Source organism: Callithrix jacchus, chromosome 16 (genome assembly GCF_049354715.1).
Source record: "Callithrix jacchus isolate 240 chromosome 16, calJac240_pri, whole genome shotgun sequence".
Taxonomy (NCBI): domain Eukaryota; kingdom Metazoa; phylum Chordata; class Mammalia; order Primates; family Cebidae; genus Callithrix; species Callithrix jacchus.
This window is the reverse complement of record NC_133517.1, coordinates 9867653-9934610: the sequence shown is the minus strand read 5'-3', so window position 1 is coordinate 9934610 and position 66958 is coordinate 9867653. Positions and strand designations below refer to the sequence as shown.

The following is a 66958-nucleotide window of genomic DNA, read 5'->3' as shown; positions in this document are numbered from 1 at the left end:
ATTTGGCGGGCATCATTCTGAGACAAAGATAGCAGAAAAAGAAACTGGTAGCATCCTTCACTGTTCTGCAGCTGCTATAGGTGCACCCTAGACAAGCAGGGCCTGGAGTGAACCTCAGCAGTCATACAGTGAAGGGGCTAGACTGGTAGAAGAAAAACCAAGTAACAGAAATACTTCATCATCAACAATCTGGGCGTTTACTCAGAGACCCAATTGAAAAGTCAGCAACTACTCAGACAACAGGTAGACAAATCCACAAAGATGGAAAGAAACCAGCACAAAAAAAAGAAAAACAGCCAGAACCAAAACACCTCACCTCCTAGAAAGGACCAAAACTCCTCACCAGCAAGGGAACAAAGCTGGACGGAGAATGATTGTGAAGAAATGATGGAATTAGACTTCAGAAAATGGGTAATGAGAAACTTTTGTGAGCTAAAAGACCATGTTTTAAATAAATGCAAAGAAACTAAGAACCTTGAAAAAAGATTTGAAAAAAGATTCAAGGAAATGATAACAAGAATGGATAACTTGGAGAGAAATATGAATGAATTAAAGGAGCCGACAAACACAACACGAGAACTTCGTGAAGCATGCACAAGTTTAAACAGTCGAATTGACCAAGCAGAAGAAAGAATATCAGAAGTCGAAGATCAACTCAATGAAATAAAACGAGAAACCAAGATTAGAGAAAAAAGCGCAAAAAGGAATGAACAAAGTCTCCAAGAAATGTGGGACTATGTGAAGAGACCTAAACTACGTTGGATAGGTGTACCAGAATGTGACGAAGAGAATGAATCCAAGTTGGAAAATACTCTTCAGGATATTATCCAGGAAAATTTCTTCCACCTAGCAAGAGACAGGCCAACACTCAAATGCAGGAAATATAGAGAACACCACAAAGATATTCCGCAAGAAGAGCAACCCCAAGGCACATAATTGTCAGATTCATCAGGGTTGAAATAAAGGAGAGAATACTAAGGGCAGCCAGAGAGAAAGGTCGGGTCACCCACAAAGGGAAGCCCATCAGACTCACAGCAGATCTCTCGGCAGAAATTCTACAAGCCAGTAGAGAGTGGGGGCCAATCTTCAACATCCTTAAAGAAAAGAAATTTCAACCCAGAATTTCACATCCAGCCAAACTGAGCTTCATAAGTGAAGGAAAAATAAAATCCTTTGTGAACAAGCAAGTACTCAGAGATTTTGTCACCACCAGGCCTGCTTTACAAGAGCTCCTGAAAGAGGCACTATACACAGAAAGGAACAACCAGTACCAGCCATTCCAAAATCACACTAAATGCTAAAAATCATCAACATAATGAAGAATCTACAACAACTAATGGGCAAAACAGCCAGCTAGCATCAAAATGGCAGTATCAACTTTACACATAACAATATTAACCCTAAATGTAAATGGGCTAAATGCACCAATCAAAAGACACAGACTGGCAAATTGGATAAAAATCCAAAACCCATCAGTGTGCTGTATCCAGGAAACCCATCTCATATGCAAGGATACACAAAGGCTCAAAATAAAGGGATGGAGGAAGATTTACCAAGCAAATGGAGAGCAAAAAAAAAGCAGGAGCTGAAATTCTCATCTCTGATAAAATAGACTTTAAAGCAACAAAGATCAAAAGAGACAAAGAAGGCCATTACATAATGGTAAAAGGATCGATACTACAAGAAGAGCTAATGATCCTAAACATATATGGACCCAATACAGGAGCACCCAGATATATACGACAAGTTCGTAATGACTTACAAAGGGACATAGACTCCCACACAATAATAGTGGGAGACTTTAACACTCCACTGTCAATATTAGACAGATGAACCAGGCAGAAAATCAACAAAGATATCCAGGGCTTGAACTCAGACCTGGAACAAGCAAACCTGATAGACATTTACAAAACTCTCCACACCAAGTCCCCAGAATATACATTCTTCTCAGCACCACATCACACCTACCCTAAAATTGACCACATAATTGGAAGTAAAGCACTCCTTAGCAAATGCAAAACAACTGAAATCATAACAAACAGTCTCTCAGACAATAGTGCAATCAAGTTAGAACTCAGAATTCAGAAACCAACCCAGAACCGCACAGCTTCATGGAAACTGAACAACTGGCTCTTGAATGTTGACTGGATAAACAAAGAAATGAAGGCAGAAATAAAGAAGTTCTTCGAAACTAATGAGAACGAAGACACAACATGCCAGAATCTCTGGGACAGATTTAAAGCAGTCTCTACAGGAAAATATATAGCAATGAGTACCCATAGGAGAAGAGTGGAGAGATCCAAAATTGACACCCTATCGTCAAAATTGAAAGAGCTAGAGGAGCAAGGTCAAAGAAACTCAAAACCTAGCAGAAGACAAGAAATAACTAAGATCAGAGTTGAACTGAAGGAGATAGAGACATGAAAAACCCTTCAAAAAAATCAATAAATCCAAGAGCTGGTTTTTTGAAAAGATCAACAAAATAGACCTCTAGCCAAATTGATAAAAAAGAAAAGAGAGAAAAACCAAATAGATGCAATAAAAAATGATAAAGGGGAAATCACCACAGATTCCACAGAAATTCAAACCATCATCTGAGAATATTACAAACAACTCTATTCACATAAACGAGTAAACCTGACAGAAATGGATAAATTTATGGACTCCTGCATCCTCTCAAGCCTAAACCAGGAGGAAGCCAAAACTATGAATAGACCAATAACAAGGTCAGAAGTTGAGGCAGCAATTAAGAGCCTACCACACAAAAAAGCCCAGGTCCAGATGGGTGAACAGCCGAATTCTACCAGACACACAAAGAAAAGCTGGTAGCATTCCTTCTAAAACAATTCCAAAGAATCAGAAAAAAAAGGGAATTCTTCCCAAATCATTTTATGAGACCAACATCATCCTGATACCAAAACCCGGCAGAGACCCAACAAGAAAAGAAAAGTTCAGGCCAATATCCATGATGAACATAGATGCAAAAATCTTCAATAAAATATTGGCAAGCCGATTGCAACAGCACATCAAAAAACTTATCCATCATGATCAAGTAGGATTCATCCCGGGGATGCAAGGCTGGTTCAACATACGCAAGTCTATAAAAGTAATTCACCACATAAACAGAACCAAAAAAAAAAAACCACATGATTATCTCAATTGACACAGAGAAGGCATTCGACAAAATTCAACAGCCCTTTTTGCTAAAAACCCTCAATAAACTCGGGATCGATGGAACATATCTCAAAGTAATAAAAGCTATTTACAACAAATCAACAGCCAATATCATACTGAATGGGCAAAAACTGGAAGCATTCTCTTTGAAATCTGGTACTAGACAAGAATGCCCTCTTTTTCCACTCCTATTCAATATAGTACTGGAAGTTCTAGCCAGAGCAATCAGGCAAGGAAAAGAAATAAAGAGTATTCAAATAGGAAAGGTGGAAGCCAAATTGTCTCTATTTGCAGACGACATGATAGTATACCTAGAAGACCCCATCACCTCAGCCCAAAAACTCCTGAAACTGATAAGCAACTTCAGCAAAGTCTCAGGATATAAAATCAATGTGCAAAAATCACAAGCATTCGTCTACACCAATAACAGACTTAAAGAAAGCCAAATCAAGAACGAACTGCCATTCACAATTGCTACAAACAGAATAAAATACCTAGGAATACAACTCACAAGAAATGTAAGGGACCTTTTCAAGGAAAACTACAAACCACTGCTCAATGAAATAAGAGAGAACACAAACAGATGGAGAAACATTCCATGTTCATGGTTAGGAAGAATTAATATTGTGAAAATGGCTATATTGCCCAACGTAATTTACAGAATCAATGCTTTCCCAACAAACTACCATTGACTTTCTTCACAGAACTGGAAAAAACCACCATGAACTTCATATGGAACCAAAAGAGAGCTCGCATAGCCAAGTCAATTCTAAGCAAAAAGAACACAGCGGGAGGCATCACACTACCGGATTTCAAACTATAGTACAAGGCTAAAGTAATCAAAACAGCATGGTACTGGTACCAAAACAGAGATATAGACCAATGGAACAAAACAGAGGCATCAGAGGCAACACAACATATCTACAACCATACAATCTTTGATAAACTTGACAAAAACAAGCAATGGGGAAAGGATTCCCTGTTTAATAAATGGCGTAAGGAAAACTGGCTAGCCATGTGCAGATAGCAGAAACTGAACCTTTTCCTGACACCTTACACTAAAATTCACTCCAGATGGATTAAAGACTTAAACATAAGACCTGGCACCATAAAAACCCTAGAAGAAAATCTAGGCAAAACTATCCAGGACATAGGAGTAGGCAAGGACTTCATGAACAAAACACCAAGAGCATTGGCAACAAACGCCAAAATAGACAAATGGGACCTAATGAAACTTCACAGCTTCTGCACAGCAAAAGAAACAGTCACTAGGGTCAATCGGCAACCAACAGAATGGAAAAAACTTTTTGCAGTTTACCCATCTGACAAAGGGCTGATATCCAGAATCTACAAAGAACTCAAACAGATTTACAGGAAGAAAAACAAACAAGCCCATTCAAAAATGGGCAAAGGATATGAACAGACACTTTGTGAAAGAAGACATATATGAGGCAAACAATCATATGAAAAAATGCTCATCATCACTGGTCATGAGAGAGATGCAAATCAAAACCACATTTAGATACCATCTCACACCAGTTAGAATGGCGATCATTAAAAAATCTGGACACAGCAGATGCTGGAGAGCATGTGGACAAAAAGGAACACTTTTACACTGTTGGTAGGAGTGTAAATTAATTCAACCATTGTGGAAGACAGTGTGGCGATTCCTCAAGGCCTTAGAAATAGAAATTCCATTTGACCCAGCAATCCCATTAATGGGTATATATCCAAAGGACTATAAATCGTTCTACTATAAGGACACATACACACGAATGTTCATTACAGCATTGTTTACAATAGCAAAGACCTGGAACCAACCCAAATGCTTATCGATGATAGACTGGATTGGAAAAATGTGGCACATATACACCATGGAATATTATGCAGCAATCAGAAATGATGAGTTTGTGTTGTTTGTAGCTACATGGATGAATCTGGAGAACATCATTCTCAGCAAACTGACTCAAGAACAGAAAATGAAATACCGCATATTCTCACTCATAGGTGGCTGATGAAAAATAAGGACACATGGACACAGGGTGGGGAGTACTAAACACTGGGGTCTATTGGGGGGAAAAGGGGAGGGCCAGCAAGGGGGGGAGCCGGGGAGGGATAGCCTGGGGAGAAATGCCAAATGTGGGTGAAGGGGAGAAAGGAAGCAAAACACGTTGCCATGTGTGTACCTATGCAATTGTCTTGCATGTTCTGCACATGTACCCCAAAACCTAAAATGCAATAAAAAATTAAAAAAAAGAAATGTGTCTGTGAGAAGCAAGAGTTCTGTATCTACATATAAAATAAAACAAAACGGGAATCCTGTTTTTGTTCCCAAGCATCCCTTTGATACTACCATTGAGTTTTTATAATTAGGATAGTTTTCTCCCAGCACCCTCACTAAACGACACCCCTGTACCTTCATCTTGCACAATTCCCTTCCTTCCTCTCCAGCAAACATTCCTCTACCCAAGCCTACCAGCACCACTTTCCTTTGCCAGGTGAGTCGCATGCTGCCACACACACACCCTAAGAGCTGGCTGCCCTCAAGAGGAAGTTCACTTACAACATCTTGATTAAAAGGAAATGCATGCGTTTTTCCTACTGTGGTTCGCACACTTTGGAGAGAAAAAATATGCAGCCTGAAAAGTGAAATGACTCTGACATGGCTTCTTAATGTAGCTGCTGGGGATACAATTTCTGATCCCTAGTTTAGTATTCCCTCTGCTACTTTTTCTGCCTCTCTACTCATTTGTCTTTTGCTTCTCTACTCATTCCCTCTGTGACTCTAGCAGGACTCCTAGATACAATTAAATTATAATAGTTTCTCCTCAATCCCTTTCTCACAGGACTGAGTGAGTTAGGAAGAGAAAGCCCTCCTCTTCCAACCTTTCTTCCTAATTCCTCCCACTGTTATTCTTGTACACAAAATTTAGACAGGTTAATACTTAGGCACATTAATTTTAATGCATTTTTAATTAAGAAAGCAATACTTGTAGAATACTTGAAAGCTATAATGCATGAAACAACAGTTACCTGTAAATCCACACCCCAAAGATAACCACAGTGAAGACATTGCTGTATTTTATTTCCATAATGTTTCTATATAGAGCTGTATGTTTTAGCATTTTGGGGGACTATACTGGACTTAGAGTTTTGCTTCCATATTTGTTTCTTATGTCACTAAAAATTATTGAAGAGCATAAATATAATGAATGCCTTATAGTTTATCACACACTCTAATCAGTTTTGGACTAGTGGCTAATCATTTTTAATTGACTCTTTCTCAGTTGTGTGCTGATAAACTGGCTCTCTAAAAAAAATCCTTGACTTATTTATTGTATTTTCCAGTTTCCATGGTGTAAATGCTCCTACCATGGCAGATATCAACAGTCAGCTCACAAGAGTTCCTAAAAATTTAATCAGTTATTGTAAGCTGGTATGGGTCAGTTCCAACAAGCCATGGACTATCAAATACTATAAAGATGATATATTTTGGCTCCTATGCAGCTGAAACTTATGTAGGGCCCTTGATAAACAAGGAAATGTCCTTTAAGCCCATAGTTGCCTCCATTTTTGCCATGGTGTGTTTCACCTTGCTGTGTTCCTAGTTGACAACCTTCACTTCAGAGTGACCCATCTCCAGGAATGACCTCAGAAAAAGACTGGCAGACAACCTGGAATATCCTTCAATAGTTTTCTTTACATTCCTTGACATGGTCACTCAAAATCACTTTCCATAATCTTGCGTTTCCTGCCTTTCATTGCTATTCAATCCTAATGATTTTCAGATTTTTAACTTCCATTCAGTTACAGTTACATATGGTTTGAACATAAAAGAGGACAGTTAATCTGAAATGAAAAAACGAAGTAAAACACTGATGTGTAGCTAACTTTGCAAGTAGGTAGGATGAGCTTTCAAGTCATCTGTTCACTGACTACTGAATTGCTCCTTAAAAAAAAAGTCCTACAACTGTGACATAAGATCAAACAAATAGCTTTTCTGAAACTTTTATTACCTACAATGGGGTTCTGTAGGCCACCAACTTCAGAGTAAATGTGTCAAAGTTGAATTTATAATATTTCATCCACCATCACATTATGATAACCACTGGACTTCTTAGCTAAGCAGAAAGTTAAGTAAAATTTTCAGATTCCATCTGAATTACATCTCTTATTTCCCCACAAAGCTTAGTGCAGTGCTTACCTGTGGTGACAATTGTCAGTACACATATATCGAGTTAATGAAGATTGACATGAGCATAAAATGTATGACAGTAGAGAAAAGGCTGAATGTTCTGAGGCTACTGTATCACAAGTAAGGCTTAGGAATGGAAAAGACCTGGGTTGAAATCTGAGCTCCTTATTTGTCAGCTGTGAACTTGAATGAGCTGTTTAATCTTTCTGAGCTTCTATTTCCTCCTCTAAATATTTAGATAACATCTTACATCTTCCTTTGTAGGGTGGTTGCAAGGTGTTTCAGTTATCTCTTGCTATGTAACAAACTACTCAAAACTTAACGCCTTAAAACAGCCATTTATTTTGCTTTTGGTATTGTTGATAAGAAATCTGGGAAGGGCTCATCTGGGTAATCTGTCTCTGTTCCATGTGGCATCCGTTGATTTGGCTGGAGGTACAGGATTTAAGATGTATGGCATATTAATACAATTATCTGTATAAGCTCTTTTATGCTTCTTGGCCTCTCCTTCTTATCCTCTGAGGATGGGTGTTGGCAGACTTTTCCTGTAAAGGTCCAGATAGTGACTATGTTAGGCTTCAGGGTCACATGATGTCTGTCACAGCTATTCAACTCTGCCATTATAGCAAGAAAGAAGCCACAGACAATAAGTAGACAGATGAGCATGACAATTTCAATAAAATATTATTTTAAGTTTCCTATACTTTTTGCCTATAACAGACTGTTGTTATTCTTTTGGCTGCCCCACCTCGCCATTCTTAGCTAGAAAATAACGATAATGCAAACAGGCCGATGAGCCTGATTTGGCCTACAGGATATAGTTTGCTGGCCCTGACTCTTGGGCCTTTCCATGTAGTGGGTTTCTCACAGCATGGTGGTCCCAGAGTAGTCGTATCTCTTACACAGTAGCTAGGTCCCCACAGCAAATATTCTGTGAGGCGGGAAGTGGAAGCAGTAAAAATCTTAAGACTTGGGATCTGAAACTGGCATAATGTCATTTCTGCTGTAGTTTTTTGATCAAAGTAGTCATAGGGCCCACCCATTTTGGAGGGGGTGGCGAAATTGAGGGCATAGAGATTGGAGGGGTTGAAGAAACTATCTCCTTGATGTGAGAATGACTAGATCACATTGCATAGGAGCACGTGGAAAGGAGAGATTATTGTAGCTACAAATACAATCTACCATGTGAGGATTAGGAATAATATTCATAAAGTACCTGTTTTCCATGATATGCACCAAATGAATGATGACTCATATTGCTATTAATAGTGTCATTATTAACTTTAAGGAGGGAGCAATTAGCACCAAATTTGTATTGACCTTCTTAAAGGAAAAAGGTAGTGAAAAATTAGGCTTTTAAGAAATTCTCACTTGTGTTTCACTCATCCGCAGTAATGGGGCTCATAATAGTACCTATTTTTGAGTTGTTTTAAGAAGTTTATTGAAATAAAATATAAAAAGTGATTAAGTACTACACATTGACATGAATGCCATAACTGTTCATTACTATTATTTTATGTCATGTTTGAAATAATTTATTGTTTTTGATTATCTTAAGCTTTTCTAAAACTTCAAAAACCTTGACTCTGAAATGCATTGATGGACGCAGTGACTCACGCCTGTAATCAAATCACTTTGGGAGGCCAAGGTGGGTGGATCACCTGAGAGCAGGAGTTCAAGACCAGCCTCGCCAACATGGTGAAACCCCTCTCTACTAAAAATACAAAAGTTAGTCAGGCATGGTAGTGGGCACCTGTAATCCCAGCTACTCCAGAGGCTGAGGCGAGAGAATTGCTAGAACCCAGGAGGCAGAGGTTACAGTGAGCCCAAGATCACACCACTGCACTCTAGTCTGGGCTAAAGAAAACATGAATCAAGATGCCAAGTCACAGGATTTAATAACTTCATGAATTATATAACTTACACATTCAAGAGAACAACGTTTTTAAATTGAAGCTTGCATTATTAAAAATTATGCATATAACAATATAATGGATATAAGTAACTTAATGTACACATTACAGTCAAATTCTGAGGTAAATTTTTCATTGGATTTACATTTTTAAACAACTAATAAACATGTTTTAGGTGCATTTTGCCTAAATAAAGTGGTAGCCAAATATGATATTGACCACTATAAAAACAATCACATAAGAAGAAAAACACTAATACAGAAAAGAACTGATTCAGAATTGTAAATAGGGTGCAAATTGGGGTTTTGTTGAGTGATACTGGTTTCAATTGGTGAGTTTCTAAAATAAGGCAGCAAATGAATAAAAGTGTCAGGACACCAATGAAAATTCTAAACAACTGCAAGTAAATTGGTTTACCGAGTAATAAATCTTGAATCCTGCTGTTTGATCTGTATTTTGATAAAAATACACAACTGGTGAAGGAAAAGAAGAAATCCACTGGTGTTTAAAAGTAGGTGTGTGTGTGTGTGTGTGTGTGTGTGTGTGCATGTGCGCATGCACGCACGCACTTCAGTACAGCTTTGTTGCTAAGTACTACTTCCCATTGAAATTTTTCCTTTGAGAAACTTCTGATCCAATGACTGGGGCAGGGCAAGTATAGGTAAACCTGGACCAGCAGGGAGCAGTGGCTCATGCCTGCAATCCCCAGAGGTGGGTGGATCACTTGAGACCAGGAGTTCAAGACCAACCTGGCCAACATGGTGACAACCCATCTCTTCTAAAAATATAAAAATTAGCTGGGCATTGTGGCACATGTCTCTAATCCCAGCTACTTAGGAGGTTGAGGTAAGAGAATTGCTTCAACCCAGGAGGCAGAGGATGCAGTGAGCCAAGATCATGCCACTGCACTGCAGCCTGGGTAACAGAGACAGACCATGGAAAGAAAGAAAAGAAAAGAAAAAAGAAAGAGAGAAAAGAAGAAGGAAAAAGAAAAGAAGGGAGAGAGGAGAGAAAGAAAGAAAAAGAAAGAAGGAAAGAAAAAGGAAAGAAAGAGAAGAGAAAGACAAAGGAAAAAGAAAGAAAGAGAGACAGAGAAAGGAGGTTGGATCATATGTTTGTGCCAGAAATTAAGGAAGAAAAGAAAGAAAGAAGGAAAGAGAAAAAAGAAGAAAAGAGAGAAGGAAAAACAGAAGAGAAAGGGAGGAACTTAGATCATTCCTTTGTGCCAGAAAGTAAGGAAATGCACAGAAACTGATGGTTACAAGAGAAGAGGATGGAAACTGATGGATACAAGAAAAGAAGGTGGAAACTGATGGATGCAAGCGAACAGGATGTAAGCTTCAGCTTTAAGAGGCTCCCACTGGCCAACTTTAGAACAATGTTTCTTTTCTTTATCCCAAATACACAGGAGAATTTGAGAACAATTTGAACTCAAAATGGGTAACAGGACTAAAAGGTTATATTCAAAATTCCATAAATTAATACAGATAACAGAAAGGTTTAAAATTTTTTTTTGAGACAGTTTCGCTGTTGTTACCCAGACTGGAGGGCAATGGCTCGATCTCGGCTCACCGCAACCTCCGCCTCCCGGGTTCAAGCAATTTTCCTGCCTCAGCCTCCCGAGTAGCTGGGACTACAGGTGCACACCACCATGCCCAGCTAATTTTTGTATTTTTAGTAGAGACGGGGTTTCACCATGTTGACCAGGATGGTCTCGATCTCTTGACCTCGTGATCCACCCGCCTCGGCCAAAAGGTTAAATTTTTAAAAGGTGTGAGTGCAACAGCCTGAAAAGCTCAGAGAAAAATAACCTATATGTGATGGTTTATTTTCAATTCTCAGTGCCTTAGTTTTAAGCCAGCTACATGGAAATAAATAGATAAAGAAGCAGAGTGTACGGAGTCACCGCCCCCGCCTTCCTGCCTTCCCTTTCACCCAGCAGCCAGGCGCCTATCAGTAAGGGCCCCCTCAACTACCTGCTCCCCACCCCATGAAGAATTTAGTTTAGGCTAGCTTGCAACATAGATAATTGTACCCTTCCTTTTTTTTTTTTTTTTTTTTTTTGGAGATGGAGTCTCGCTCTGTCACCCAGCCTGGAGTGCAATGGCGTTGTCTTGGCTCACTACAACCTCCGCCTCCCAAGTTCAAGCACACCGTTGCACTCCAGCCTGGGAAACAGAGCAAAAACTTCATTTAAAAAATAATAGGCCGGGCACTGTGGCTCACACCTATAATCCCAGCACTTTGGGAGGCTGAGGTGAGTGGATCCTGAGATCAAGAGATCAAGACCATCCTGGTCAACATTGTGAAACCCCATCTCTACTAAAAATACAAAAATTAGCTGGGCATTGTGGTGCAAACCTGCAGTCCCAGCTACTCGGGAGGCTGAGGCAGGAGAATTGTTTGAACCCGGGAGGCGGAGGTTGCCGTGAGCTGAGATCACGCCATTGCACTCCAGCCTGGGTAACAAGAGAGAAACTCCGTCTCAAAAAATATTAATAATAATAATAATAATAGGCCAGGCATTATGGCTCTCACCTGTAATCCCAGCATTTTGGGAGGTCAAGGCAGGGGGATCATTTGTGATCAGGAGTTCGAGACCAACCTGGCCAAAATTGGCCAAACTCCATCTCTACTAAAAATACAAAATTAGCCAGGCATGGTGGGGAGCACCTGTAATCCCAGCTACTCGGGAGGCTGAGACAGGAAAATTGCCTGAGCCTGTATGGTGGAGGTTGCGGTGAGACAGGATCACACCATTGCACTCCAGCCTGGATGACAGGGTGAGACTCCATCCCAAAAAAAAAAAACAAATAAAATTAATAATAATAATATCTGCCAATAGTACCAAAATGTTTCCAGATAGATCTCAACTTCCCAGTATCCTAAGAAACATGGATATATCTTGAGTCCTTGTGTGTTCGTTTTGTTTTCAGGATCAGATAATTAGTTGATCTGGATGATAATTAGATGATACACCTACATTACGTAATTCTACCATTTCAGCTACGAGAAATGTGAAGGCAAAACTTTTTAAAAATGTTTTGAGACAGAGTCTCACTCTGTTACCCAGGCTGGAGTGCAGTGACATGAGCATGGCTCACTGCAGCCTCAACCTTCTGGGTTCAGATCCTCCCACCTCAGCCTCCTGAGTAGCTGGAACTACAGGCATGTGCCACCACTAACCCTGGATCATGTTGGTATTTTTGTTGTTGAAACAGAGTCTCACTCTGTTGCCCAGGCTGGAGTGCAGTGGCGCAATCTCGGCTCACTGCAACCTCCACTTCCTGGTTCAAGAGATTCTCCTGCCTCAATCTCCTGAGTGGCTGGGATTACAGAGACTCACCACCATGTCCAGCTAATTTTTGCATTTTTTTTTTTAGTAGAGATAGAGTCTTGCCATGTATGGCCAGGCTAGTCTCAAACTGGTGGTCTCAGGTGATCTGCCCACCTCAACCTCCCAAAGTGCTAGGATTACAGACATCAGCCACTGTGCCCAGCCTGATTTATATATTTTTTTAATGTTTTACCATGTTGCCCAGGTTGGCATGGAACTCCTCAGCTCAAGCAATCCACTCACCTCACCCTCCCAAAATAAAGCTAAACATTTTAATATAATATGGAACAAAATTCTTTTTTTTTCCCCAAGGAATCTCACTCTGTACCTCAGGCTGGAATACACTGGTGTGATCTCAGCTCCCTGCAACTTTCACCTCCCAGGTTCAAGTGAATCTCCTGCCTCAGCCTCCCGAGTGCTGGGATTATAGACACTCACCACCATGCCTGGCTAATTTTGTATTTTTAGTAGAGTCGGGTTTGGCCAAAGTTGGCCAACTTGGTCTCGAACTCCTGACCTCAAGTGATCCACCCACCTTTGTCTCCCAAAGCACTGAGATTACAGGTGTGAGCCATTGCACTCAGCCTAAAATTATGTATTCAAAGACACCATCCCTGGAAAATGAAACAGCTAGGCACAGTGGCTCCCACCTGTAATCTCTGCATTTTGGGAGTCTGAGGTGGTTGGATTTCTTGAGGCCAGGATTTCGAGACCAGCCTGACCAACATGGTGATATCCCATTTCTATTAAAAATGCAAAAATTAGTTGGGCATGATGGCCCACACCTGTAATCCCAGCTACTCAAAAAAATAGTAATAACAAATAAAAAGAAAGACTTTCAGAATGAAATAATTACGGAATACAACAGAGAATAGAGGAGACACAATAATTTAAAAGGCAAAAAGGAGAAAGGAGGCAGGAGTAAGGTAAGATAGACATTTATCTGCAGTGGCCAGTTACGGTGGCTCATGCCTGTAATCCCAGCACTTTAGGAGGCCATGACAGGCAGGTCACTTGAACTCAGGAGTTTGAGACCATCCTGGAGAACATAGTGAGACCCTGTCTCCACAAAAAAAATGAAAAAATTGGCCAGACATGGTGGTGCGCCTGTGGTCCCAGCTACTCAGGAGGCTGGGGCAGGAGAATCATGTGAGTCCAGGAGGTCAAGTTGCGATAAGCCATGATCACACTACCACAGCACTCCAGCCCTCCAGCCTGGGCAACAGAGCAATACCCTACATTAAAAAAAAAAGGCCAGGCACAGTGACTCATGCCTATAATCCCAGCAATTTGGGATACCAAGGCAGGCAAATCACCTGAGGTCAGGAGTTCAAGATCAACTAGCCAACATGGTGAAACCCTGTTTCTACTAAAAACACAAGAATTTGCCAGACATCGTGGGGGTGTGCCTGTAATCCCAGCTACTCAGGAGGCTGAGGCATGAGAACTGCTTGAACCCGGGAGACTGAGATTGCCATGAACTGAGATCGTGTGATTGCACTCAAGCCTGGGTGACAGAGTGAGACTCCATCTCAAAAGAAAAAAAAAAGACAGAAAGTATGTGTGGCCACTTCTCACACTTCTAAATTTGAGCTGGAAAAATGAAAAAGAAAACATTCCTTTTACCCTTAAACTTGCCCAGAAGGACCCATATGACTTGCCAAGCCAGACTTCAGACTGTAAAATGTTTGCAAACATGACAGATCATGTTTTGTGGTCCAGGTTTTATCCAAGTATTAATAATTGGCTGGGCATGGTGGCTCATACCTGTAATCCCAGCACTTTGGGAGGCTGAGGCATGCAGGTCACCTTAGGTCAGGAGTTTGAGACCAGCCTGACCAACATGTTGGAACTCTGTCTATACAAAAAAATTCAAAATTAGCAGGACATGGTAGTGCATGCCTGTAATCCCAGCTACTTGGGAGGCTGAGGCAGGAGAATCGCTTGAACCTGGGAGATGGAGGTAATCTAAGATCACACCATTGCCTTCCAGCCTGGGTGATAGAGTGAGACTCCATCCCCCAAAAAATGTATTACAAAACTAAGAATCCAAAGATGTAATTGGGTTGCTATGTCTTGGGGTTTTAAAATCCCACCTCTTTTGGCCAGGCACAGTGGCTCACACCTGTAATACCAGCACTTTGGGAGGCTAAGGTGAGTGGATTACCTGAGATCAGGAGTTTGAGACCAGCCTGGCCAACATGGTGAAACCCTGTCTCTACAAAAAAGTACAAAAATTAGCCAGGTTTCATGGCACACCCCTGTAATCCCAGATATGAGAATTGCTTAAACCCAGGAGGCAGAGGTTGCAGTCAGCAGAGATCCCACCACTGCATTCCAGCCTGGGTGATAGAAAGAGACTGTGTCTACAATAAAAATAAAATAAAATCCAACCTCTCAGAGAGTAGTGAGGGGAAGGCAGCAAGAGGGATTCTGGGCTGCTGGAAATATTCTATTTCATTATCTGTGTCAAGGTTATGTGGGTGTGTTCGGTTTCTTAAAATTCAGTGAACTGTACACTCATGATATGTACAATTTTCTGTATGTATGTTATGATTGAATAAAATATTTTTAAAAAGTGAATAGAAATTCACCACCCTCCTGCTTGTCTCCATTTCTCCTTGAGAGCTATTTGGCAGAGTTATGAAGAGCCTAATAACTGGCACAAACTCTGACCTTAGGCCTTTCTGGGAGTGTGTCAAAAGGAAATTGTCAGATATTTGAGGAAAGATGCATGTATAGTGATTTGTTTGCTGGGAAATAATGTAAATGTCTAACAATGGGAAATTGAAGATAAATTACGCACTTCTGGTTGCTAATCCAGCATATACATGTAAGAATTTGGAAGTCATAACTACCACCCTCACAAAAAGAAAAAAAACTGAAGGCTGGGCACAGTGGCTGACACATGTAATCCTAGCACTTTGGGAGTCGGAGGACGTACCACCTGAGGTCAGGAGTTGAAGACCAGCATGGACAATATGGCAAAACCCCATCTCTACTAAAAATACAAAAATTAGCTGAGCATGGTGGCATGCGCCTATAATCCCAGCTACTTGGGAACCTGAGGGAGGAGAATTACTTGAACCTAGGAGGCAGAGGTTGCAGTAAGCCACGATTGCACCATTGCACTCCAGCCTGGGTGACAGAGTGACACTCCATCTCAAAACATATATATATATGAACAATGCATATATCTATATCCTATGGTTTGTCTCTCTGGAGAACCCTGACCAATACAAACTGTAATCTTTGCTTTGGCAGTTTGAAGCCTTTTACCTTACTCTCTTTTACTTAAAAATACTGCTGAATTTAAGTGCAAAAAGTGAAAATCTAAGAATTGCAAATATTTTTCAGAGGTCTGAGCCATTTGCAGGAAGTGTTCATAGTTTAATGTGACTAAAGTCTCAATTAAAATGACAACCAGCATCAAGTGTTAAATTACGCCTTATACGTTTATCTGCTCAACAACTGTGTTTTGATTTCTAAGCTAGGGTATTTCAGAGATCTTCTTATTTCCTCTAGTGTCACCATTTTTCATCTCTTCATTGCCTTGGCAATTTAAAATTACGTCTAAAAGCTTAAGGTTGTGAAAGCACAACATTTACAATATTCAAAAATTACCTCTTTTTTACTTAATTCAATGTACCATAATTAATACATGCATTACACACACACACATACACACACACACACACATACACATGCCTATAGAGATGGATACATTTTAACGTGAATTCCATATATTCACGATGCATACAAATGCATTGCAGGAAATACTAGATATTTAAAATTCTTAAAAATGTACTGAACAACTATGGAATACACAAAATAACAACCATTAATAACCTCCTGTCATAAAATAATAGTAATAATGAGTCAAAAATAATATCATTAAGTAGGTTTAAGATAATTAGATATTTTTTTGTCATGTGATTTATTATTTGTAAAGGAAGAGAGACCTAATTTTCTCCATATAAGTTGCACTCATCCCAGGGTTCTATGATTGTTTCCCACAATGATTCTTCCAGAAAAATTCTGTTAAGCACTCGTCAAGGTCAGGAGCTCCTTCACTGCAGTGCTGACCTTCAGAGGTCACCTGAATGCAGTTAACTAACTCTAAGCACTGCTGTTCTTCTCTGGAGAACAATGAGCTTTTTAAAATATGAATCTTCTACATCTATTTATATAAATGTTTGAAAACAACACCGAACTCTTTAATGGTGTTTAAGGTATTAAGAAAGATGGGGACAGAGATGATTAGATTTGTGCAGTATTTAGTACACGCCATATCATCACTGTTTAAATTAGCGTCACACTATCATGATATTATTCAATATGATCTCTAAGTTCAGACCCTAACATAAATCCATTTTTCAAATATATACTTATTTTCCTCATTAAGATATTAATTCTGGTTACTGACAACAATCTTTTACAACTCTGTATCAGATGAGAGGTGTAGGAGTCATAATCTTCTACTAATTCGCTGATGATAAGGTCTAGCAGCTGCTAAAACAGCAGCCCTGCAAACAATTCTGCACAACTGCATTGGCGATATTGGCTTTATTTTAGCTACAGCATGATTCTTTTTATTCTCCATCACATGAGACTTTCAACAAGTATTTACTCTAAATCTCACCCCCGACTCCTTATCATTAATTAGCCTTCTCTTAGCAGCAGCAGGAAAGTCAGCTCAATTTGGTCTCCATGTCTGACTTTCATCTGCTGTAGAAGGCCCAACGCCAGTCTCAGCTCTGCTCCACTCCAGCACTATAGTTGCATCAGGGCTTTTCCTGCTTATCCCCCTCTACCCTTTCATAGAAAATAACCCATTAATCCAAACCTTTACATCATGCCTAAGGGCTATTACCACCTTATTTTATTTTATTTTATTTTTTTTGAGATGGAGTTTCGCTCTTGTTACCCAGGCTAGAGTGCAATGGAGCGATCTCGGCTCACCGCAACCTCCGCCTCCTGGGTTCAGGCAATTCTCCTGCCTCAGCCTCCTGAGTAGCTGGGATTGCAGGCACGCGCCACCATGCCCAGCTAATTTTTTTTGTATTTTTGAGTAGAGACGGGGTTTCACCATGTTGACCAGGATGGTCTCGATCTCTTGACCTCGTGATCCACCCGCCTCGGCCTCCCAAAGTGCTGGGATTACAGGCATGAGCCATCGTATTACCACCTTATTTACAGCAATCTATGCTCTAACACAAAATGATATCATAAAAATTTTTGCATTTTCCACCTCAAGGCAGTTGGGTCTTATAATAGTAACAATTGGCATTAATCAGCCACACCTAGCATCCCTTCACATCTGCACCCACACTTTTTAAAAAAACTATATTAATTATATGTTCAAGATCCATCATCCATAATCTCAGCGATGAACAAGAGATTCAAAAAATAGGAGCATTACTCAAAACCTTACCATTCACTTCCTCTTCCCTTATTGCTGGTAGCCTAGCACTTACAAGTATGCCTTTCCTCACAGGCTTTTACTCCAAAGACCTTCTGATGGAAATGAGAAATATGACATAAAGCAGTGCCTCAGCCCCTTCCCTTACTCTTACAGCCAACTCCCTGAAAGCTGTCTACAGTACCCAGAGTATTTTCTTAGCTCTGATAGGACAACCTCACTTCTCAACTCGATTATTAACGAAAAGAACCCCCTTCTAACTGACTCAATCAAGCGCCTAACAATCGGCAGTATCTCCACCAGATTCCGTATCACCAAGGGTATTCTTCCAGCTTCACCTCCCTCATAACTATACCACTTCGCCTAAGGATCACAAACCTTGCTGTGGCTCCTAGTCTTAGTTTGGAGAGCCATGGTGGTTCTCAGCTACCCTTAAACTATTGAGACAGACACCTCTCCCAATTCAAACTGGAGCTACGAAAAAGTGAGAGATGTGATGAGGCTGTGTGAGGAGAACTGAAGCCGTGTGTTCTGGCATTGACATTTTTCCCAATCACCCAGGTGGGCAAAAACTCACGACCCAACTTTTCTTTGGTCCAGTCATGGCTGTCAAGTGTCTTTAAATAAGCTCCCATAGATGAGGGAGGTCTAGCTCTTAGCTTAACAGGATCAATGAAAGGCTTTACATTACTGATTATCTGTGAGAAATGAACCCTGATTTCATGGGTTGAGAATATTACAGATTATATAATATCTTCACATTTTAGTCCACCTTTATTTTATGAATGTGCTCCACTTTTTAAAATAACCTTCTCTTTTTTTCAAAGACATGTCTTCATTTTTCAGTCCACCTTTATTGTGCAACTATGCTCCAAATTATTTTATAACTTTCTCACTCTCAGTCTTTTGTTTTTGGAGACATTAGTGTCTCACTTTACTATACAGTTCTGCATTCTCTGTCTCCTTATTCTTTCTAATGTAAATAGGATTGTACTATCCACTCCATAAGTAATTTATACTGCCTTCGATTTAATAATTTATTATGTACATTGGTTTATTACAGTTTGTGTTTCTGTAACAGAGTGCCTGAGGTCAGGTATTTTATAAAAAAAAGAAGTTTGTTATGCTCACAATTCTGGTGGCTAAAGGTCTACCATTGGGCAGCTACACCTGGTGAGGGACCCAGGCTGAGTCCATTTATGGCAGGGAGTGGAGAAGGAGCAGGTGGGTCCAAAGAAATCACGTGGTGACAGAGAAAGCGCGAGAGAGAAACCAGAAGACAGACCCTTTTCCATAATGTGTTCTATGGAACAATCTCATTCCTGCTGAAGCTGAACTTCACCACCCTATCTCACCCCAACAAATAAAGGCAGTAACCTATATGTGAGGGATTGATTCCCATGACCCAAACACCTCCCAGTAAGCCCTACCTCTCAACGCTGCCCAGTTGGAGATCAATTTCAACATGTGAAATTGATGGGACAAGCCAAACCATGGAATTCGTGATGGTTTAAATGATGGCAGTTGTCATCATTTTATATCTGATTTTCTCATTCCCTATCACTTTCTCTTTCTTTTGTTTATACTGAAGACCCAGGCAAAGTTTCAAAATCAGCAGTATAAAATGAAATTTTGCCGTCATTATTTGAAACCTAAAAGTGATGGTATTAGACTGTGAATCTGAGATTCAATCTCTCTTGATTTTGTTGACATTGTCACTTCAACCAGACCTCACAATCTAGTAGAAGTTACAGACAAAAAGCAACAACCTCAGTACAACATGATGACTGCCACAAATATCTATTAGGCACACAGAATCAAAGATCAACTCTGTTTGGATGAGTCTTGAAGGATGAACGGAAATTTTGCTGGTGAATAAACAGTAACAGTGGTCCAGGTTCAGAGACATGCCTGCCTCAAGGAGGGCAAAGGCATTTTTTAGCAACTCAATAAAAGCAATACCAGAGTTACCCATAGGAGGAAGATTTTATAAGGAATGTATGAGGAGCTGAAGGAAATGCGCCATAACCCAGATGTGAGGCTACTCCTGGCACTGACTGACCATGGGCCATCAGGATGTTGAACATTAGGAGCATAGGTGTTTTTCCTCTCTCCTGAAATGCATTCTTCCTTTTATTTCCATGGTTTGTTTCCAGAAACACATTTCCATAACTAATACAACTTCCTGTATTTTTATCAGAACAAAGGTCTCTCTTACTTTATCCACCAGCCACAAAATGTGAAATCGTCAAGGTAACAGCCCCAATAAATATTTCCCATCTAAAGTCAATAACATATTTTGCTTTTTTGAACATTTATAAAATAGTGAGTGATTCATTTACATTAGGTTAATTTGGAGACATGGCAAGGTTGGGAGTTTGGGAATCTAAATATTTTTTTTTCATCCACTCACTTTTGTAATAGGGCCCAGGGAAGATGACCGAGTAGATTCTTCATGGTTACTGTGGAAAATAGACTTTCTGGGTCTTTTTTCTCTTCACTTATATAAAGAATGTCTTCAAAACTCAGATTTTTATCAGGACATTAATTTATGGCAATATGATAAACTAGGTTTTTCATTAGAGAAGAAACGTAAAATGCTTTCCTGAAGGGAAAATGGCAGGAAAATAATATTTTCATAAGCTGCCACCAGATCTCACACTGAAGTTAGTGGAAGATTCATTTTGGAGAAAGCATAAAGCATTTTAGCTATTTTTTAAAGGTGTTTGGAGACATATTACACAGGTAAACATTTTAGCAGGTGTTCTTTCAGTCTCCACAAATACCAAGTAGGACCTACTGTTTATTGAAGGCATACATGATGAAGATATCAATAGTACTTATTCCTGGATCCACTTTCACTCCCCACCTTAGGTAGTCATGTATTATGTTGCCTTGCTAAGTGATTTTACTTGACAGATTCAAAAACAATGTTAAAAAAAGAGAAGAGGCAAAAACCAAAATAAGTAAATAAACAAAAAAAAAAATGAAAGGAAACAAGAATCTGTTTCTGTTTATTTTAATTTTTATTTTTTGACTGTAAATCCAGAGTAGGTGAAAGATAAAGTGTTGTTTCCTGCATAATGAGAAAGTCACCAGAGGAAACAGCAGGATGGAGAAAGGGAAAGTATTTTAGAAGTGAAAAAGTGTCGATGATTTGTTGTTTATATATATACATACATATATACACATATATACATATGTATGCACACACACATACACATTTATAATCAGTTGATATTCTGAAAAATAGATTCAACAAACTGTACAGTGTTAGAACCCTGTAAGCCTCTACGGAAGCTTGGCTCTAAAGAAGAAGAGCACACCGACAGGCACCAGCAGATGCAGCAGGTCATCAATGTTGGGTGACAGGGAATTCAGCTGAGAGCAGCTGGAGGTGAGCCCTGCTGCTGAGAGGCTGTGCTGCAGGGGAAGGCCACCTTCCCACTCCATCCTCCTCTGCCACCCCATTTATCTGCTGAAAGCTACTTTCACCACTCAATAGAACCATGCACTCTTTCTCCAAGCCCACAAGTGAAACTTCCAGGCTCACGTGATCCTCCTGCCTTGACCCCTGAAAGTGTTGAGATGACAGACTCTAGCTGCTGTGCCAAGCTCCAACTTATAACTTTATATTCAATCAAAGTTATACGTGTATAAAAATAAATGAAAATTGCAGTACAGACTCTAAAGTAAATTTTGGTGCACAATTAAAAACAATTATCAACTGGCCAGGAGCGGTGACTCATACCTGTAATAGCAGCAATTTGGGAGGCTGAGGAGGGAGGAACACCTGAGGTCAGGAGTTCCATATCAGCCTTAACATGGTGAGCACTGTTTTTTTTTTTTTAAAAGAAAAACAAACTTTATAGCCTCTCCACCTTCCTAAACTTAACTCATTATGTGCAAAGACTTTTGGGATGGGTTGGGGTGTTTCCAGATTATGACAACATAGTTGAGACATTTCATGATGTTTGTACAGCTTCCCTCATACATAGCTTTTTTTCTATTTTTTTCTGACACCGTTCTTTTGTCTTGGCTCCCCATGATAGTCTGGTTTCAGATGATTTCTTGGTGAACATGCCTGTTCAAAGAAACTTCCATCCCAAACCTTCTCTTGTGAGACAGCAGGACAATGTGTGACTGTCTTTGCATTCATTATAGCTTGAGATTCAACAAAATTGTTGTGTGGGTATGAAATGGGATAAGCACATTGCCTATATACATTTGTTTATCAATTTTTTATTATTTAAATAAACATGCGTGCAACAATCATAACTATCTGATTCCAGGACAATTTCTGTGCCCCAAAAGAAAACCAAATAACCTTTAATGTTATTCTTTATTCTTTTCAGCTCCACCACCCCCTACCCACCTGGAAACCCCTTATATACTTTAGATCTTTATGGACTTGTGTATTGTAGAGATTTCATGCAAATCAAATGATACAATATGTGGTTCTTTTTGTCTTGTTTTTGGCATTTCACATAATTTATCCAAGACATTCACACTGTAAACAATGTGTTTAACTCACATATTTGAACCAGGTTGGGGTAGGAGAATAAAGTCCTGAATATCTCAGTTACTGAACTCACTGCAGGTCTCAGTTTACTCTTGAAGTCTGATCTAGATGGATAGATCCAGGTATCTGCCAGATTATGTCTCTAAATCCTAATCATTCATTACTTTTCAGAAAACCTCAAACAAAAGCTTTTTAGGGAATTCCTTCCATCCTCTGTAGACAAGACAGTTATTATTACACACTCTAATGGTATTATGCTCGCTCCTTATAATATCCAACAAACTCTCATTCAATTTATAGATACTTATTACTATTAGACTGTACATTCTACAATGGTAAGGCCAGAATGTGTCTTATTTGCTACTATATTCTTACTTTCCAATGCAATGCTTAGAACATAGTACATACTACATGTGTAGAAAACACACAAATATATGAACAAATAAAAGAGCTAATATAAAGAAATATTGCATTGAAGTTTCCAAGAACATAATGGAATGCAAATTCTAAGTGACAAATGTCAACAAAATCAAGAAATAGATTGAATCCCAGATTCACAGTCTAAGAAAGTATCATTATGTTTAGTTTTTAAATAATTACAGCAAAATTCTATTTCATAGTGCTGGCTTTGAAACTTCCCCTGGATCTTCAATATAAAAAAAAGATAAAGTGATAGGGAAGGAGAAAATAAAATTTAAAGTGATGTAGACTGCCATCATTTAAACTATCGTATGTTCTACGGTTTGGCTCTTCTCTGTGAAATCCCATGTTGAAACTGACCTCCAATTTATCAGTGTTTAGAGGTAGGACCTACTGGGAAGTCTTTGGGTCATGGGAATGCCTTCATATTGTTAGGGTGATATGGGATGGTGAAGGTTAGCTTCAGCAGGAATGAGTTTGTTCCTAAGACAACAAGTCGTTTAAAAACAGTCTGTCTTCCTGGTTTCTCCCTCTTGCTTTTTCTCTCTGTCTTTGGACCTGCCTGCTCCTCCACTTCCTGGAATAAATGAACTCAGCCTGAGTCCCTCACCAAGTCCACCTGCCCAATCTTAGACTTTCAGTAGCCAGAATTGTGGGCATTTACTCCTTTGTTTTACAAAATACCTAACCTCAGGAATTCTGTTACAGAAACACAAAGTGTAATAAACCAATGTATATAGCAAACTACAAAGTAAAAGGCAGAATAAATTACTTACGGAGTGGATAGTGCAAAACCTATTTACATGTGAAAGAATAATCCAGGAGATAGAGAAGGCAGAATTGTACAGTAAAATGTACCCATATCTCAGAAAAGAGAGAGAGAGTTTAAAAGTAATAAAATAATTTGCAGCATAGATTGCAGAATAAAGGTGGACTGAAATACAAACACATATTCAAAATAAGAGAAAGTGAATAAAATTGTGGAGCATATTCATAAAATAAATATGGACTGAAATGTGAAGACATTATAAAATCTGTAATATTTTCAATCCCATGAAATTAGGGTTGATTTCTCAGAGATAATCAGTCATGTGAAGCCTTTCATTGAATCTGTAAAGCTAAGAGCTAGACCTCCCTAACCTATGGGAGCTTATTTAAAGACACTTGACAGGCATCAGTGAACAAAGGGAAAGTTGAGTCCTGAGTGGGTGCACACCTGGATGATTGGGAGAAATGTTGAAGCCAGAACACACGGGTTCAGTTCTTTACAATTCATATGCCCAGTGTCCTCACACAGCCTCATTAAGTCTCTCATTTTTCTGTGGCTCCACTATAAACTGGCTGGGGTGTCTGTCTCACATACACTAAGGGTGGCTGAGAACCACCATGGCTCTCCAAACTAAGACTAGGAGCCACAGCAAGGTTTAGGAGTCTAGTGGAGCAGCATGTGGTGTCATTTGAGGTGTTCTGGGATCTGAAAAGTAGCATTGTGTCACAACTCTACAAATTGAGGACAATATACAGGAAGGTCCAAATGGCTAAAGCCCAAGTCCTAGATTATAAATCCCTTAGCTGAGACCTTCAGCCACTGTCTGCTTTCTTTTGAGGCAGGTTGGAGAGCTCTAGACAGTGATCCTTGAGATCTGTGTCTGTTGTATGTCATGATCATGGCATCTTAGAACCCTGAGTGTGAGAACCAGATGAAACCTCCATCCCAGGTGATATGCAAATGTGTCCTCTTTCTAATCAGTCTTCTAATGCAAATGTTAGAAGTTTTAAAGAACTTTTAAAAGGGTTTTGCTGGCACGTTCACCCATTGCTATCTTAAATTTGGGTTCTCTCTCAATGATTTGCTCTTTTTTTCCCCTTGCCTCCTCATAAGTTTCTATTCTTTCCCTTATTCCCATTTCTTTTGGCTGAACTACCCTTACAGTTTATCTGTCATGTAACTGTTGTTTTGTTTAAGTAAATTTTAACCCTTTTGCAAGGTACTGATCCAATTATTATATACAGGTACAGGATGTGTGTGTGTGTGTGTATGTATGTGTGTATACACAATTACTTTATATATACCAACACCATATTATATAAAAAATGCATAACACACCTATACAGTCCACACCCACACACGCTGCTTTGAGAAAGGCACTTTGTTCTGGGAATGAGGCTTTATAAGCAGTGAGTTTGAAAATCAAGCCCAGGCAGTTGAACTTCAAGACGTTGCTCTTAACCATGATACCATGTTACTCTTGGCCCTTTTTCCACCTTGGGTACTGATACACAGTAGAAACTCCATGCCAATTCCAGGAGATGTAAGCACTGCACTCAAGAATCATTTTGAAATGTGTAGGAAATGTTGCCTGTTCCTTCCTTATCTGGATCCCTTCTTCACTGTGACTTTGCTTTTCCTCACCTGGGATTAGTTTTCTGACACATGCGTGGGTACATCCTATTAAGGTAAGAGAGTTTTACTTTGTGTCAGACACCGATAAAACCTCTCTTTCTCCATACACACCTGAACTTGACTGTCCTCTTTCTCTTTTCCTATTATTTAACCCCAAATACCTTTTACCTTTTTAGATTTCACAAGGATGTGACTGAGCAGTTTCAAGGGCATCCACTTTTGCTTCCTCCTCCTGCCTTTGAATCCTGCATCTGCATTGCTGGATGTCAGGCAAATTAGACAACCCCTGTTTCCCATTCCAGGATATTTTGATGACCAACTTTTCTTATGTTGTGAATTTGAAGGGCAAGGGCAGATAATGAGAAAGTGGATAGTCAGGGACCTGTGTTCTGAGAACTGGGCCAGAGGACTGACAGAGAGGGAGAATAATTTCAGTGATTCTGGCGGGCATCATGGATCAGTAAGGGCCAGAGGAGTAGAACATAGGGGCACAGAGTGAGAGGCCTGTGACAAGACCCAGCCTGTCTCCTTCACAGCAGAATGTTAATAGACATTAGATTTTAGTAAGCAGAGAACATATCTCTGAGTCAGCATCAAAAAGTTCTACAGTCCAGAAGAAGGAATAGTCACAGGACCTAACCTCACCTTCCCTTTTGAGTATGGGAGCCACAGGGCAGTGAGAATGGAACAGCTTGTATCTGAGGTTAAAGCCAATGTTTCTCTCTCTTTAGTCCACACTTACAGTAAGATCCAGTGGATGACTCGGCTACAGGTTTTTGAACTTCTGGCTTTTGAGGGAAAGACTTTCTCACCCTCTATGCTGAAGGTATTCTATGTATTATGAACTCCAGTCAGTGGCTCTTATCATCAAGAAATCTTGAAAAGTGCAAGGCATTCAGAAGGCCTAATGAATAGTTTCCAGCCACTTAGAGACATCAGAGGGGTTTCCTGCCAAGGGTGCACTGACCTTTTTCATCCTACTGTCTTAACAGTACTGGGTCTGTCTCTGTTCACCTCGAAGGAGATGGGTCATCCTTCCCTTCCTCTACTCCAGTATCCTGTGCATCTTCCTCAATGGTTTTGTCATGTCGTGTTCATAATGATTGTCCAGTTGAACCACATCTTGAAAAAAAATTCCAAAAGTATATTTACCTGGTCCCAATTGTCAATTGCCCTTTTACAGGAATCTGGAGCAGGAATGGTGTTTCTGTAAGGGGCTCGTTGGATCTCATGTTTTATAGAACCCCCAATCTCTGGATGTAGATCCTCAATGTCTACTTCTTAAATATATATTCATCCCACATTCTCCTCCTATGATGTAACTTCAAGACTGCTACTGTTGAGTGTTCTAGTCCCTTTACTTTGTGTAATGTTGTGACTATAGCTGATGTTTTACTCTGAAGCATAATAGTACTTCTTCTGACTCTACAGAAATCTTCACTGTGGAAAGTTAACTACCATGCTGTGAGCAAGCCCAAGCAGCTACCTGGAGAGGCTATTTTAATATACTCGAGGTAACACCCCCAACTGAGGAAGCCCAGACATCAGTCAGGATCATCTGTTAAACTGGAAGTAGAACGTCTGTTGCCATTATTTAATTAGTGATCATGAAAATGACCATTTGGTGGGTAGACACACTCAATTGACTCACTGTAATCTGGGTTTTCATCAGAACTGGGTTTTGCTTGTTTTGTCTTTTTTTTTTCTGATACTAATATGTTCCCACTGTAACATGAGGTGATGATTATGTCTCAGGTCTAGGTCATCAGTGAGAATTCATAATCTGTGTGAACCGGAAGCATAAACACATTTTAAAGCAGACAATCTGCTCATTTATCTATTTTTCCCTAGGTGATGCTGTTTGCTTAATTAACCAGCTACAGAAATCAATGTGGGTTAAACCTTTTGGGTTGTTGCTCGGGCATTGCTAGCAAGTTCTCGAAGAAGCAATAGGCTGCACCATTTGGCCCATTCTGCAGATGGCTATTCTACCTAGGTTTTTGTAAGTTCACTCTGATGTTCACACTGTGATAAAAATCACTTAATAATGCATTTCTCAGAATGTATTTTTGTCACCATAGGATGCACAACTGTTAAATCCCTATTTTTTTTCCCAAAGATTCAGTGAACATTTAGGTGTAAAATAAATTTTCCCCCTAAAGTGATGAGGTATAGAATTTACTGTTTCAATAGGAGGAAGCTCCCACACTTGCAAATGTGTTGTACAAAATCCTGTCTGTCCATGACATGCAAATTCTGTTCCTGCATGAGATCATTCACTTGGAATCACGCACCCTCATATTTCCAGAATTCCATCAAAAAATTCACAAAGCAGTTGAAAATCACAATATACATTTTAAGTAATGGACCATAAGAGATTATTTTAATTGTTAGAAAGTGTATACAAATATTTTTCATTTTACGTATTTTTCTGTTTAACCATAACAAAGTGAGGTGACACTAAAATAGAAAGAAAGCCTGAACAGTGTGATTCCTCTGCTTCAACAGTGAAGGGCTCCCTTGTACATACAGTTCTCAAACAGTCAGCTGTCTTCATCCTGATCATCTATGGCCAGTGTAAAAGAAAGGCCTGACAGGGAAACTTAAGGAGCCAGCCAGGTAACGCCATATGAAGGAATTCTTGGTGATATTCAAAAAACTCACACTTCCGCTTTGAAAATACAGAAACACACCAACCCGGCCCAGAGGTTTCTCTACATAGTGAGGAGGCATTGGAGAGCTGGTCAAGACACAGAAATGATGATCCACCTTCACACGTAAAAGAAGAAATATGTCCTCAGATGTAATCATGGTGCCATTCTTCCTTATCGGGGAGTCCTTACAGACGCCCAGAGCCCAGTCCCCAGAGTCATCCACAACCAGCTCCCAGTAGTGTTTCCCAGAGGAAAAGCCCCAGTCTCCCCATGCAGCAAAATAGGTCTGTCAGAATTCAAAGCTCCACCTTCCTGATCAGGTCTGAACATCCAACTTCTCACATCCTCAAACAGGCTGATAGTGTGCTTGCTTACTTCATAATTGAAGGTAGTTTCCACTGTAGAAAAAAGAGAATGTTCCAGTGAAAAGCAGTTTATACATTCTTATGTTCAGATAAGAAAGAAGAGACTCTCACGAGGGACTGATCCAAGATGGCCGATCGCTAAAACATCTTGGGACTTCAGCTCTCAGTGAAGGCATGGAGAACTAGATGATGCCACACCACTTCAGACAAATTCTGGTTGTTCACGGAGCAGAAGATCCCAAGTGGAGGAATCACACGGGTCACCAGCACGACTTTCGTGGCTGGTGCAGCAGTTCCGCTGGCGCCTTGGCGCAGCAGCTCTTGGAGCAGAGTAAACAGGTTCGGAGGACCCACAAGGGCCCCCAGCATGACACCAGAGCCCAGTGCAGCAGCTGTGATGGCACCTCAGCGTGGCAGCGCTCGATGCAGAGTAAACAGGACCGGCTCCCCTTCTGACTGAGGTTTGGAGCCCGGGGAAGGCAGAGTCGCCTACTACGGACACAAGAAGGAAGCCAGACAAGAGAATCCTGGGCAGAAAAGCACGATCAGTTTTAATGCCGCTGCTCTGGTCCTGGGAACTAACAACCTGGACGCCCACTCAAGAGACCTAATCTGAAAGTTGGTAAATTCAAAGACCACAGGAGGATAAACTTACAATGATGGGAAGAAACCAGCGTAAAAAAGCTGAGAATACTCAAAGTCGGAACGCCTCTCCCTCTAAAGATGATCACAGTTCCACATCAGCAATGGGACAAGGCTTGATGGAGAACGAGCGCATCCCAATGCTAGAATATCGCTTCAGGGAATAGATAATAACAAACTTCGGTGAGTTAAAAGAACATGTTGTAGCCCAACATAAACAAACTAGGAACTTTGAAAAAAAGTTTGATGAAATCCTATTGAGAATAGACAACTTAGAGAGGAGTATGAGTGAATTAATGGAAAAGAAGAATACAATACAGGAACGCCGAGAAGTTTGCACAGGTTTAAACACTTGAATTTGAAGCAGAAGAAGGGATATCAGAGGTCAAAGTCCAACTTAATGAAATAAAACGCGAAGAAAAGATGAGAGAAAAAAGGATAAAAAGGAATGAGCAAAGTCTCCAAGAACTATGTGAAAAGACCAAATCTACGTTTGATAGGCGTACCTGAATGCGACGGAGAGAATGAATCCAAGATGGAAAATACCCTTCAGGAAATTATTCAGGAAAATTTTCCTAAACTAGCAAAGCAGGTCAATATTCAACCCCAGGTAATAGAGAGAACACCACAAAGATATTCCTCAAGAAGAGCAACCCCAAGGCACATAATCATTAGATTCACTAGGGCTGAAATGAAGGAGAAAATACTAAGGGCAGCCAGAGAGAAAGGTCAGGTTACCCACAAAGGCAAGTCAATCAGACTTACAGCAGATCTCTCAGCAGAAACTCTACAAGCCAGAAGAGAGTGGGGGCCAATATTCAACATCCTCAAAGAACAGAACCTTCAGCCCAGAATTTCATATCCAGCCAAACTAAGCTTCACAACTGAAGAAAAAATAAAATCTTTTATGAACAAGCAAGAACTCAGAGATTTTATTACCACCAGGCCTGCTTTACAAGAGCTTCTGAAAGAAGCATTACACACATAAAGAAACAACCAGTATCAGCCCTTCTAAAAATATACCAAAAAGTAAAGAGCACCAACATAAAGAATTTACACTAACGAATGGATAAAACAGCCAGTTAACATCAAAGGGCAGTAAGCCTAAATTTAAATCGACTAAATCCCCCAATCAAAAGACACAGCCAAAACCCAACGGCATGTTATATCCAGACCTGTTTCACACTCAAGGATACACAAAGACTCAAAACAAAGGAATGGAGAAAGATTTACCAACCAAATGGAGAGCAAAAATAAATAAATAAATAGGAGTTGCAATTCTTGTATCGGATAAAATAGATTTTAAAGCAGCAAGGATATAGTGGTAAAAGGATCAATGCAACAATAAGAGCTAATGATACTAACACACAGATACATAGAGACTTAGATACAATGAGGCAGAAAATTAATAAGGATATCAAGGACTCGAACTCAGATCTGGAACAAGTAAACTTAATAAATATTTATAGAGCTCTCCACTTCAAATACACAAAATAAACATTCTAGTCAATACCACATCACACGTACTCATAGGTTTAAATGAAACACTGATTGGCCATTAAAGAAGTTCTTCGAAACCAATGAGAACGAAGACAAAACATGCCAGAATCTCTAGGACACATTTAAGGCAGTCTCTAGAGGAAAATATAGAGCAATAAGTGCCCTATGAGGAGAATGGAGAGATCCAAAATTGACACCCTATCGTCAAAATTGAAAGAGCTAGAGGAGCAAGATCAAAAAAACTCAAAACCTAGCAGAAGACAAGAAATAACTAAGATCAGAGCAGAACAGAAGGAGATAGAGACACGAAAAACCCTTCAAAAAAATCAATAAATCCAAGAGGTGGTTTTTGTCTATAACAAAATAGACAAACCACTAGCCAGATTGATAAAAAAGAAAAGAGAGAACAACCAAATAGATGCAATAAAAAAGGTAAAGGGGAAATCACCACAGATTCCATAGAAATTCAAACCATCATCAGAGAATATTACAAACAACTCTATGCACATAAACTAGTAAACCTGGAAGAAATGGATAAATTCCTGGACTCCTGTGTCCTCCCAAGCCTAAACCAGGAGGAAGCTGAAACTATGAATAGACCAATAACAAGGGCAGAAGTTGAGGCAGCAATTAAGAGCCTACCACACAAAAAAAACCCCGGTCCAGATGGGTTCATAGCCAAATTCTACCAGACACACAAAGAGGAGCTGGTACCATTCCTACTGAAACTATTCCAAATAATCCAAAAACAGGGAATCCTTCCCAAATCATTTTATGAGACCAACATCATTCTGATATCAAAACCCGGCAGAGACCCAATAAGAAAAGAAAACTTCAGGCCAATATCCATGATGAACATAGATGCAAAAATCTTCAATAAAATATTGGCAAGCCGATTGCAACAGCACATCAAAAAGCTTATCCATCATGATCAAGTAGGATTCATCCCGGGGATGCAAGGCTGGTTCAACATACGCAAGTCTATCAACGTAATTCACCACATAAACAGAACCAAAACCAAAAACCACATGATTATCTCAATTGATGCAGAGAAGGCATTCGACAAAATTCAACAGTGCTTTATGCTAAAAACCCTCAATAAACTTGGTATTGATGGAACATACCTCAAAGTAATAAAAGCTATTTACAACAGACCAACAGCCAATATCATACTTAATGGGCAAAAACTGGAAGCATTCCCTTTGAAATCCGGCACTAGACAAGGATGCCCTATTTCACCACTCCTACTCAATATAGTACTGGAAGTTCCAGCCACAGCAATCAGGCAAGAAAAAGAAATAAAGGGTATTCAAATACGAAAGGTGGAAGCCAAATTGTCTCTATTTGCAGACGACATTATAGTATACCTAGAAGACCCCATCGCCTCAGCCCAAAAACTCCTGAAACTGATAAGCGACTTCAGCAAAGTCTCAGGATATAAAATCAATGTGCAAAAATCACAAGCATTCGTCTACACCAATAACAAACTTAAAGAAAGCCAAATCAAGAATGAACTGCCATTCACAATTGCTACAAACAGAATAAAATACCTAGGAATACAACTTACAAGGAACGCAAGGGACCTCTTCAAGGAAAACTACAAAACAGTGCTCAATGAAATCAGAGAGGACACAAACAGATGGAGAAACATTCCATGTTCATGGTTAAGAAGAATTAATATCGTGAAAATGGCTATACTGCCCAAAGTAATTTACAGAATCAATGCTACACCCATCAAGCTACCATTGACTTTCTTCACAGAACTGGAAAAAACCACCATGAACTTCATATGGAACCAAAAGAGAGCTCGCATAGCCAAGTCAATTCTAAGCAAAAAGAACACAGCGGGGGGTATCACACTACTGGATTTCAAACTATACTACAAGGCTACAGTAATCAAAACAGCATGGTACTGGTATCAAAACAGAGATATAGACCAATGGAACAGAACAGAGGCATCAGAGGCAACACAACATATCTACAACCATACAATCTTTGATAAACCTGACAAAAACAAGCAATGGGGAAACGATTCCCTGCTTAACAAATGGTGTTGGGAAAACTGACTAGCCATGTGCAGAAAGCAGAAACTGGACCCCTTCCTGATACCTTACACTAAAATTAACTCCAGATGGATTAAAGACTTAAACATAAGACCTGGCACCATAAAAACCCTAGAAGAAAATCTAGGCAAAACCATCCAGGACATAGGAGTAGGCAAGGACTTCATGAACAAAACACCAAAAGCATTGGCAACAAAAGCCAAAATAGACAAATGGGACCTAATGAAACTCCACAGCTTCTGCACGGCAAAAGAAACAGTCACTAGAGTGAATCGGCAACCAACAGAATGGGAAAAAATTTTTGCAGTTTACCCATCTGACAAAGGGCTGATATCCAGAATTTACAAAGAACTCAAACAGATTTACAGGAAAAAAACAAACAAGCCCATTCAAAAGTGGGCAAAGGATATGAACAGACACTTTACGAAAGAAGACATATGTGAGGCCAACAATCACATGAAAAAATGCTCATCATCACTGGTCATCAGAGAGATGCAAATCAAAACCACATTGAGATACCATCTCACGCCAGTTAGAATAGCGATCATTAAAAAATCTGGAGACAACAGATGCTGGAGAGGATGTGGAGAAAAAGGAACACTTTTACACTGTTGGTGGGAGTGTAAATTAGTTCAACCATTGTGGAAGACAGTGTGGCGATTCCTCAAGGCCTTAGAAATAGAAATTCCATTTGACCCAGCAATCCCATTAATGTGTATATATCCAAAGGACTATAAATCGTTGTAGTATAAGGACACATGCACACGAATGTTCATTGCAGCACTGTTTACAATAGCAAAGACCTGGAACCAACCCAAATGCCCATCGATGATAGACTGGATTGGGAAAATGTGGCACATATACACCATGGAATATTATGCAGCAATCAGAAATGATGAGTTTGTGTTGTTTGTAGCTACATGGATGAATCTGCAGAACATCATTCTCAGCAAACTGACACAAGAACAGAAAATGAAATACTGCATATTCTCACTCATAGGTGGGTGATGAAAAATAAGGACACATGGACACAGGGTGGGGAATACTAAACACTGGGGTCTATTGGGGGGAAAAGGGGAGGGCCAGTAAGGGGGGGGAGCTGGGGAGGGATAGCCTGGGGAGAAATGCCAAATGTGGGTGAAGGGGAGAAAGGAAGCAAAACACACTGCCATGTGTGTACCTATGCAACTGTCTTGCACGTTCTGCACATGTACCCCAAAACCTAAAATGCAATAAAAAATTTTTAAAAAAAGAAAGAGACTCTCACTAGAAAACACAGGTCAAGATTAAAAGGCAACTTTTGTCTGGAAAAATGTTGGGATCAGAGGGTGTTAGGAAATCTACACAAGTAAATAGCTAAACTGCAATGACCACAGTTTCTATAAATTCAAAAATGTGAAGGGGAGGATTGTCATGCCTACGTCTAGTTAGCTACTTTTTATTACAACTGAAAAACTGGAAGCTCTTGGACTGCAGCCACGTCCATAGAAATAAAATGTATGTCCATTGCCTCTTCTCTGGCAGGGCAGAGCAGGAGGCTGGGGACAGGAGATGAGGTGGGGAGCCATTCTTATACCTAAATAAGTTATCACTTTGCCAGAATATAATCTGCCACTTAAGCTAGCAAATTCATATTTAATGAAACTCTGAATCTGCCTTCTGAAAAGTGCAGATTCCTTGCAAGAATTATCTGACTTTCATGCCAGATTTCAGCACAGACTTCTTTTATCTGCCTGATTGATCATGATCTATCCTGGAGTTCTAAGGACTCATCAACCGCCAAATCACTTTCCTTTGTTCACAGATCCTCAGATTTGCATTGTTATTTAAGTTACTCATGTACATTTTGGTTGATTAAAATGCACGATTAAAATTACAAATGCTATGAAACTTCACCTGAAATGTACTTAAAAATAAACACTGTCACCCAAATCACAATCATTAACGACACTTAATTTGAAATTGAAATGTCCTGAATTAACTCAGTTCTGTTTACCTCATGTAATACTTGTATACATGAAATTGTGTCAGAGAATGTTTCTAAGTCCTAAGGAGCCATTCTGCATGTTTTATTTTTTTCTAAGAAATTTGTTCTATGGCTGATCCTTATTACATTTCACCAGCTTTTATTATTGGTCTGATGATAGTGAAACTATAAATATAAAGACCTATTCACAGACTATTTTCTTCCAGGTGAAAGATCATTACACTAGGAAAACTGCTCATAGAAACCATACTTGAAGACATTACATGTTGGTCCCAGCAAGAGGATGACACTCACCTCGGAAGCGGTTGAGAATGTGCACCAGTCCAGTGATGGGCCCTGCAATGAGCGCTGGATTCACAGGCTGGGGCATGCGCAGCAGCACAGGCTCGCTTCTGCAAGGAAGCAGGTGCAGTTGGTTAACCTTTCTGGTGTCTGTGTTTAAGAAATAGTTTCCAAAAGGAAATGCTTCATGCAAACCCACTTCTGATATTGTAATGTAACTCCACAATCCTAGGATAGGTTCCTGGCTCTCTTAGGGAATCTTTCTAAGGATTCACTCCATTTCTAACCTACTTCCACTGAAAGATAATTACCTCTCTCCCTATCTGCCACCAAATAGTTCATTTGTCTCTAATTATGATTCTGTATCCTAAAATTAGGCACCTATACCTAGCAACTTCTGCATTGAACTCTTCAAAACATTACCCCCGAGTCACTTTGGAAAGTAACAAAAGTAATATCTGATAGAGGACATAAGAAAACATACTTGGAGGAGGAAAGGAAGAGAGGGCTAGGAGGGGAGCAAGGCGAGGAGGCTGAGGCGGGCGCAGCGGGCACCTGGGCCTGGCCGCCCCGACGAGCAAGGCGCAGCCATTCAGCTGCTTGGGGCGCTGCCGCGGCCGCCGCCGCCGCACCCTGGGGCCATGCTCCCGCCGCCCCCGCCCCAGGGGATTGTGGCCCGCGGCGTGGTGCGCCTGCAGCGACCCTTCCTGCGCAGTCCGCTGGGCGTGCTGCGGGTGCTGCAGCTGCTGGCCGGCGCCGCCTCTTTATCACTATCGCTTCAAGGAAGTACCAGGACCCCGTGCACTTCGCGCTCTTAGTGTCCGTGCTCTTCTGGATGCTCACGCTGGGCCTCTACTTCCTCGTGCTGCTGGGCAAGCACGAGCTGGTCCCCGTGCTGGGCTCGCGCTGGCTCCTGGTCAACGTGGCGCACGACGCTCTTCGGCGCCACAACCAGCATCTTGAGCGACCAGATGCAGCGCCACAGCGACTGCGACCTCAAGGATTCCCCGCTGCCCTGCGCCTACCACGCCTTCTTGGCGGCCGCCGTCTGCGGCGAGTCTGCCACGGCTTCTATCTGCTCTCGGCGCTCTATGGCTGCGGCCCTCGCTCAAGGGTCAGCAGGAGGCGGTGTGAGGCCGCCCGCGCCCGCCGCGGCCCGGATCGGGGAGGAGGAACCCCGGGAGACCAGCGCCCCCGGTTCCTGCCGCCGCCCCGCGCGGGTGCGTCCTGGCACCCTCCCCCTACCCGCCAGCGTTTCCACTGTCGCCCGCTCCCAGGAACCCTGACGCGCAGCTCACGCCCCACTGCATCGTCGCCGTCGCCACCGCCCGGAATCCCGAACGCCACGCCGGACACGCAGTTTCCAGGCACCAGCGCAGGGCTGCGATCCAAGGGGCGGACACACCCTAGCAGACTAGCCGCCCGACGCCAAACCTCGCAGTTCCAATTCCCTTCCCTGCTGAGACTAAGACGTGGACAGGCGCCGCGTAGATCCGGGGAAGGCTCTCAAATTGGAGCCAGGCTTCTGGCTGCCCCCTTCCCTCCCACCCCGTGGTCAGAAGCGCACCCACTTCCCTGGCCCCTCATCCAGCCTCCCGTGCTGTAAAACGCAGGAGCTGGGCTGTGGGCGGAGCTGAGGACAGGCCTTGGCTGATCCGGGGATGACCGACGAGTTTGTTTTTAGCTTGGGATTGTGCGAGCGTCCTGCGAAGCCCCTTCCAGCCTGTCTCTCGGTGGCGGGATGTGGGGGCGGGGCCCATCCCCCAAGGTGGGGACGGATAAGAGGAGCCGGTGGGCTGCACCCTTACTCTTGGGAAGTCTCCTCTTGCCTCTGCCTACTCCGCGTTTGTCCTTCAAGTTTTTTGCAGCCAGTCCCAAACACCTGCTAACTGTCCTGGCCTCTCCGTGACACAAGTATCTTCCCAGCCTTCCTTACCTGCTTGCTGCCCCTCTCATCTCTCCCCATATCTGTTTGCATTAGGAGTCCCACAACCATGGTGGAATATTAAGGTGAATCCCACCCCTTTTTACAGATGGGGACCCAGAGCCTGCTCTTGGGAACAGCCAGAGTAAGATTAGAATCCGGACTCGCAGCCCAGCGCTGTTTGCATTAAAAGGGTGGGTGAATCAGGACCCCTGGCTCAGGAGCCGCCTCTCGAAAAGAGGATTTCAAGGCCAAGTTGGTTTGTCAACGGTGCTGACTCCCCTTCTTGGAGATGCTCATTAGCTTTTCAAAGACTCTGAGAAGTTTCGCTGTTACAGAATTAATTTAGTTTACTGTATTAGCTGCTCCTGGCCTGGAGCAGTATTCCTGCCTGGAGGTTCCCAGCAGCCCTGTGCTGGCTGGGTTCTCATTCATGCCTAAGGGCTCAACCCATTGGTTGTGTTCTGTTTGAACATTTGGGGAGCTCCTTCTCTTTCTCTTCTCCAGGGAATTTCTCTAGCAGAGGAGGGGACCCACCCCAGTGAGGAAGGAGATTGCTGCCCCTAGCCAGAGACCTGAACTGGGGAATATGAACATTCCTTGACGTTGTTGGAGAAATGAAGCCAAAGTTATTCGGATGGTTTTCCCAGTCTAAAGGAAAGTCACCTGCAAGAGATCCTGGCGCTGACCTGCAGTAGCTGGCAGGGTGGGTCTCGCTTACCAAAGAGAAGAACCACTCTCTGGCGCTGGGGTGACCTGCTGGCTGGGCCTGTAAGGCTTCCATGTTGCTGGGGCCACAGAGAATACCAGAGCTGGTCACACCGACCGTTCCCAGGGCCCGCCACTGTGGGCTGGCAACACCATTCTGGCCTGGGCCTGCAGAAGCTTTCAGAGTCTTCACTGGCAGTAGCAGGAGGTGGGGAGAGAAATGACCTCTGCCTAGTAGTTTCCTTTCCACATCATGCAATGGAAGATCCCAGATGGGTGAAGATTGATTTTGCCTTAACTCAAGAGAATTCCTGTTCTCCTTGTGCTATGGTCTGGACACCTGGAACTTAGCTGTATACTTCTGTACCCTAAACAATGGGTTTGACTTCCAGCCTTTATTCTTTTTTTCCTTATTCAGATCACCATCTAAGTTACAACTTTAGCTCAGGTCCAGCCTTCTCAAGATCTCCGTCTTAGCCCCCCAGCCCCTGGTGCTGTCTGTGGTCAGGTGACCTTACTCAGGCGCAGATATCTCCTTGGCCGCCATGGAGCTGCAGTTATCCACACATGCCTGTAGCATTCCAGAGCTCACTGCTCTTAGATGTGCCTTCCCACTGGGCTTCCAGCAGCTCTGTGCTCCCTTTGTCTGCCAGGTATGAGAAGGACGTGTAAGACCACCACCACACTCACCCTCCCTCAAGGCCCTGTGCCATAGGGGTGGCCAGCTGACCTGCACCCAGAACTTTTGGATAGTGGAGGCAGTCACATAAGCCTCCCTCTTTGGATGCCAGGACTCAGTCCAGCCCAAGACCACTCTGGGCAGCTCCCATCCTGGTCTGGGGCCATTTGCAGACTCAGGAACAGGATTTCTGCAGTGTTCTATAGAAGCCAAAAGAGAGAGTGGGTTTGGGAAGAATGAGGGTGGCTGGGGAGTGGGGACCAATGTTTCTCATTATTTAGTGCTGATTCCTTGTATGCTTTTCTGAATAAAGTTTGGTTGTCTGCTTAAAAAAAAAAAAAGAAAACATATTCAACATAACACACAAACACATGAGTACACACACATACACACAATCACACTGGTACATTATGTTGTTAACAAATTATGTTTTCACTTTGTTGGAAACTGCTTGATGTTTTTCATAGCATGCCTTGTGCTTTAGCTTGCAATGATGGGAAAAAAAACATACCTTGCCACGATGTCTCCCAAATCCTGTAAAGAGAGAAAAAGAAAGACTTCTTTAGAAGGTTGTTATTCTGGCTGGGTATAGTGGCTCACACTTGTATTTCCAGCACTTTGGGAGGCCAAAGTGGATGGATCATCGGAGATCAGGAGTTCCGGACTAGCTTGGCCAACATGGCGAAACCCCATCTCTACTAAAAATACAAAAAAATTAGCCAAGTGTCATGGGGCACACCTGTAGTCCCAGCTACTGGGGAGGCTGTGGCAGGAGAATCGCTTGAACCCAACAAGTAGAGGTTTCAGTGAGTTGAGATTGAGCCACTGCACTTCAGCCTGGGTGACAGAACAACACTCTGTCTCAAAACAAACAAACAAATGAACAAACAAGTTGTTATTCTGCCTGTCTAGTCTTTAGGTTTTGAAAACTTTGGAAGTACCACATACTATCACTGAAGCTCTTTTAAAATGTATTCTGATCTCTAACATTTATGCCAGTAAGACCAATTGACAAGAATCTATTTCTGATTACTTCAGGATCCCGGATTTGAGTGAGAGAGAAAGGTTGAGTAGTGACTGCGCATTGCCGCAGCTGTCTACAATGTGGTCTTTTTCAGGGCTAGTCCCTGAGGGGTAATGTGGCTCAAATCCAGGGCATTTCAAACCTAGGACTTCCCAAAAGGAAGAAGGAAACGTTAGTTTCTCCATAATTTTTATGTATTATTCAATGGAGACAAAAATATAATTTTCACATAAAATTTTTTCTTCCAGGGTTTTAGTGAAATGAACTGGAGAAGAAAGCTTGAGGTAGAAAATGTTCTATGGAACTATGGCACAGTTCCATAAGGCTTTGTTTCCATGATTAGGTTAGGAGTTGTAGTTTATCTCTGTAACCAGGGAGTGTCTCAAGGATAAATATTTTTTAGAGCTGTCTCTTTCAGTTCAGCAAAATGGACCAAAAAATAATATGATATAACCATTCATCTAAAGACAGTATCTTGTTATTAATTAGTAGTAACATCCTATGTGATTCATGCATTTAATAATATAGTTGTATTTTCATCCTATGTGTTCATGCATTTATTTTAATAATATAGTTGTACCTATACATAAAAACATGAATTTTCCATATTGTCAGAAACTCATTATTGTAATTCTTAATAATTGCTGATGTGTGGCTATCATCCCTTGTTTTGGCTGAATTATGGTTTAGTTATTTACTTTTAATACATCTGATTTATATGTATTCTCTTTTTTTTTATTCTTGTAGCTGCAAAGCCCTGATGAAAAGTTTGAAGGCAAATCTTCTTATGAAAGCTGAACTAAAAAAAAAAGTCCTTCCCCCAAGTTCAGTGGCATGTCTAGGTGAAGAATCAAATAAAACTGCCCACTGAATTCAATGTAGGATTGTTTTGAAAGTAAAAGAGTATTTTCTTTCAACTCTTATGTTAATCATTAACTTTCCAAATGCTCTAAAATCTGATAAAGAAAAGGCATAATTGGGTTCACAAATGAAATATTGCTGTGTATCTCAAAGTTAAATCTGCAGGACACCCAACATTGGTTGAATCCTCACAAGCAGGGAAGGGAGAATAAGTATCTCAGTAGACTGGGATTGTTTACTTAAACAGCACAAATAATTTATATTATTAAGGACAAAACTTATGTCCAAATTATCTGAAAAATGTTTGCTTCTTTTCACTCTCTCATGTACAACAAATAAAGATGTTGAATAGAAGAAAATAATCTTAAGGAAAATGTTTTCCAACCTCACAAACTTTAAAAAAATGACTTATAATATAGTCACTCCTACACAAAATAGTCTTTAAAAAGCAGATATTTTGTGATTAGAATTAATATTCTTGTTATTTTGCACTCCATGTCTAAGGTTCTATGTTTAAAAATTATATTTATAAACAGTAAAAATTGAGTTTAGTTTAAAGGATATGTAATCTATACTTGAAGAACAAATTATTATGAAATAATTATGCTATTTCATTTCTTAAAGGATTAGCAAATTGGGATCTGGAGAAGATTTTGAGGTGTTCTTCTAAAGACTTGAAATTGTTTTAGGCAGAAGACAGTATACTAAAAATTGGATAAATCTGTCAGTATATTATTTCTGATTATTTAAGAATCTATTCTAAATAAACTACTAACTCTGACCCAAAAATGATGACTCTAATTCTTATCCAAAAAAATTAGACTTAAACATTAGAGGAATTTGAAAGGAGAGGGAGAAGTCTCAATGGCTGATGGTGCTACTACCACATAGGATAAGCTCCCTTATCTCATATTCCTACCCTAGATTGAAGTATGAGTTGGCATCAATACTCATGTCTACAAAGGTAAATTTTCATGCACTCTCTTAAGCATATTTTCTGTTTCATTTGTTGGCACTGCATTTTAAAAGATGTTTCTCCCTCTCCCTCCAGTATTAGAGTTGTAAAATTACTATAGGACCAACAGGTTAACTAGAAATGTAGGAATTGTTCTTGAATCCACTGTCCTCACTATCATTCAAAATCTATCAGTATTTCCCCATATTATCATTAAAAATTAATCATTATATTTGGATATTCATCTCTTACTGTATATCCAATCATTAAAAAAATAAGTCATTAAACAAATGACAAATGTTATAATAGATAGTACACATGAAAAAGTCGTGATTCATTTTCTTCTGTTGTTGATAGTATTTTTTTTAGCTTTAATTTTCTTCAAGTAACATGGGTACATAGTCTATAAGATGTCGAGAAGTTCTATAACACCCTTGGTTTATAAGTAAAAACAGTGTTTTCTCATCTCACTTCCATGTTCATCTCACCCCTAACTTCTGTTCATCAGATAAAAGCTCTTCCAACTTTCCTGATTAGTTTTTTCTACTACTTACTTCCATAATTATAAAATGTTTAAACTGATACTTCTTTGTTTTTTAATTTTATGTTTTAAAGAAAAAACATTCTGACACTTACCAAAATGGCAAGAAAGACTTTATTCAAAACCTTGCCAATGGGAATATTGCAATAATAAGAGATTGAGCTCAATTCTAAATACAGTAAATACATTTGGGGATTTACAGTGGACAGAGTGTCTGCAAGTCTTTTCTCATGGCTGTTTTTTTCAGACTGGAAATCATCAATCTCCTACCTCTGAGGTAGGAAGTTAGGCAGAGTTATATGGGGGATGATAGTGAGGATAACTATTAATATTATCTACTTCTTATTTGTGGGAAAACTACAACAAAGAAAAGTCAAGTGACCACACGAAATTTTTGGTAATAAGTCCTGATGCCTAGATTTTAACCCATAGGGGCTAATTGTAGAATCCCAGTGTCTTCAACACATCACTATATAAAGTGTTTTTTAATATTAATAATGAAAATCTAAGCATTTTAAAAATGATCTAAGATCATAAACCAGCAATTCACAGTTTGAAAAGTTTTTCCTTCTATCTATGTACAGTCTTGGTTTTTCTTATGCCTCTCTCAGCCTTTTTTCTCTCTCTCCTTTGTGAGATTTTGAATCCACTACTGCACCCCTCACCACTCAGACTCTCCAGTCTTCAGCTCACTGCTTGTCAGTCATTTATCCATGAAATTTCAGTGACTATACAATTTTGTGTCTTCTCCTGTATAAAATTGTGTAATGCTTATTTATTTGCCTCTAACAATTCTTTCTTCTTAAATTGTTTTCACTCAAATGAAACATTGTCTTGTCTTTTTCTTCAAATTTTTAAAAACATTTCATGTCTCCTGTATTCATAAAGACAAGCCTGTTAGGTCTCTCCACATATTTTTTAAATGATGTGATTTGTATTATACACACATATTTTAATTGATACAAGCCTGGGGTATGTTTACAGATTATAATATTTACCCTTTAGCAAGTCAGTCATTGAGATGCTTAAATACTTTCCTTGATTCATCACTGACCAATCTTACTGACATTAGGAGTAAATATGGTACTAATTATTTTATTGTAAATTAACTGGTAAGAGATATGTTTTTATTGTTTTACAGGAAGCAAATAAATTTAGCAGCTATTCACTAGATCACAGTGTATATGCAGCATATGAGTTGGTGAAAAAATTTTATGATATGACATTTAAATATTACGTTATTGTGGCCCAGATTGTAGGAGAGATGGTGTTTGACCTAGCCAGTTCCACAGTGCTTCCTTTTGATTAAAAAAGTTATGCTGTCTGTACCTTCAAGAAAGTATGCAGACAAAATCTACACTATTTCTGTGAAACAACCACAAGGAAAAAACACACAGTGTATCATTTAGTATGCTCCCCTTCCTCTTTAAAGCTTATATTTGTATGTTTCCATTAAACTCTAAAGAACAATGAGCTATCTGAGGTAATTTATTATTGATTGCTATTTCAAGTGGTCCAATATTCTGTTTATGTCTATAAATGCATTTTGCCTATTAATTGGTGCTCACGTCTTATGATAATATAAATACCTTGTAAAACATAAAAGAAGATGGCTTCTCTATTATTTCTTTTCTTGAACTATGGAACAATGCCATTAGAAATTATTTTCTTTAAGCATTTGATAATCCCAATTTCTATTTCAGATTACTTTTTTCCTGCAGTAAATAATTTTACAGAAATTGTTTCAAAGTTGGCTGAGAGACTCCAAGATTTTGATAAAAGCATGTATGTTCCACATACATCTATAATAGATAAAATTAAAAGGAAATGTTAACTAACATCAGTGTTGCTGAAATAGGTTTGAGAATTTCTTGCTGTGATCTATCAACTCAGGCATCTGCCTCTGCACTCTAGCACATCCTATGCAGGGCTGCCCTATTTCAAAAGACCTATTTTTGACATTCTAAGTGGGATTTGTGCTGCTCAGAAACATCGGTGCCTCCCTACTGCCGATTGACTAGTTACAATATACTCTGCTTAACACTGAAAGTCCTTCATTATGTGACCCTGGCTTTTTCCAATTTTATTTCATTTTGTTTTTAGTATCTATATATAATATTCAGCCAAACAATGTAATTTTCAAAGCCTGATTTCTTCCTACCTTTTTTTGTCATTACCTTTGCATAGAGTTCCTTATTTCTACTTTCATCTGGCAAAATTATATTTATGCAGAATAACAATAATATGAGGCCATTAATTTTGAAAATGTTAAACATTCATGGTTAATTCTGTGTAAAATCACACAAATACAGTACAATTTGAACATTTTAATATGTAAGGAAAAAATACCTGATGAGAATACCAAGGCAATGTATTTAAAGTAGCATTTTGAGGGTAACCATCTGCGTATTAAATATAGTATCACGATATAAATATCAGATCCTGGGGCTGATGTAAGGACACATAGAAAGATAAGAGTAGATGATCTAGAAATAGGCTCGGTGGTATATAAGCAAGTGTTAGTAACAAACAATACAGCAAAAACCAATGGGAAAATATTATTCAACTACAGTATTGTGTAAGTTATGTCAGTACCTGCTATAAAAGTCAATTCAGAATTGCACTTCACATTCTATGCTAACATAACAAAACAGCTGTAAAGAATTGTTTAGTAAAAGTGGAAATTTTTTGAAAGAGATGCCAAGTGTAGAAGCAATGAAGAAATAATGCAATCAGATTTGAGACCATTAAAATGGTTCCGAATATAAAAATTAATATTTAAATGCAAAATGAAAGTGTCAAAAACTTATCTTCTCGCAAAAATGTAGAGAAAAATATGTTATAAAATATTTTTTTGAAAATAGGCTCTAAAATTCCAAAAGAAAAAAATAAAAATATTGATAATGAACACAAGTTTTTAAAATGTTGTCAAAGATACACCTATGAAGAAAAAATAGAAAAATATTGTAGTTCACTAATATGTAATTCAAAAATACAAATGAAAATAACATGATGCTATTTAGGTGTTACATTAATAACAATTTAAACCTTCCTTGTGCCATTACTGTAGCTGGTACACTGACATATGCTCTCCATGCTTTTCTGATAACATTGTTCTATTCACCTTTTGGAAAAGATAGACACACGTTGCTTAAATGTTCAAGAGCTCTCGCAAAGTTCTATACTTTGACATCGTATTTTCATTTATTGAATTATTTATTAAGAAAAAGTCTCGTTTTTTTTTAAAGACGGAGTTTCGGGAGAGGGGACTCAAGATGGCGCTGTGAGAACAACCCAGGATTGGAGCCCGCGTTGAATCCGCAAACGGTGAGTCAGTGCTGCATTTCCAGACTGATCTTTGTTGCCCACAGAACGGGGAAACTCCCAAGTATAAAAAGACACGGGACGCAAGGCAGTAGGTCTGCCTGGCGAAGCCGGCAGCCGGGGCGGCGGCGGCCGGCCCTACCCAGCAATCCCCACAGGGCGCGCTTGTCCGGGTGCCTTGTTGAACTGGCAACCTGAGACTTGAGAGGGCTGGACTTGAGACTGAAGGAGACTTGCACAGTAGCCCAGCCCAGGGGATTGCAGGGACAGATCGCTTGGGATACCCAGTGGGACGAACAAAACCGCGATTTCAAACTATCCCGGGCAGACGGTCCGAGACGCTCTGTGGGGGAGGGGCGTCCACCACTACGGAGGCAACCTGCCCCAACTGATATACACGCCCACTGCTGAGGCAGCCAGCCGTTGCCGAGGCAACCCGCCCCAACTGAGATACACGCCCACTGCTGACGCAGCCAGCCATTGCTGAGGCAACCCATCCCTACTGAGATACACGCCCACTGCTGACGCAGCCTGCCGTTGCTGAGGCAACACGCTACAACGAAGAGACTCCGCCGCAGGGCGTGGCGGAGACCACAGCAGAGCCGGCAGGAACAGCGCGAATCACACAACAGCAGGGCGGAGCCTCGGCAGCCAAACAGTGGCTAGTCTGCCTTTGAGCTGGGCAGGACACCCGATCGGACATCCAAAAATAAAGCCCAAACCCCTCAACACAGAGCATTTGAGAAAAAAAAAAAGGGTTGTTTAATGAGCTGTGTTGCAGAAGAATCAAACATAGCAGCCTAACAGCCCTGAATGAACAACAGAGTGCACAGCTCAGCAATTAAAGCCCTATAAAGTACAAACTGTCTCCTCCCTGACCCCTCTAAATCCAAAAGACTGTCATTAGGCAGGCATCATCCTGGGACAAAGAGAGCAGAAAAAGAAACTGGTAGCATCCCTCGCTGTGCCACGGCTACTAGAGGTGCACCCCAGACAAGCAGGGTCTGGAGCGGACCTCAACAGTCATACAGCGAAGGGGCTAGACTGGTAGAAGGAAAACCAAGCAACAGAAATACTTCATCATCAACATTCTGGGTGTCCACTCAGAGACCCAAACGAAAAGTCAGCAACTACGCAGACGACCAGCGGACAAATCCACAAAGATGGGAAGAAACCAGCGCAAAAAGGAGGAAAACACCCGAAACCAGAACACATCACCTCCTAGAAAGGACCAAGACTCCTCACCAGCAAGGGAACAAAGCTGGACGGAGAATGACTGTGACGAAATGACGGAATTAGACTTCAGAAGATGGATACTGAGAAACTTTTGTGAGCTAAAAGATCATGTATTAAATCAATGCAAAGAAACTAAGAACCTTGAAAAAAGATTTGAAAAAAGATCCGAGGAAATGATAACAAGAATGGATACCTTAGAGAGGAATATGAATGAATTAAAGGAGCTGAAAAACACAATACGAGAACTTCGCGAAGCAAACGCAAGTTTCAATAGCCGAATTGACCAAGCAGAAGAAAGAATATCTGAAGTCGAAGACCAACTCAATGAAATAAAACGAGAAACCAAGATCAGAGAAAAAAGCACAAAAAGGAATGAACAAAGTCTCCAAGAAATGTGGGACTATGTGAAAAGACCTAACCTACGTTTGACAGGTGTACCAGAAGGGGACGAAGAGAATGAATCCCAGCTGGAAAATACTCTTCAGGACATCATCCAGGAAAATTTCCCCCACCTAGCAAGACAAGCCAACACTCAATTGCAGGAAATACAGAGAACACCACAAAGATATTCCGCAAGAAGAGCAACCCCAAGGCACATAATCGTCAGATTCAACAGGGTTGAAATAAAGGAGAGAAAACTAAGGGCAGCCAGAGAGAAAGGTCGGGTCACCCACAAAGGGAAGCCCATCAGACTCACAGCAGATCTCTCGGCAGAAACACTACAAGCCAGAAGAGAGTGGGGGCCAATATTCAACATTCTTAAAGAAAAGAACTTTCAACCCAGAATTTCATATCCAGCCAAACTGAGCTTCAGAAGTGAAGGAAGAATAAAATCCTTTGCGAACAAGCAAGTACTCAGAGATTTTGTCACCACCAGGCCTGCTTTACAAGAGCTCCTAAAAGAGGCACTACACATAGAAAGGATCAATCAGTACCAGCCATTCCAAAATCACACTGAATGCTAAAGAGCTTCAACATAATGAAGAATCTACAACAACTAACAGGCAAAACAGCCACTTAGAATCAAAATGGCAGTATCAAATTCACACATAACAATATTAACCCTAAATGTAAATGGACTAAATGCACCAATCAAAAGACACAGACTGGCAAATTGGATAAAAATCCAAAACCCATCAGTGTGCTGTATCCAGGAAACCCATCTCACATGCAAGGATACACAAAGGCTCAAAATACAGGGATGGAGGAAGATTTACCAAGCTAATGGAAAGCAAAGAAAAGCAGGAGTTGCAATTCTCATCTCTGATAAAATAGACTTTAAAGCAACAAAGATCAAAAGAGACAAAGAAGGCCATTACATAATGGTAAAAGGATCGATACAACAAGAAGAGCTAACGATCCTAAACATATATGGACCCAACACAGGAGCACCCAGATACATAAGGCAAGTTCTTAATGACTTACAGAAGGACTTAGACTCCCACACAATAATAGTGGGAGACTTTAACACTCCACTGTCAATACTAGACAGATCAACCAGACAGAAAATCAACAAGGATACCCAGGGCTTGAACTCAGACCTGGAGCAAGCAAACCTGGTGGACATTTACAGAACTCTCCACCCCAAATCCACAGAATACACATTCTTCTCAGCACCACATCACACCTACTCTAAAATTGACCACATAATTGGAAGTAAAGCACTGCTCAACAAATGCAAAACAACTGAAATCATAACAAACAGCCTCTCAGACCATAGTGCAATCAAGTTAGAACTCAGAATTCAGAAACCAACCCAGAACCGCACAGCTTCATGGAAACTGAACAACTGGCTCTTGAATGTTGACTGGGTAAACAACGAAATGAAGGCAGAAATAAAGAAGTTCTTCGAAACCAATGAGAATGAAGACACAACGTGCCAGAACCTCTAGGACACATTTAAAGCAGTCTCTAGAGGAAAGTATATAGCAATAAGTGCCCATATGAGGAGAATGGAGAGATCCAAAATTGACACCCTATCGTCAAAATTGAAAGAGCTAGAGGAGCAAGATCAAAAAAACTCAAAACCCAGCAGAAGACAAGAAATTACTAAGATCAGAGCTGAGCTGAAGGAGATTGAGACACGAAAAACCCTTCAAAAAATCAATAAATCCAAGAGCTGGTTTTTTGAAAAGATCAACAAAATAGACAGACCACTAGCCAGATTGATTAAAAAGAAAAGAGAGAACAACCAAATAGATGCAATAAAAAATGATAAAGGGGAAATCACCACAGATTCCACAGAAATTCAAACCATCATCAGAGAATATTACAAACAACTCTATGCACATAAACTAGTAAACCTGGAAGAAATGGATAAATTCCTGGACTCCTGTGTCCTCCCAAGCCTAAACCAGGAGGAAGCTGAAACTATGAATAGACCAATAACAAGGTCTGAAGTTGAGGCAGCAATTAAGAGCCTACCTCACAAAAAAAGCCCAGGTCCAGATGGGTTCACAGCCGAATTCTACCAGACACACAAGGAGGAGCTGGTACCATTCCTTCTAAAACTATTTCAAACAATCCAAAAAGAGGGAATCCTTCCCAAATCATTTTATGAGACCAACATCATCCTGATACCAAAACCCGGCAGAGACCCAACGAGAAAAGAAAACTTCAGGCCAATATCCATGATGAACATAGATGCAAAAATCTTCAATAAAATATTGGCAAGCCGATTGCAACAGCAAATCAAAAAACTTATTCATCATGATCAAGTAGGATTCATCCCGGGGATGCAAGGCTGGTTCAACATACGCAAGTCTATCAACGTAATTCACCACATAAACAGAACCAAAAACAAAAACCACATGATTATCTCAATTGATGCAGAGAAGGCATTTGACAAAATTCAACAGCCCTTTATGCTAAAAACCCTCAATAAACTCGGTATCGATGGAACGTATCTCAAAGTAATAAAAGCTATTTATGACAAACCAACAGCCAATATCATACTGAATGGGCAAAAACTGGAAGCATTCCCTTTGAAATCTGGTACTAGACAAGGATGCCCTCTCTCACCACTCCTATTCAACATAGTACTGGAAGTTCTAGCCAGAGCAATCAGGCAAGAAAAAGAAATAAAGGGTATTCAAATAGGAAAGGTGGAAGCCAAATTGTCTCTATTTGCAGACGACATGATAGTATACCTAGAAGACCCCATCGCCTCAGCCCAAAAACTCCTGAAACTGATAAACAACTTCAGCAAAGTCTCAGGATATAAAATCAATGTGCAAAAATCACAAGCATTCGTCTACACCAACAACAGACTTAAAGAAAGCCAAATCAAGAGCGAACTGCCATTCGCAATTGCTACAAAAAGAATAAAATACCTTGGAATACAACTCACAAGGAACGTAAGGGACCTCTTCAAGGAGAACTACAAACCACTGCTCAACGAAATCAGAGAGGACACAAACAGATGGAGAAACATTCCATGTTCATGGTTAGGAAGAATTAATATCGTGAAAATGGCTATACTGCCCAAAGTAATTTACAGAATCAATGCTATCCCCATCAAGCTACCATCGACTTTCTTCACAGAACTGGAGAAAACCACCATGAACTTCATATGGAACCAAAAGAGAGCCCGCATAGCCAAGTCAATTCTAAGCAAAAAGAACACAGCGGGGGGCATCACACTACCGGATTTCAAACTATACTACAAGGCTACAGTAATCAAAACAGCATGGTACTGGTACCAAAACAGAGATATAGACCAATGGAACAAAACAGAGGCACCGGAGGCAACACAACATACATACAACTATACAATCTTTGATAAACCTGACAAAAACAAGCAATGGGGCAAGGATTCCATGTTTAACAAATGGTGTTGGGAAAACTGGCTAGCCATGTGCAGAAAGCAGAAACTGGACCCCTTCCTGACACCTTACACTAAAATTAACTCCAGATGGATTAAAGACTTAAACATAAGACCTGGCACCATTAAAACCCTAGAAGGATATCTAGGCAAAACTATCCAGGACATAGGAGTAGGCAAGGACTTCATGAACAAAACACCAAGAGCATTGGCAACAAAAGCCAAAATAGACAAGTGGGACCTAATGAAACTCCACAGCTTCTGCACGGCAAAAGAAACAGTCACTAGAGTGGATCGGCAACCAACAGAATGGGAAAAAATTTTCGCAGTCTACCCATCTGACAAAGGGCTGATATCCAGAATTTACAAACAACTCAAGCAGATTTACAGGAAAAAAACAAACAAGCCCATTCAAAAGTGGGCAAAGGATATGAACAGACACTTTACGAAAGAAGACATATATGAGGCCAACAAGCATATGAAAAAATGCTCATCGTCACTGGTCATCAGAGAGATGCAAATCAAAACCACATTGAGATACCATCTCACGCCAGTTAGAATGGCGATCATTAAAAAATCTGGAGACAACAGATGCTGGAGAGGATGTGGAGAAAAAGGAACACTTTTACACTGTTGGTGGGAGTGTAAATTAGTTCAACCGTTGTGGAAGACAGTGTGGCGATTCCTCAAGGCCTTAGAAATAGAAATTCCATTTGACCCAGCAATCCCATTACTGGGTATATATCCAAAAGACTATAAATCGTTCTACTATAAGGACACATGTACACGAATGTTCATTGCAGCACTGTTTACAATAGCAAAGACCTGGAATCAACCAAAATGCCCATTGATAATAGACTGGATTGGAAAAATGTGGCGCATATACACCATGGAATATTATGCAGCAATCAGAAATGATGAGTTCGTGTCGTTTGTAGGGACATGGATGAATCTGGAAAACATCATCCTCAGCAAACTGACACAAGAACAGAAAATGAAACACCGCATATTCTCACTCATAGGTGGGTGATGAAAAATGAGAACACATGGACACAGAAAGGGGAATACTAAACACTGGGGTCTATTGGGGGGAAAAGGGGAGGGCCAGTGGGAGGGGGAGGTGGGGAGGGATAGCCTGGGGAGAAATGCCAAATGTGGGTGAAGGGGAGAAGAAAAGCAAAGCACACTGCCATGTGTGTACCTACGCAACTGTCTTGCATGCTCTGCTCATGTACCCCAAAACCTATAATCCAATAAAAAATTAAAAAAAAAAAGAAAGTAGGTCAGAAATTACTTCCACTTATAGCCCCTCCATCCCAGAAGAATCCAATCAGCTAATTACCTCAGACCAAATAAATGCAGTCCAACCCATACCACTTCCCATTCTCTTTGTGTCTGTGAAAAAGTCACTGTTATCTGACATTTGTGATTTTAGTTCAGTGGCTCATCAAATCACCGAGTCGGGTTCTTGTTATGCAGGTAATACCAGCAGAGCTGGCTGACACCAGTGACTGGGTGTAGCCTTTGACAGAAGAAGCCACTGGCCTGGTAAATAAGAGCTTTTTTGGTAGTACAGCACAAGTTAACTCTGGCCTGGTTGTTGTTTGCCTGAGAACCACATTCCCTGACATCTGTGTTTTGTGCCACAGTCTACCTTCAGGGCACAAACCTCGACTTTCTTTGCCTTACCCCAAACACCCTTCTCCAGCTACAAAAACCAGAAGACAAAACTGTACTTCTATGTTCTATGTTTATAGAAAAAAGGGCCACTGTCTTGATGGGAGCCCAAATGAGGAGCCATTATTTGTGAATTTGTGTTAGGGTCATTGGCTGGGGAGGTTCACTTCTGACCTGGTGTTCATCAGAAAAAGAAAGGCCAACACCGACCTAGAACTGAATGGCTCTCATGCCTTAGTGCATTTCTGCTGACAGAAGTGAGCAACAAGGACCAATGGCTCTTTTGAATACACTGAATGCGGCAAGATGCATGTCACAGTGTTTGGTTACTATTTACTTTTACAGACATAGTTTACAGGACAGACAGGCCTCTACATAGATGGATGTCGTATATTACTATCAGGACCTAAAAATATTAGTACTTCTAGCTTCTATATCTACATCTTGTATGAATAGAGATACGTAGATATATACATGTAGATATTTATATAAATACACATACACACAGAAATATATCAGTATTTCTATGTAAATATGCACATATACATTGGGGTACTTGCCAACAGACACTGTCAGTAACCCTACCTGTCTTAAGGGTGAAGACTTAGTCTATCTTCCCTTCTGTATGGCTCAATACCATCCTAGAATGAAAAACAGCCATAGAAGCTTGTATGTGTAAACATAAAATTTTATTTTTAGGAGCAAGGCCTGGCACATAAGCTGACGATACTGCCAGTTTAATTTTATTTTCCTTTTGATGCAGAATTTTACACTTTTTACCCAAGCTGGAGTGCAGTGGTGCAATCTTGGCTCACTGCAACTCTGCCTCCCGGGTTCAAGTGGTTCTCCAGACTCAGTCTCCCAAGTAGCTGAGATTATAGGTGCATACCACCACAACTGGCTAATTTTTGTATTTTTAGTAAAGACAGGATTATATCATGTTCGTCAGTTTGGTCTTGAACTCCCGATCTCAGGTCATTCACCTGCCTCAGCCTCCCAAAGTGCTAGGATTACAGGCATGAGTCACTTTGCCCAACCTCCACTTAAGGTTATTTGTCCACCTTAACACTTCAGGGACCAGATTCTCTTCTGGATGTAGGCCTGCATTCCTCACATCTGCCACTGTGGGCCTGCCTTACTCGTTAAGCAGTTTCACTTCTTGAGTGGAATTCACCTGGGTTGGGCCAATTAGCTGATGGGACTCACCTTTCCCATCAGCTAATTGAGCTAATTGAGTAGATTCACCTGGGCTGGAGGGAGGGACTGGAAAAGGAAGGACCTTTGACCTAGTTTTTATTTGGGCTTCTATACACAGATGTACTCACAAATTACATAGACATACTCATGTAATCCTGTGTGTGTGTTTATGGGTCTGCCTATTTGTAAGAATATCTACAAAGAAAGGCTCCAAAAGAAAACTGGGTCAGAGGTCTTTTTTTGTTTCTATCCCCTGTATCCTATATGTAGCCAATCAGACAATTAGTTCAGTCAAAGTGAATTCAATTTGAGCCAAGCACCACTTCGCATTCTTGTACCTGTAAAAAAAGCCTTTGTTATTTGGCACTGAGGTTTGGTTTAATTCAGGAGCTCATCAAACCTACCCAGCACCTTTATGGCTATGCAGCTAGGGTCGTTGAGAACTGGCTGACACAGGTGGGTGTAGTCTTTGACACACAGGATGTTTGGACTGGCCAGTAAGAGCCGCTTTGGGCACTTGGGCATGCGTTGACTCTAACCTTGTTGTCTTTTGCCCAGGAACCATGTTTCCCTACATTTGCTTTCAGTGCTGCAGTTTATCTTCAGGGCACAGACCTAGAGTTTTTTTCTTTACCCAAATAAACCTCTCTCTAGCAACCAACCCTGAAAGACAAGAGTGTCCTTGTCAGATGGGCGCGGTGGCTCATGCTTGTAATCTCAGCCATTTGGGAAGCTGAGGCAGCAGATCACTTGAGGTCAGGGGTTAGAGACCAGCCTGGCCAACATGGTGAAACTCTGTCTCTACTAAAAATATAAAAAAAAAACATTATCCGGGCGGGATGGTGTGTGCCTGTAATCCCAGCTACCTGAGAGGCTCGCTTTGACCTGGGAGGCAGAGGTTGCAGTGAGCCAAGACTGTGCCACTGCACTTTAGCCGTGATGCTTCAGTGGTCCCAAGTCACCTCATTAGCTGGTTGGACTCAGATGGGCTGACCTATTTGGCTGAATTGACTCACCAGGGCTGTAGGTGCTGGAATATAAAATGACCTTTGACCAGGCTGAGTGACAGAGTGAGACTCTATCCCAAAAACCAAATAAAATAAATTGGGCAAAAGCCTTTGAACTATGGCTGGTTCATTCCTGGCCTGGTGTCTACTGAAAAGAAAAGTGTCATTATTGACCTCACAGTGAATGACTCCCATGGCCTTAGTGAATTTACTGCTCACAGAAGTGGGGAGTAAAGATCAATCATTCCTTAGTATACATAGAATGCATCAGGATGCTTTCAGAGTATATGTTCATTGTGTAGTATTTTAGATATAGTTTAAAGAGCACATAAGTCTTTACATGTATGGAAGCCTTTTTATATTATTATTTTAATACCTAGCAATACTTCTACCTTGTGTATATTTACTCTGTTTCAATGTAGATAGATATATACACACATGGATATAGATGTAGACAAGTAGACAGATAAGCACAGGCAAGGAGTATTATCTGAGATACCTATGGAAGTATTCAGTATACATTCAATATTTTTCAACAGATGTTTCAATACTCCAGCCTATCCTAAGGGCACAGACGTTGTCTTTCTTTCCTGCTGTATGGCTCAATACCATCCAAGGATGGAGCTCAACCACAGAATTTTGTACATATGAACATAAAGCTTCACCTTTAGGCAAAAGTCCAGGAAGTGAGTGAGCTGTGCTGCCAATATAAGGTGTCATGTCCCGCTCAGCATCTCAGGGCCCTGTGCTTTTCCCTGAGGGATGTCTGTGTTTTTCACTTCCATCCTTCTGGGCCTGTCTTGATGTTTCAGCAGTCCCACATCACCTCACTGGTTGATTGAACTCACCTGGGCTGAGCTAATTGGCTGAATTGACTCTCCTGGGCTATAGGGGCTGGAACCTAAAATAGCCTTTGACCTCGATTTTATCTGGGGCATTTTAGCATAGACATCACATAGAAGTATTCATATAATGCTGTATATATGTGTGTTTACTTATCTACCTTTCTGTATTGATACAAAAGAAAGCCCCATAAAACACTAGGTCAGTGGTCATCTCTCACGCCAGCTGCTCCAGCCCAAGTGAATCCAACGGGCCAATTAGCTAAATACAAGTTTATCTAATCGAAGCCAAACGCCCCACTCCATTCTCCTTCTACTGGTGACAAAGTCCTTTTTACCTGGCACCCAGGTGTTTTTAATTCAGGGGCTCAGGAAACCAGCCCAGTGAAGGTCTGTCCATCCAGCTAGGGCTGGGAAGAGCTGGCTAACTGCAGCAGGCAAAGACTTTGACAGAAAAACTGGCCTCCATAATACAGCCAGTTTTGGCCCTAGGGTGTATGTTAACTCCGGCCTGTTGTCTTCTGCTCAGGTACCATGTACCCTAACATTTGCTCTCAGTATGGCAGTCTCTTTTTAAGAAATAGATCTAGGCTTTTTTTCCCCCATAACTATAAAGACATTTCTCCAGCCAGCAAAAATTAAAGACAGGAGTGTGTTTCTACATCAAACATTAATAGAAAAAAAGAGAAAATCTCCTGCCTTGATGAAAACACTGAAGAGAAGTCAGCATTCTCAGATCTGTGTGAAGGCCTTTGGAATGGGGCCAGTTGATCTCTGACCTGGTGCTCACCAGAAGGAGGAAGGGTTAACATCAACCTGGCACTGAATGATGCTGTGGGCTTTATATGTTTCTACTCACAGAAATGAGCAGCAGGAATGAATGGTTTTCTAGTACACATAACATGCAGCAGGATGTATGTCAGAGTGTACCTTTATTTGTGTACTATTGTGGATATGGCGTATAGGCAGACAGGTCAGATGTATGGAAGTTACTTTTTATATTCTTTACATTGATTCTGCCTATCAATAATGTTTTCTATATTGTTGCTCTGTATGAATATAGACAGATATAGATAAGTAAATATACACACACACACACATACATATGATATGAGTGTGTTTATGGAAAAACTTATGTATAATGATGATGTTTCCCAACAGAGGTTTTCAATATTGCATAATATAAGGGAACAGACCTAGAAATTCTTCCCTCCTATATTGCTCAGTACTATTCCAGAATGGAATGAAATCATAGAACCCTGTATGTGTAAACATAAAACATCACCTTTAGAGGCAGTGCCTGGGAAGTAGTGACATGTAATGTTCACGTCCAAGTGTGTACTCGAGAAAACTGAAAATACATTTACATAAATGCCTGCATACCACTTTAATAGAAGCAGTATTCATAGCCAAAAGAGGGAACAACCCAAGTTGGTCCATCCATCCTGTGGGGTCTCAATGAGCCATAAAAAAAGCAGTGTTGAGGCGTGCATGCCACAGAACAGAAACGCCTTGAGAACACGGTGCTAATTGAATACAGCCAGTCAAAGAGAGCCACACACAGCATGATGCCATTCCTAGGAAAGTCCAGAATAGCCAGATCCATAGGGGCAAAACATGGACTGATGGTTTTTATTGTCTGGGGGTTGAGTAGCCACTTAATGGCATGGAGTGTCTCTTGGAGTGATGAAAATCTTTCTGAATTAGGTAGCATTGATGTTTGGGTGGCATTGTGAATATACTACATACCTCTGATTTGTACACTTTAAGATGGTTAAAATGGTGAGTTTTATTTTATGTGAATATTATCGCAATCAAACGAAAGTCAGCAAATGATTTCAAAAGGTTAGTTAATGCCCAAAAACAAAGTGAAACTCATGAGAAGATGCTCACCCACAGGAGTCTCACTTTCCCCGCTGTCAGTCAGGCAGCCTGGGGGATGCCTTGGCATGGAGCAGGACAGCAGGCCCCCTGACTGCTCTAGGATGGGATCAGCATTTGCTGGTGGTGCTAGCTTGGCTGCTGTGAGTGTGATGAAGATGGTTGCAGAATGACCTTGTCCACTCCTAATCAGGGTCCTTTCTCTGTCTCCTCCACATCCCAGGATAGCTCCAGGAGCTTGTTATCTGCGGCCTGACAGCCAAATGTTCAAGGAGCAGACATTTAAAGGTGGTGCGTTAATTCCGAGTGTCTTCCAGCTAAGAAAGTTACTAAGCAGGTGATAAATCACCCACCAAGTAGTGCAGGGTGCAGCAGTAGCATCCACAACAATGGCTCAGGAACTGGGTTTCCTGGTTAAACTGTGGGGCAGTGTGGTGTGCATGGTCCTGTCGGAAACTCACCCTTCCTGTGCAGCCAGCAAATGCCTGGCTTCTCCTCCCTTGCATCACTCTCTGCAGCTCCCAGTTCCCTCGGGGACAGAGCAGCCCCGCCACAGGCAGGCAGGCCGTACCCAGCCGAGAGAGCTTTCAACCAGCGGCACCCTCACACTGTTTGGGCAGGCCTGCAGCATCTTGTTGATTCTTGGGGAGGGTCATGGACATCCCTGAAGCCCCGACAGATCTTTCTTCTGCCTGTTTCGGCCTGCCGGATTCCTAAAATCGCAGGACTCAGCGATGATCGCGTGGAGAAAGAGTCCGTTGCCCGATGCTGAGGCACTGCCACAGAGGACCGCTGCTTTGGGAAGCCACTGTGATCGTTCCCCAGGCAACGGTGGCTGTTACTGTGACGCGAGCCCGGGCTCAGCGCTGGCGCTTGTGACAGGCCGCTTGCGCATGCGCTTTCGTCTGCCCAGCTGGGGAGCCGCGATGTTGGCGCTGTCCAGCTGCTGCCTCACAGGTACAAGGTGGAGTCGGTGGCAGGGGCGGCGCCTGGAAGGAGGCTGCGTGCCACGAGCAGCATAGGCCCCTGATAGACCTGACCTCAGTACTTCCTTGAGCCCACTCTTCGGTTCCGGTCGGGTGCAGGAGGAGAGCGCTTCAGGCCAGGAAGCGGGCACTCCGGGTGTTACCAGAACGTTACCCGGCCCCATAATCTGACTGCCACTTTTCGACCTGGGCCACCCACCAAGGGGCCCTGCCTTGATCTCCAAGCCCAGGGTCTCCTGCTTCTCAGCACTACTGTCTCTTCATGGAGGGAACAACCACAAGGAGGCACGCCCAGTGTGCAGCAAGGTGGCGACACCTGGAACTGGCTTCCCATGGGGGCCGAACAGGTGTAGAGGGTGTCTCCAAAGATTTCTGTGGTGAATCCAAGCCCGAGACAGATGCCCAGAGATGCCGCGGAGAACCCCCAAGGAAGCCAAGCACAGTAAGATGACATCTGCCATCGGAAGAGGGCCTGTGCCAGAGTCCAAGCCTCCTTCAGGTATTCGTGCCAGAGGAGCCAGGAGGAGCCGGCAAAAGGGCAGGATGCCCCAACCCCACACCGGGATCACTATCTGTCACCTGGCATGCACCCAGCCAACCCCAATCTCTTTAGCTCCGTGAAATCCCTGGCACTCAACAGGTTCAGTGTTGATAAGTCATGCATATCCTACAGCAAAAAGACCTCAATCAAACTCATATCAAACACACACACACACACACACACACACACACACACACACTAGTCCTGATGAATACTAATAGGTTTAGTCCTTTGGCAAAAAGAGCTCAATCAATCTGGTATTTTAAAGACAGTAAGACACAGGAGATACTCATATAGGTTTAAATAATTAATAAGAGAATCACAAGCTCTTTATGTTTTTAAATACTGTTTCAAATTTATCATCCTTAAGTCCATCCTCAACCTCCACCAAATTTTCTTGAATTTAATCCTCCACTATAGAAGATTGTTATTGTTTTCTTTATTTTTGTTTTGTCATTTACATTATTGTGTTAGACTCATGTTGGGGTGTCATTTTTGCCATACAGCAGTCCAAATTATTTATGTGTATCTTGTGAACATGGAACTACTTAGTACTTTACCCTATATTTTTTGGAAACTTAACCTTTAGGAAAGCTCCCAAGACATTCTACATAAACTGAGTCCAGAATATTAGCCAATTTCTTTCAACTTTCCGAGATTTGCTGAAGGATTTTCTCTTTCTCTACTATAATTTTTGCTTGATCTTTCTCACTGGTGGTATAAAAAAACTCATAAAATTTAAGACTTCATGCCATTCTTTGAGAAATTACAGCAAGTGACATTCACAATTATAAAAATCGATGACATGATTTGGAAATAAATATTTAAAAACCTAACAAATACTAATATATTTGTTTTATCAAAATAGGTTTATTCTTTTTGAAATCGATGTATCACTTTGAAGTAAAAATATAATTTTTGAGGTAAATATGTAAAAACCGGACAACATTCATATCTTTGTTTTAACAATATGATTATTATTTCAGAAATGTTTAATTTGTGTGTCCTCAGTTAATTTAATGAGGTTTTACCAGAAGAGAATTTTGTAAAGAAATAGGAATGGGTTCCCTTACAAATTCCCTGTAACAACTGGAAGAACCTTTGTGCCACTGTCCTTTGAAAGTCTGATGCCTCTTTCAAATTAGCTTTTTGTTCACCCATTCACTGGCCCACCCCACTCAGAGCTTTGATCAGTATCTTCTGGACTATTTGGAGGAGCTTGGTGCTTCATCAGGTGAGATTCCTGATCAGCATTAGGACTGATTAAAAGAAGGAATTACCAGATGAAACAAAGAAAGAAAAACAGAACAAAAAAAAGAATCTTTCTGGGCCATCTTTTCAACTTTCTTTATATCACCAGAGAGAAGCATTTAACGCAAATTTCAACAATTACAGTAGGCTAAGAAAGCTTAGAAACTTTATTGTTTTGACATGAAACATCATTACCTTAGTATAAAGTGTTTAGATCAAATTGCCTCTTTGGCCTCTAAAGAGAGACTGTTGTCAACATCTCTTCTCCAGAAAAAAGTAATTCCTTGTGTCAGATTATCACTCTTATTTACATCTACATCCAGCGTTCAACCATGTGTGGGAGCTTAATAAGTGGATTAAATCTGTTTCTGAAGTACTGTTTCCGATAAAGAATATTTTAAGATAGGTCTTATATTCCAATTATTTCCACTTTTTTTCCTGTGATGAGAACATAATAGACATAGACAGTTAATTTCTAAAGACAAGGTTTTAGCATCCAACTTACCTGACAAGAATTTCCTTGTCTCCAAGTCCCTTGCAAAGTTGCATATGCAATTCTTCAATCTTCAGCCTTGGGCTTCTTTTGAAACACAGACTCCCTTTGTCTTCTCTCTCCAGGAACTCTTTCCGGACACCTAAGGAATAATATAATGAAACATAACCAATCAAAATCAGGATATGATGGAAATGATTTTAAGCAAAAATATTTCTCAAACTTTACACTGTGTAAAGGGCTTAACATATTCCAACCTCATGTTTTTCTTCCTCGGGAGAAAAGTCACATTTTCCTCCGATGGTTCTCAGAAGAACAATGATACATATACCTAATGTTGAACTAATGTAAAAAATAAATTTCCTCTCTTCAAATTTCTTGCTTAAGTTAGGTCCTTGAAAACTTAACTATGTCTAATCAATACAGCATAAGACAACTCTATTTCATTAACATATATGCAACAGAAATTAAAAAGTAACAAAGTCAATATACTCTGTAGTACTTTACCTGTAAATCACCATATAAATGATGGAATAAATGAATTCTAAAAAATTATTTTAAAGCATTATCTCAACCTTTCTTAGTTGTCCCTAACTAGGATTTACTCAGAGCGTTTCAGGTTTCATAACTTATCACAAATGACTTCTACAGCTGAAATGCTCAAACTGGGATTAACTACACACATCGTTTGCCCACATGTAAGCATGTGCATTCATCTTTATGTAAACAAATAATTTCTAAGCAACTGCAATCAGCAGAAGGAAAAGGTTTCGCACATCTGAAAACCTAGAGAATGTAAAACCAACTAAAATGTCTTATAAAAGATCATTTAAAAGTAATTCACTGAAAATTCACATCCTGTTTTTCAGAATACATCTACCATTCCAAATATCATATAGAAATGTGTCAAAGAACTCTAAGTACATGAATATTTGCAGCCAATAAGTGAGAAACCTCCACCAAGCACAGCACATTCTATGCATAGATTCTGTAATTCCCACATGCAGACCACTGTCCCTTAGAGACTGGCAGAAAAGGAGGCCCTGCTCCCAAAAATTACCCGGACAGCTGAGATCAAGGAACATTCCCAAGCTAGATTACATACCAAATATTTCTAAACAGAATGACATTAAACCCCAAATATATTAAATTTTTCTTACATGACTGATAGTTCACCTGTTTATGATATCAAGCCCACTGTTATTTCATACCATGACTAATTCATACCTTGTAATCTGTCCTTAGGTAACCAAGAGTCAACTAAATTAGTCATTCAAACACAGTAAATTTATGAATTATCAATCTGTTTCCCTTTATTTTGTCAATCAGTGTGTTTTAATTTTCTTAGGAAAGTAGGAAGAAAAATGAAGACGACATTCTGAAAAGACATTTAAATGCAGACTCGACACCTACACTTCTTAGTTCAAGAGAACAATCCTGAGACTTGCTCCCCCAAATGTCAATCAGGACCCCTAATCAGTGGCATCCACTGAGTGCCTACAAGAAATACAGAATTTCAGGCTCACCCCAACTCAGGAATAACAATCTGGCTTTTAACAAGAATCCTAAGTAGAGCAAATACACATAAGTTTAAGGACAGCACTGGAGCCCCTCAAGGGGTCATGAGGATGGGACGGCTGGGTCCCTACAGCCTTAGATGTGCCACAGGACCAAGGGCTGCTGGAGGAAATTGATTGTAGGCATGTTGCGCCCGTCGTGTTTCTCGAGTAGTGACCCAACCTCGGGATGAGCAGGTGATTAGGACACCTGTAGGTGGCAGCCAGACCCCACTACTTCCTTTTTGAAGCACCAGGAAAACGAAGAATGCGGAGCACCTCAGCCCCAAACTGAGCCAAACGCTGACCGGCAGCAGAAGGTAAGCGGACTACAGAAAAACCGCGCTGGAATGCACTGGCCACACTCGTGTCAGCGTGTCCCACACACACACACACGCACACACTCATCAACACACTCAGAAAGATACATGCATACACACACCCACACACAGAAAGACACAAGGAGACATCCAACACTAACACGGAAACACACACTGCCAGGTAGCTCTTGAGGCTGTGGGGTTTTGCTTTCTACCTGGAAGCAGTAAGTGAAGGTCACATCACTCTGTCTTGGCCTCACACTGTCTGTGGCTGTCTCTGAGGCAGTTTAGAGCCCTACATTGTGGACAGGCTTCTTCTGTCCTCCACGGGCTTTTAGAAAATAAAGTAAGTATTTGCAGTCACAGCAGACCTTTATTTTTCTACTCTATATTCAGAAACTCCTACATTTTTTTCTAAAATTTTTAGACCAGAATTTCTCAAATGTTGTTCAACAATCACAACTGCACCCTCCCCTGGCCCCTGGCACTATTAGAACACTTTTGGGTGTCCTGAGACAATGCCGTTTGTTAATGTATGGTGCATATGGAAAATCAAATCTTAATGAGAGTTTGGTCTCTAAACCTGGCAATGGCTTGGACAGGCCACCCTACCCTACCCTGAGCATCACCTGAGAGGCCTTCTGCCCTCACCCTTCTCCCAGAGGCCTTGTCTCCTGTTTCAGAGGCAGCACCCACTCCCAGTCCTTGACTGTGCCTACTTGTCTGTGACTTTGAGTAATGCCTTTTCCAGAGAGCCCTTCCCACCCCACTTATAAACAGACCTTGCCTCCTCTACACTTCTTTTCCCATCTGACCCCTTTTCTTGGTTCTTGGAGCCAGAGCCTTCTTTGTCTCTAAATAAACTGCAGAGTCATACATGGCAGAAGGGTCCCATTTTCACTCTGTGGTCACCTAGAGCATCCAGCAGCTGGTTCACAAGAAAAGCTAACAACACAGATGACTTGAAGACTGGAAGACGAGCTTCTGCAAAGTGTATGGGATAGATTGGTTTCTACACAAAATGCTTTCTTATAAGAATGATGAGAAGCAAATGTCAGTGTTCTTGGTTCACAGTCCTTTTGCCAATAAGTGGCAGAGGCCAGGTTTGAACCCAGGTCCAGCCCTAACTCAGCACCTCCTCTTGCTGTGTAAGCAGAGAAGCGCTCCAGAAATCCCAGCAGATAACTGACCCCACCTTTTTTAAGGTTGTTTCTGCTTCAGTCAGTTCTTAAAATGCAAGAAGAAATAAGCAGCCGAGATCTGACATTTCTCAAGTGAAAAGTCAGTTCCCCAGGCCTCCAGCCCCAGCAAGGAGGAAGTGAGAAGAATACATGAGCTGCCAGGTTTATATAAGGGTGCCTTTCTCTACCTATAAGAGTCAATGTTGGGGAGGCTGGATTGCAGCTTTAGAGCCTGCTCCTGTGGCCATTGCTTTGATTGGTAATTGCTTCAGCATTTCCCTTTTTCACTCCCTGGTTTTGTTTCTGTTTGGATTTTTCTTTTTTTTTAAAGAGAATCATGTATAGACACATGGAGGTATTTAAGATTGGAAGTAGATGGTATTAAGACAGCTGTGTATCAACATAGGTGACGTGGGGATGGAGGCAGCAAACCGTCATGGCATGTGTGTACCTATGCAACAATCCTGAAAGATCTGCACATGTGCTCCAGAACTTAAAGTATAATTTTTAAAAAAGACAGCTTTGCATCATGCCTAGCCAGGTGACTGTGGTTGATGGGGCTGGGGGTACCCACCAATCCCTCTCTGAGGCCACCCCCCTTCTGAACTTGAAGCCAGGCACACAGAGGGCTGGAGCCAGAAAGGAGGGGCTGCTCCTCACACCCCCAAGTACCCACCTGTGCTGCTGGAGCTCACATGTGCTTCACAGAGTGGAGGCTGAGGCTGGCTCTGCAGGAAGTGCCAGCAAAGTAGACAGGGCTCGGTTTAAACAGAGACCTCAGCAGGGCTTCTTACCTGTGAGCTGTTCCCACATCTCGGACCTGGGGACGTGGTGGTGGCACTGCTTTTGTGTTAGGTTCTTTTGGATATTAAATATAATCATGTATGCAGGAGCACCCTTTAGACCAGAAAACTCTGCTTGGATGCAAAGCCAGCCTAACTACTCAAGAGATGAATCGTTGAGTTCAGACTCTTACAAGAACCCCAGTTGCAGACATCTTTTGCTTTCTTCTTTAGTCCTGTATAGACTCAGAAAACTAAATCATGGACTGAATTTCATCTAGCTCTTCATCACAGAGACCTCTTCAGGCTCAGCCATGATTTCTCTGCACAAGGAGACTAAGGGTGACTGCGGCTCCTTCAGGCTGGGCATGGGACAGAGCTGAGACTTCCTCCACACTCACTTATGTGCTTTGCACTTGGCATGCATCTTATTACATTCTCCACAGCCCCACTTGATAGTGGAGATATTGATGGCCTCATTTTCATCAGGAGAAGGTGGAAGGTCACAGGTGCATCCTGTGCTCAGACCCACTCCACAGTCAGCTGCAGCTAGGGGGTTCATGTGTGCGTGGGTTCCTTGAATCCCTCTCAACCCCACACAGCCCTAGGTTTCCTTGTTCTCCCTAGAATCAGCTGTTGATTCCCCCTCTCAGGAGGATCCCGAAGCTCTCTGTGAGCTTGCATCAGCCATGCCAGCCTCTGGGGTGTGATTGGGGGCTCCAGTGGCAGAGATGACCTCACACATTGTCAGAGTGGGCCCCTCCCTGATGGTCTCTCTTGGCACCAAACTAGCACAGACCCCAGAAAATGGGCGGCTTTGCTTCTCGCCCATCTGGGAACCTTGGCCTTCTGGGAATATTCCTGAAATCAGTCTGTGCTCTGTCCAAAATTTTACCAGTACATTGCGATACTGCCTTGTGGCTCCCTGCTAGGCCCCTGTAAACACGGCTCTGTCCATTTTCCACGATTGGAGAGTGTGTACACAAGGCTTGAGAGGCTGTCCTTGCAGATGGTATTCTTTTAGAATATGTGCGCTCTTCCAGACCAGAGCAGGGCAGGCTCTCCTCAGTGGGCCCCGAGTGGGCTGCAGGGGATGGAAGCTTCCTCTGCTCCCTCCAGCCTTCAGGCCTGGTTCCTCCGTCTACTCCCTGCTCCCAACAGCCGCATTTAGAGTGTGCCTGCTTTTCTCCCTGCATGCCTGCTGCGAGCCATCCACTGCACTTTAGAGTATGTGGGTCTGGAACCTCCCAGCACCTGGTTTGGACCCTGCAGTCCTTTCTACCCTTTTCTTAAGTCTCAGGCATCCAGTCCCCCCCTCTGTGGTGTGTGCAGGAGAAGCTGAAAGTGAGCACTCTGGGGCCACCTCTCGGCCTGGCTTCTTACACGGGCCTACAGAGCAGACACAATGGGGACTGCTGAGGGCATGTTCAGGATGCCACATGGGTAGGTGGGGATTGGGGCAGATGACCCTCTGCCCTCCTGGAATACAGGTGGGGACCAGGAGGGGAGCTGATGAACACAGGGTCACAGAGGTGGTGCGAGGCCGGAAGGAAGAGCAAGGCTGGGTTTAGCCTGGGGCAGTGAGGAATGGTGGGTCTGATGATGCAGAGGAAGCTCTCTGGGTCAAATGCTAGGCCTGTGAAGCCTGAGAAGGCAAGAGCGCTGCTGTCTGTGGGATGAGGAGGAGCAGGGTGTGGGGGGCTGGGTGGGGTGGGGCAGGGAAGGCAGGAGTGAGGCTGAGGTGACCTCCTGTGAGCACAGTGGGAGGCCCGGGCTAAGGGTCAGTGTGTGTGGATGAGTCTGCATTTTCAGATGAATCTGATGTCAGGGAAGAGATGGGCTTGTGTTTGTCCCATGGAGACATTAGTTTACCAGGCAGGGGAGAGGCAGGGATCTGGCAGGGACTGTGTTCATGGGAGATGGTGGCTCAGCATTGGTCCAGGTCCCCGTGCTGGGGCAGAAAGCCTGAAGCCTGTGAGTTGTCCCGGAGGTCTTACTGAGGGGCTGCATGTGGTGGGAACAGAAAAGGGGTCAGGGAGGACCCTTGGTTCTGGCTTGCAGTTGGGAGGTGGGGGGATGGTGCCTTTCCCAGAGCAGGGGTGGGACCCAGGCCTCTCTCATCAGCTTCGGGCTGGGGCACTCCCTGCCTGGAGCCTTGGGCCCCTGGTCAGACCCCTTCTCTTGACTCCGCTCTGAGCTTGTTTGGTCACTGTGGCACCTGCCACCCCGCGTGCTGACCTGGGTTGGTTTTCCCTGTTTCAGGCCCTCACTCAAGAAAGGACCCTCAACTGCCAGCATTCCCAGCTCCAGGCAGGCTCTCACTTGGAGGGCGGGCCCACAGGACCCCAACTTCCCTCCCATCTGATTGCTGTAGAGACGCCCTGTGGAGAGCGGTAGCCCAGGGCACAAGGACTGTGCCAGTCATGGTGTGAGTTGGCCTTTCTGCCCTGGAGGACCAGAGCATGGCAGAACGAGTGGAGGTTACCCAGGCCTCCCATGCCTACATCTGGCACCACCTGCGCCTGGGCAGGCGGGCCTCTCACAGGCCTCATCCCAAATTTCCCCAGGTGCTTTTCTACATTCAGTGGTGACCCTTTTTGTCTTTGTTAAACAATGTTTTGGAAACTGGAGCCTCTCTTGGGTCACAACTGATGGAACAGGGGTCAGCCTGTGTCTGGGAGGCTGTGCTGGATGGGCAGGAGGGAGCCCACATTGGCCTCAATGCTCCCTGTTCAGCTGGGGGATTGGTGGGTGTGCCCTGGCTGGGGTGTGGTGGCTTTTCCTGTGCTCTGCTGGACAGTCAGCCACTGTCTGCTCATGATGTGTCCTTTAGGCCATTCCTGCCAAAAATGAGGCATCCCCTTTCTGTGGGTGGCAAGCTCGCCATCCACAGAACCCCTTCAGCTTGGGCCTGTGCCCAGCCCCAGTGTGTATGATTCACCATCTGGGCCAGCAGCAGAGCCTGGTGCCCACTGCAGTGCCTGTCCATCTTGTGGGAGCTGCAGGCCCCTGCCCCCTGGTCTATGTTGGGGACCATCTCTGCACCCCACCCAGCTCTCTCTTCTGTGCCTGTGACAACAGCCATGTAGAACAACTTTCCTTCAGCTTCTGCAGACACCCTAATAAAGTTTGAGGGGGCAAAGATGGCTCCACCTCCTTCTGCCCCTGGGGGCTACAGCCTGTGCTCTGTGCAGGCCTGGGGCTGGGGGGAGGCTGATTATGCCCCGTGGTGGAAGTCGGGCTGTGTCCTTGTGCTTCTCTTCCTGACACAGACTTGTAATGAGTCCGT

General features: G+C 41.8%; 1 protein-coding gene across 3 annotated transcripts; it reads right to left on the bottom strand.

Annotated features, from left to right (window-relative positions):
- Positions 1-7629: 7629 nt before the first annotated feature.
- LOC100402966 (tripartite motif-containing protein 43B) lies at positions 7630-57407 on the bottom strand. 3 transcript variants are annotated; one of them, XR_013528244.1, is made up of 5 exons: positions 57021-57407; positions 38703-38725; positions 34893-34990; positions 26355-26509; positions 7630-7914 (listed from the first exon to the last, which is right to left on the bottom strand). XR_013528244.1 is itself a non-coding variant. In XM_078353548.1 (4 exons), the coding sequence occupies exons 1-4, from the start codon at positions 57063-57065 to the stop codon at positions 28213-28215; spliced, it is 393 nt and encodes a 130-aa protein (XP_078209674.1). In that variant the 5' UTR covers positions 57066-57407; the 3' UTR covers positions 26552-28212. The 3 variants fall into 3 exon arrangements, 1 of the variants encoding a protein (XP_078209674.1); XR_013528245.1 differs by lacking the exons at positions 7630-7914; positions 26355-26509 and adding exons at positions 26552-28439; positions 35365-38158 and having other exon boundaries at positions 56572-57407; XM_078353548.1 differs by lacking the exons at positions 7630-7914; positions 26355-26509 and adding an exon at positions 26552-28439.
- Positions 57408-66958: the final 9551 nt, after the last annotated feature.

What these genes read in the sequence shown, in the direction of transcription:
- LOC100402966 (XM_078353548.1), bottom strand. Translation starts at nt 57,065, where the DNA reads ATGCAAGGGAGGAGAAGCCAGGCATTTGCTGGCTGCACAGGAAGG. An exon ending in TTGCTGGCTGCACAGGAAGG is followed by an intron (nt 38,726 to 57,020) that starts GTGAGTTTCCGA and finishes CTCTCTTTACAG; the next exon opens with GATTTGGGAGACATCGTGGC. An exon ending in TTGGGAGACATCGTGGCAAG is followed by an intron (nt 34,991 to 38,702) that starts GTATGTTTTTTT and finishes GCTTCCTTGCAG; the next exon opens with AAGCGAGCCTGTGCTGCTGC.